Source organism: Pyxicephalus adspersus, chromosome 8, assembly GCF_032062135.1.
Source record: "Pyxicephalus adspersus chromosome 8, UCB_Pads_2.0, whole genome shotgun sequence".
In the NCBI taxonomy this organism is placed as follows: Eukaryota; Metazoa; Chordata; class Amphibia; order Anura; family Pyxicephalidae; genus Pyxicephalus; species Pyxicephalus adspersus.
In genome coordinates, this window is record NC_092865.1 from 65523763 (window position 1) to 65595851 (window position 72089).

Sequence of the window (72089 nt, forward strand, 5' to 3'; positions counted from 1 at the left end):
ATGCATATGACAAAGCCCATTGGGTCCAAAGATGATAAGACCAAGGTACCTCCCTACCTTCTTTGTTAGGGTTTTAGCAGCATAGGTTGCAGCTCCTGTCTATTTGAAGTGTCCAAGGCGTCCACTTCTTTTTCCTACCCTGGCCCGGCTCTATAGTATATACAGACAAATTGCAGTTAATGTCTCAGCTTGGATGCAGAAGCCTGAGCTGCAAGACAGAAGTGCCATACACAACTCGTAATATCTTTTTCCTTTTTCCACGCTTGAGTATCAGTGTGACAGCTTGAGCACCTTCCAGCGCTTGCACTGTAGCCCTCTGTATTATTGTACACTTGTACTGCCCGCTCTTTAATTTATGAGTCAGGAAGTAATGTCATGATTTGGCACAAAGCACCGGCTTTTTATCTGTGTTATAATTATAGCAAGAAAAAAAGCCCCACAAAAACACACAAACTGATAGGGAAAAGGCGAGGTTGAAATGTCCATGAAATATACACAATCTTTCCTCCCAGCGTCATTTGAGATTACAAAAACTACTTTAGGAGAGGGAGAAGATGTTTAATAACAAACGTAGGAAAACACGCCGCGTCTTCTGGACGGGAATACTCATCTACAGCTGAATGCACTTGTCATTGTTTCGTCTTTCAAAGCAGAAGACAATCGGGTAACCAGGAGAAGAAAAGAGATCCCAACTTTTTGTTACAGCCTGGACATCTCATTCTGTGGGTTTCACCAGCAAGGCTTTAAAGCGGAACTAACGTTAGGAAAAGAATAAATTGTGAACAGGCTGGTTTTGTATTGCAGAAGGAACAAGCGATGCTTCTTCTGCAATAAACTGTTTGCAGTTGTTGCAATAAATTTACCTTCTTTCACTACTAGGGGGTGCTGAAAGGTTCCTGGCTTTGCCCCCTTCCAGATGAAATAGAAAAATGAGTGTGGGGGCATATGACAGCCTAATATCTTAGTATGTAACTGTGCAAATATCAGGTCTTTGCGATTCCTAAAACTGATTTTTCTTTTAGTCAGAAGCTGTGATGGCAGAGGCACAAGCAAGTTTCACGTCGTTGGAGTTACAGGTCGTCATGAAGTTTTTGTTTCTCCAGGAAAGGAAGGACACTTCTCCCCCAGTGTTTGTGTCATCTCAGTGTGAACAAAAACTTCATGACGGCCCGTAACTCCAACAACATGAAACTTGCCTGTGCCTCTGCCATCACAGCTTCTCACTAAAAGAAATTAAGAATCGCAAAGACCTGATATTTGCACAGTTACATACTAAGATATTAGGCTGTCATATGCCCCCACACTCATTTTTCTATTTCATCTGGAAGGGGGCAAAGCCAGGAACTTCTCAGCACCCCCTCGTACTTTGATGGGGCTGGCATCCTCACCGTGTCCTTTTCTGGGTTTGGGATTTCTGGCCATCATGATTGGCCAGGTCATTAATCCTAGCAGCCATGAATGCCAAGTTGTACACTAAGCTGTGCATGACACATATAAATATTCTCCAGTTGTTCCCATCTATTGTCACTGGCCCTGGTATCTGGGATTTCAGTATACAGTACATTTCAACCTAAAAAGCATACACATGGCCTTCACCCAATGCACTCGTCTCTACATGACAATTTTGGGGCCTGCTGATTAGCTGCTGGGGTATTGCATTGTGAAATGGAAGGGTTAGAGTTATATTTTAATACCAAATTTTTCCCAAGCAGACCAGCAGCGAAACAGAATGGCAGCCAATGAGTGAATGGTACTGTATAGGCATGGCCAAAATTTAGCCCCACACACAACGATTTTCCAACTCTGCCCCTTTGGGCATCAGAGGCATTGGCCTAAAACCAGCTCAAGGACATGGCAATTCTTCCCACCTTCATGGGACAGTAGTTGGGCTTTGCATTTGTTTGCTCAGGATTAGGTACTGCTTTTTGGAGATGGTCTTATATTTCCCAATGCTCTATGTCCTAGGGTGCTGTCAGACGTGCAGAATAATAGGGAAGTGTAGCAAAGGGTATTATCAGTGGGTAGCTGGTGGTAGTGGATGGACTAGCAAGGTAAACTGGATGTACACCCCGATAGACTAAAGCACAATAAAGACTACATTACATTTATTGGATCTGTGTCCATGGGCAAACAACAGTGGGCTTTTGACATCGGTTTTAGAAGTCTTCAATTAAATTTCAAGCTGGTGCAGCTGAGGATCTTTACTTTGCATTTCCATAGACTTGTATGAGCAGTCCTAAAAGCTAACAAAAGCCCATTGGCACAGGTACAGAAAGAACTGTGAAGGTGCCTATGCTTAGCTCCTTCTAAACATTCTGCCTATCTGGTTGTCTCTTGTAAACTTGTACTAGTTTACTAATAAGCATGCAGCCAGTGACATCAGAAAGTCAGATCTCCATGCATTCATATTTTTTTTGGTCAAAGCTTTTGATCATCATTACTTCCAGGCAACTAGAATTTCTTTTAGGAAAGTTCTGTAATGGCAGCCTACATGTGTAGGTTTTCTTTAAAGGATATCTCAAGTCAGCTTAATACTAAGATGAAATAGAGATATTAAACGTGTCTTGGCTGCCTAAAGATTTGTAACATTAAACAGGTACTTTTGTTGTCCACCCACAAAAGGTTGCAGAGGGTAAGGACTAAGTTTAGGGCTTACAGTTCTGCAGACGCGGTGCCACTGCTTGAAACAGTTACATAGGATCAATACTGAAGATTGTTTCTGTTGTGTGGTAGTATGACTGATTGATTTTCAGTTGTCAGTCCATGGTTACTGTATATCTAACAAACCAACTGAAATGAAACACAGATGAACCAAAGCTGATTCATGTTAGGCTGCTGGTTTATATACCACTTAGGAAGTCCAGGGACAAGATCTTGATATATTGTCTGCCTCTGATCCCGTTTTTAGTCCTCCCGTGTACTCTGTATGCCATCACTACAGAATTTATTATTACACAGTATTTATATAGCGCTGACATATTACACAGTGCTGTACAAAGTCCACAGTCATGTGACTAGCTGTCCCTAAAATGGATTCACAATCTAATGTCCCTACCATATCAATCCTTTGTCATTATTACAGTCCCTGAGGAAACCCACACAAATGCAGGGAGAACCGGCAAACTCCATGCAGATAGTGTCCTGGCTGAGATTCTAACCTGGGACCTAGTGCTGCAAAGGCCAGAGTGCTAACCACTGAGCCAACGTAGCATTATCTGTAACATGAACGAAGATATGCATTTAGGATGGTATATATATATATATTCTATTTATATTATTGTGAACATTGAGGAACTGGACAGCAGAGACCCCAATACTGGATTCCCTTTCTCCCCTTCTTCTTTAGCTCCAATCAAACGTTGAAATGGTGATTTTGGGTAGACTAATGCATGACCTATCTGACGCTCATTATCTGAACAAATGAGGGGAAATCATGATATAAAAACAGGTAATAAAAATCTAGTATTGGATGAGTGTAGGACTCAATGGATTCTTTGCATCTTGAGGTCCTGATAAGGTGTTCTATATGGTATAGAAGGTTCTTTTTGAAACAATTATTATTATTAATATTATTTATAATAATAATAAACAGTGCCAATATATTACGCATGCTGTACAATATGGGTCTGATTTATTAAAGCTCCTAAGCTGGAGAAGATACACTTTCAGCAATGAAGCCGGGTGATACAGCAAACCTGGAATGGATCTGGGCCAGGATTGAAAACATTTGCTAACAGCAAGTGAATTTTAGGAAATCCATTTTAGTTTCAGCTTCACTGATGAAAGCGTACCTTCTCCAGACTCAAATAGCTTTAATAAAGAAGGTCTTAAAAGGAATAGAAATGTACAGTGGCAAGTGGCAAACTTTTTATATTGAATGCAGAAAACTGTTGTATTTGGTGTTACATAAAATAGCTTGTTCTGGGGATTCCAAGGATACCTCTATATCAGAGCTTGGTAAATGTAAAAAGTATGGGTGGGAATAATAAAAACATTCTGAACATCTACAGCTTTGATTAAAATAATACAAGGTGATCGAATCATGATTACTTCCTATTTTAGAGTCCAAACATTATATGACATGCTGTGGCTATTTCAATTGCAGAAATGGTTCAGTGTTGTCACCATCAGGAAATCCTTCCTGAGAAATGCCATACAGATGTCCCTCTAATGCATAAACCCGGTCACAAAGTCGCTGTAAAGACATTAAATGAGATCAGCAACATTAAATTACAATACCTTTTTAGTGATATGATTGTAATGATTTTAAATGTGTAGTTTTGATCTTACTTCGAGTGTGAAATCACTGGTCAAATATTTTTGTATGTGGTCTTTTTAAAATGTAATTTTTGATGTAAATTATCAAAATTGGATGTTTACAATTACCATCGATTTGCTCATCTGACCTAAATTGTAGTTAGCCACACATGGGACGTGCGCTTAAATCAATAAACCACTTTGGGCCATTTCAGACCCTCAGGGTAATACGGTGCTGTTTGTCACTCCTTTATGCTATATGGCTAACCACATTTCCACATGACTGTGGCACAAGTCCTAAACAGCAATTGAGGGTCCAAATGCAACTTCTTGCTTTTTGGATTTGTGCTATGATCTGCTGTAACCACAGCCAGGTCCAGCCATGTGCAAAAAATTATTTATCCACTCCCATTCACTTGTAGGATTGTGGTGGGGACCGCGATTGAGATCAGAGCAAAACGACTGCTGGTCTGAAATGCCACTGAATGGACTCTGTCAAGATTGAAATATGGACAATCTTGGACACATAAGACCACTGCCAGTTTTCTTTTACAAATGCGAGTTGCCTACATCTCCCGTGATAATTGCTTTTTATATAGCAAATCTATCCAAATCTGATATTTTAGGTTGCATCACTCACTGGCTTCTTTTATCTCTGGACCACTTGACCATATTTCTCCACCATTCCGCTCAATGCCATAAATTCCTTCCGGTCTTATGCAATTTATATATTATAAGCAAATTTATAATCCAAAAGGAAATGTGAGATCCACATTCAATGACCATATCATGGAGAATCCCAGAAAATGTGAGCTTACCACATTGTCCTTGGGAGATAAAAGCAGTTGGTGGGTTATTCAAGTAACCAGCACATACCCAAACCAGAAATATCAAATGCTCATGGGATAAACCTTTCAGTAATCAATAAGAGTCAATCCAAATGTGATATGCACAAGTAAAGTAGACGGATGTTATTTCTAAAACCAACTTTGTTAGCAACAGACGATTCCTATGATAATTCTACATTGTGGAAGGAGCTGTGATTGACTTTTAGGTCGTGCAATGGCTGGTACTAATGTTACTCTTTCTTCTGTCTCCTATAATAGAGGCTTCTCTTCCGTGGTGGCACTGGGGGCCAGTGTAATCTGCAGTAAGATTCCAGGCTTGGCACCCAGACAGAGGACTATCTGTCTCAACAGACCTGATGCTATCATCGTGATCGGAGAAGGAGCTCAGATGGGGGTCAATGAGTGTCAGTTTCAGTTCAGACATGGGCGCTGGAACTGTTCCGCCCTGGGAGAAAGGACGGTGTTTGGGAAAGAGCTGAAAGTGGGTATGTTACTAATGATTTGATACTGTACAGCTGACATCTCAGTCATTTTCTTACTTCTGAACAATAGCAAAGGTATCTGTCCATGTCAGCCATCTGCAGAACTGGGTCACGTACTAGGGAGTCACTCATCGCAGAATCTCGAAGGAGTCATTGATGAAAGTCTTCTTTCTTCTTAGTGTGGAAAATTCCATAGTAAAGGGTTTTTGACTATAATCCCTTTTTTTCATCTGAAGTCCATTTTTAACCCTAAAATATTATTTTAAAATATCAATCTGTATACATCCAGTAAAAATAATAATAAAAGTTCACCACATTTCTGAAGTACTCTGCTACTTGTTCTAACTTTCGCTCCATCGCCATCCCTTTTACCTGTTAGGGCTCAGGTCAGTCTGGATGAATTGATAGCAAGAGGTAACAGCTCAGCCCCACATTGGCCAACTATGGCCTCTTCAGAAAAGGAAGAAGTAGTTATGTTCTTCCTCCATACCAAATTGGTGGTCAGGAATGCACTAAAAGTCAGTAAGGGGTATCATTTACTCCTCCAAAAACAGGTCTACTAGCCTTTATTTACAATAGACTATAGGACTCATTGTCTTCCATGTCATCCATGCAATGATTTTGGAAGACTCCGGTCAGGAGAGGTGCTTGTTGGGGCTTCTGCAGCATGCAGAATCCTATCCCCAGACCCTCCAATGATCACCAGGGTCGTGGGGATGATAGTTATGTCCATTTTCAGTATGTATTGTGTAACACACAAAAGAGTTCCTGTTATGAGATCTGATCTAAGGCTACATGCACATGTCAGATGGTTCTCGTCCGATAATCGCCTCAAGGCTGATATCGAACAAGAATATGGTGTGTACAATGCTCGCCGTTCATTGTTCATGGATCCGTCTTGGCAGATCCATAAACAGCAAACGATCATATTGGAAGTGAAGGGGAGAGAGCGCTGCGGGGTGCCACTCCATTGTTCTCCCCCCTCCCCTCTCCATAGAGCAGAACACGGCTGTATGTACAGAGCACGTTCATGTATCGTTAAGTCTGAAAGATCTTTTCCAATGACAAATAAATTTATACGTTTTCATGATAATTATGGGAAAAAGTGTTTGGTTCAAACAAATCCCTAATAGATTACCAATAACACAGAAATAGGGCACTAGTAGGGACATCTTTCAAACTGTGTTCTTTATGTGATAATATTCCGTATTAATTTACAGCACATCTCTCATTATTTTCCATTCATATAATTGTATTTGATGTCTTTCTGTACTATAGAATCCATCCAATCTATTCAATTACAATGCACCAGGATGGCATATTTTAACTTTCTTTGTCCTGCAATTTTTCACGCATTTTTTTGCGTGTTAATAAGTCTTTGAGTTTCTCAATTGACTCATCTCCATTGAAAACCTTTACAGGGTCTTATTATCACCCAGTTTTCATTCTGTGGCAGCTCTCATGGCTTTACAAAGCTTGCTCAGTTAAGCATAATATCCATAAACGTTAAAGACACCACAATACTATATTGTTTAAGTGACTTCACAAAATACAGTTAGCTTTGCTCCTAACTATGTTTTTACAATTGTGGATTTTTTTTTATTTGGGGAACCTACATTCTCCCACGGTCCAAAAACCGTGCTTGTTGGTTAATTAGCCTCCTACTAATAAAGTGTAAGTAAGTCTGTATTCAACTGCTTGTGGCCTTGCCTAGTGTATGGCAGCTAAAGGACCAGGGAATCTACACTGGTAGAGGTCTTGTTGTTCTATCAATATGTTTCCTAAAATGTTCTTAGAAATGAAAATAGATTACGATATTCACATTGTAAGCTAATTTTTGTAACTTACAAGCAAGAATAAGTAATTTTTTAAAAAAAATTTAATTTAGGCTTAGTTCACCTCCTTAGATTGTCCTTAGTTTGAGGAGCTCCGCAGATAGGAATATTTGTCCCAGGCCAGAACAACCTTGGTTATAGGGTAACTAGACCTAAAAACAATACAGCTTGATTTTTTGAGAGAACAGTCTGGATCAGGAACCTGATTGATAGCATTTTCCGCAAGATGTAAACACCATCATGGACTTTCCCGTACATAAGGAACCCCTACTAGGCAAAATGACGACTTCTGGCCCTGGAGCAGATGACCCAATATCTACATTTCACAGTTAAGAATTCTTTCATTTGGCCATTCCTACAATTGTACCCTAAATCTTATTTTTACTTTCACATTACATTGTATTATGTTATGGAGATCTCCTTTTGTTCTTGTGTCCATTAAAGAGCACTCTTGGGGATGAACATTTCAACTGACAGCTGGAAAGAAGAATCCAAAATCACAGTTAGACATTCTTCCATTAGGTCATTACTATAATTGTACCCTAAGTGTTAGTTCGACTTTAGTAAATTATCACCAAAGGGTTTAGGAAGCCAACCTTCAAAGTAACTCTTTCAGGTAGTGTTACATAGTTACATAGTAGGTCAGGTTGAAAAAAGACCTAAGTCCATCAAGTTCAACCCCTAGGGAAATAAACATATCCCAGATATAAAACCCTATGGACATAGTTGATGCAGAGGAAGGCAAAATAAAACCCTGGTACATTGGAGCTTTTCATGCTCGATTAGCGGCTTCCAATGTAGAACGCGACCCTTCAGTAGTTTTAAAGTTACATACACATGTCCACAATTATTAATGATTGTTTCCAGTAAAAGTAGAACAAAATTATGGTGTACAGACAGTCCTGTTCTATGGAGAGGAGATGTATGAGGACATACACTTTACCCTTCCTATCTTTAGATGCCGGTCATTAGTGATCTGGCATGAAGTATCACCAAATGATTTTGGATGAAAGCTCTAAAAATGCTAAATTTTTGAAAATCTAGTATTTGTTGACTGTATCAAACATATTACAAAACCCTTTCAGTGGTATAGTTAAAAGAAAGGTTCATTGTTTGGGTTTTCATACATTTTTAGGCTTGCCTCAAAACATTACATTTTTATAGACATCTATATTCTTGTAAATATTTGCTTCCATAAAGTCCTTTCATTTTACATAAGATGAGTACATGGGATGAGGGGTTGCCATGCAATTCTTTAGAAGTGATAATTCCCAAGACTTTGACACCAACCAACGTTTGTTCTGCTTCATTGCATCTTCTGAGAAAATGACACCTGGGCCTCTTTCTATTAGGCTTTGATGCTGTCTTCTCCAGGATGAAGTGCTTTGCTTTCTTTCAGTTAAAGGAGCCAAACTCTTCTTTAAAGAGAGCGTTTCTTTATTGCATAATGAGAGACGGTCAATCAATGAAATGGATTGAGATAGAGCACTGTGATTTGTCCAAAGCTGTTGTCATTAAATTTCCCAAATTTTGAAAAGCCATTCGACTTTCCCATCTTCTCTTTTGAAATATCTATGGAGGCTGGCTAACCCCGGGTCACTAGAAACATAATGAGATAACCTTGTCCCCTTTTTTTCTCTCTGAGTTTTTTTAGTTGTCAGCTTTGATTTAGTAGTAAGTGGGCCTTTTCAATAAAAAGAGGATATGTAAATAATTGTATATATTGATGTACAACGGTATTAAAATAAAGAAGCCTATTTACATGAGTCACAATTAAACATATGTATGTTTGGGAGATAACTTATTGTGCTTTGCTTCATAATTTGCACCATTAGGTACTTTTTGGGGACCTAACAATTCTGCCTTTCATATTGTCACATCCATCTTTTTTTTAGCATGAACACATCGATCACCATTTTTTGCATTTACTGGTGTTACGCATATAAATTCCACACTGCACTGGGCAATTATCTAATAGATGCCTATTTATAACAGACAGTCAAAATTGTTATCTGCTATAAACCACAGTATTACTCTACACAGCAGTTAGCATTTTAGGGCCCATTTTTAGGGGACCTCGCCAGGCGTTATTTAGTTTTCCCTAACAATCACAAAAAATTTAACCTCGGGACTAGAGGAGGCCAATTACTTGACTTTGGCCAGTTATGTGACCAGGTTGTTCTCCTTTTCATCATTCATTTTTATTGTCCTCCACTTGTTGCAGAGTCCCCTAAATACCAACCATGTTTTGTGTTTAATCATGAAGGTTTACACGAATGTAAACGTCTTATTTTATGTACATACTGCACCGATGCATCAAGGAGCCAATTAGGTCATGCACATCCACACGTGCAGCCATCTTCATTATTTCAACTTATCCAAAACATATTCTTTTTTTGTCCTCAACAAAAGTTGTCCCAGTAATACCATTATTGGGATAGAAAGTAAAGATTTCAAAAATTCCAAAAATTGTAATCAGAAAAACAGGTAAAGGAAAATCCTCCAATGGGGACATTTATCCTGGGAAACATATCTGGGGAAAAAATTTCTGTTCTCGTATTAGACTTTTGTTTGACTTTTCCTCTCATTTCCTCTGGGGTCCTTAGGACAGGAAGTGAAGGAAGATCAATAAGGGAAGGCAGCAGAAAATAACTTGATAGGTATTTAAGCTATTGTTTTATAGAAAACAAAACAAAAATGGCAGGGCATAAATTATAACCCTAGCCCTACTGTAAACATTTAATTACTTTACCATTGCTATAGTCATCTGATCATATTAATAATGTCATATTTTATAACAAACTCTGTAGCTCCAGGTATTGTTTTTACTTTCAAATCTGTTTTTCTGCTATGAAAAAAATGTGAAAAAAATAAATTAAAAAAAGTTAGATGAGCTGAAGTTTTAGGAAAGTCTTGGCTCGATGAAAGCTTGGCTTGATGGGTGTCCTTATTCACCAATAGGTAAGCAATGGATAAAAAATGGTGGGGAAAGGACAAATCCAACTTTTAAACCCAAAGCTGACATTTCCATTCCAAAAAGTCTGCCATCATTTGTCTGGTCTACTAATTCTTCAACAGTTTTACTGATGATATTTTCACCTTGTACATTATTTCATCATACATACAGTTTAAGTGGCCAAAATTTGGTAAATTATCAATATAATTTTATATTCATTGTTATACTAGGCAAACCAGTACATTCAGTATTCAAACTGTACAATGCAGTGTTAAAGGCAGAATCACATCACAGAATGATTTTTAAAACAATGGATCTTAAAAAAGTACAAATATGGCTGATGTGCTTAAGTGAACTTTATAAAAAAATCCCTCATGTTCAATTCATATTTCTTTTGTTTCATATGTTCTAAATTATTGTCACGTACACAAAAGAAAGAGATGTCAGAAAAGTAAAACCAGAGCTGTATGTTGAAAAATGTATGTTTTATTTATCACCCCTTCATAAATGCTAATCTCACACAATTGTCATTCATCTATGCATGCGTGCATTTGTGCCTCTTCTCAGGTTTAGGGACAATCATATTTTCCATGGGTTTATTATTCAGTGCTTTATATAGAATCACCTCCCTATGTGCTACATAGAGATTTTAGGAATACGTACTTAAAGAGAACCTGATTGTTCACTACCGCTTTGTAGATCAATCAGCCTGACAGGTCACTCTAATAAAAGCATTAAAATTGAAATGTAGTAAATTAATGAGTCCTTAGATATAGTTTATTTATCACACACAAGGTAACAGAAAAAAAACAGGACCACAGGACTACTGTCCCTCGTCTCTGTTCCATAACATAGTGGGCCATTGTTCTGGAATCCTGATAACTGTAAGAACAGTCAGAGAAGGAGTTATCCTTTTTCTAGGTTACTGGCAAGATCAAAAGGTTTTTTACACTTATCAAACAGATATAACATATTTTTTTCAATAGTATTATGCGGGGGTCCCCAACCCCCAGGCCGTGGCACACTAGTGGGCAACAGCCATCTAACAGGTGGGCTGCAACTCAGGTCGGTTCACCCCCCAGCGGGATCAAGAGAGGGACCCGGCTTCGGGGGGCGCACCAGCCAGAGCCATGTCCCCCGTAAGGATTGTAGGCTCTGGGCGGTGGGTTGTGTCTCTGGACACAACTCGCCCACTCTCACATCGCAGATATGGCAGGTTCTGGCATCATGACATCACTCTGGGGGGAAGTTTCTTCCACTTTGAGTCACACATGGCTCCCCACGCATGCGCAGTCCGTAGCCCATGCATTTAGTAGTCCACGAGCTCCAAAAAGTTGGGGACCACTGTTATAAAGAACCAAAAATGAAAAGACTTTACATATACTTACAGTGAGTAGATTAGCCCACAAGCTTGTCTATATGAATGCATCATAACTCTGAATAAAGAATTATGAGGTCATTAGAGAAGTAGAACATGTTTCTTGGTTATTAATCATTCTTTGGTTAATAGCGAGATCTGAAGGCTCAAGGAAAAGACGTACTGTATATCAAGTCCCACATTGCATCTAAATTTGATTTGACTTTTCTAAACTTTTAACTCTAATATTTGCAAATGTTCATAATGTTTCATTGTTTTTTTTGGCCGGTTTTTCAATACAGACAATTCTACCATCTCTTTACAGCGGTCAAAGTGCTACAATTTGCCCCAAATCTGTCCTATGAGCTTTCTCCTCTAAATACATTTCATTTACCATGTAACAATGTATACGTTTATCATATATATATATATATATATATATATATATATATATATATGAATATAAATATATTCAGAGTAGAAGGATTAGGATTCTGGTTTTGCAGAGCTGCTTTAACCCCAAATTTAGTTATTAGGCATATTGGTGCTTTATTAATATTGGGTAGTAATAATAATAATGCATATTTCTGTATATTACACATATGTTAAAGCTGCCATAGCGTTCCTAAATAGGCCATTATGATCATTTTAAGTTATGTAGTAATATCTACTGAAAATACATTTTACAATATTTTTACAATAGGTCATTGTAAAGTTTATAAAATAAGAAGGGAATTTTAGGACATACTCCCCTCATTTTTTATACCTTTTTTTCTAAATGACATAAAAAGGTTCCTTTTTTGTTTTTTATGTTCATTGCAATTTTTTCCACAGACCAAATTAGCAATATTTTTTAACTTCATGTCAGCCTTGATTAATGGTTCCTTATCTTATGATATGGACATAACTGGTCAGTGTTAACAGGGAGTGTGGAAACTTCAAGTGTCTATAAATATGTTTTCAGGGCTACTATGGTGTGAATAGATTTCACATATACCAACTTTAACATTTGACAGCTTAACATCACAAGATTTTAAAAGACAAGGCGTTAGTTGAATAAATAATATAAACTTGCAGTTTTTTTTTTGTTTTTATTAAGGCCTTCAAAGCAATGAGTAGCACTTCTTTTTTTAACAAAACCTTTAAGAACTGGCTTTGGAAAATGAGATAAGATCCATTCTAATATATTTTTGGAAAATGTCTGGTGATAATAGAAATGGAATTTCCATTAGACACCTTATAGTATAGTAGGATTCTGGATTGTTTTAAAGTCTAAGGTTAAATATAACAAGGGCCAGCGCCATCTTTTCTTCAAACTATCAGTTATAGTAACAGAGAAATGTTAACAAAATCCAGGTTTTTGGAAGCAAACACAAAATTATCTTTTGTTTCATTCCAAAAAAATCACTTAAGAAATAATAAGTATACAATATATTTTATATGTTAATTTTTTTGCTTTTCTTATGACTATTCTTTAAGGTAACCCGTAGGTAGGAAAATATATATATAAGCTCATCAGAGATTATCAGGTACTTTTGTAAGCCCCTCTTTGCCCCCAAATTCCTGTGCTCATTTATGCATTCTTAGAAAATCCAATAAAGGTAAATAGACTTCCTGGTCCCCATATGATAGTGCCTTGAAACAACAGAAGGTGAGATAAAGGATGCTATGTGGTAGTACGTTGTATTTTCCTTTTTCCTTACAGTTTTGTTCACTTTTATTAAAATAGCACAAAAGCTTTCCGTCCACACTCTCATAATTACTAATAATGTTTTATGGTTTAATCTGAGCTGAATGCTCAGCGCTGCTTGGTCCATTTTAGCTTAAATTAAGGATCAGATAACTTGTAGGGTTTAAGGTAAGTGCTCTTTAGGTTCTAGGTTTAGTTGATATACCATTCACATACTCTCCCATGGCCTAGACTATTCCTTTTCCAGGTCCTGTACACTTTCTGCCTAACTCATCTGCTAGAGAATTAGAAATCTTTGGGCCAAAGGCACAGATTTGCTGAACAGTCAGTCAATACTTCTAATTCCCCTGATTACTCAACTATTATGAAAAGTTTATTGAGGATTTAAAGGATAAACTAGAGAACTGCCTGGTAAAATATGATTTTTGGGTGCCTTTTTTTCTGTTGAACATGCCTAGGCAGCATAGGAACATATAGGACCTATCATCAGCATTATGGCTATTTCTTGGATAATTGCAATTTTTTCTGTACTGTTTTTTTGTCTGGTACTATTATTATTTATTTGTAAGATATGCAATAAATGTAATGGTAGGCAATGGTTGGGTGAATAGACCATCTTGTACCATTTGTATGACATACTTTATCTTGCTCTACAGGCAGCAGGGAAGCTGCATTCACTTACGCCATCATTGCGGCTGGTGTGGCCCACGCCATTACGTCTGCTTGTACTCAAGGAAACATGAGTGACTGTGGGTGTGATAAGGAGAAACAAGGACAATTTCACAGGGAAGAAGGCTGGAAATGGGGAGGCTGTTCTGCCGATATCAGATATGGATTAGTATTTTCCAAGGACTTTGTGGACTCCAGGGAGATCAAGCAGAATGCAAGGACACTCATGAACCTTCACAACAATGAAGCTGGACGCAAGGTAAGAATCTAAGATCAGGTTCTTAAACCCAGATGTTGGCATTATTCCATATGTGATGGTCATGAAGTTCTTCTTTAAATGCACCATTGTATATCTAACACAGATTCTGCTCCTTACAGAAAATCTATTTTTTTATTATAATTGGTTTCTTACACTGTCCTGGCTACTGGTCCAGGGCTGGAAGAATGTGAAGCCTACTCCCAGGACTCCTTTGATTACTGATGACCTTACCCAGACTCCTATTGAGAACAAATTTTGACCCCATTTTTAGAGTGGTACATAACCAGATACATGGTAACCTTAGCCAGACTTCTTTTAAGAACAAATATTGACCCTATTTATAAAGTGGTACCTAACCAGATACATGGTAACCTATGTTCTCTGTGGTATTTCCTGTCATATGTACCAGATTAACAGTCCTCAAAGCATGGGATATGTGAACACCTATCCCTGAGCAAGTTGTGTGGCGTAAAAATATAGTTCAATAGAAATCAAGGTGGAACTGGTTTTAATGTTCTTTAGTGCAGATCAAACAGATCCACTCAAATTTGAGAGCCACCATTGCTAAAGCTAAAGGTTCAATAGTTGTTGGCCTGCACCCACACTTATCTTTGGAAGAGTACAAAATCAAGTTGGTGGCAGATTTTAGTTCCCCTTATGTACCCCATCCAAAGTGCCAGGCTTAGACCAAATAAGTAACATTTTTCATAGATGGGCCTGTATATTTATAATAAATATAGTGAGCTGGCTCATTACCCCTTTGACTACTAAAAACAACAGATTTCATTTTGTTTTTCCAGCTTGTAGAAAAATGATTTTAGGTAGATGTTCAGTTTTAAGAAATAGTAATTAGATCCTATCATTATCAACATAATACACAATTCTTACTAAGTCATGTCACTAACTGCCCTAAATGTCCTTTAGAGGAGCTTAAAGTGTCCCGGTTATAGTTTAAAGTCCCAAAGAGTCCAAGGTCAGTTTTTGAGAAAAAGCCAATTACCTACCAGTATGTTTTTAGGATGTGAGAGGAAACCAACGAAAACATAAAGAGAACATACGAATAGATACATATGTATATTGTGTACTGGCCAAAATTTGAACCTGGGATGAAAATGACCCAACCATGACACCAAGTAAATATAACAGTATCTGCAGACAATTAAAAATAGTCTAAGGTCAAAATTTGGGAAAAGGCCATTTAACCTTCCAGTATGTTTTAAGATGTTACACTAAACACATGGAGGGAACATACGAACTCTATGCAGATTGTGTCCCAACCAAAGTTTGAAGATGGGATAAGAGCACTATCCACCAATACTAAACCACCGGGCCATTAACAGATATCTGCAGCTGTTCAAAATACATACAGCCTAAAACCACAACCAACCACTCTAAACTCATAAAAGTTAAAAAAAAATCATCATACAATTGTTTGTTCACAGACATTTTTGTATTTTTTAAAATTTATTCTGTGAAATTACCCTAAAGTACTCCAAATTTAACAACATACAAATGTTCGGCTTCTGTTCTATAACCGCTTTGTATCTTCTGTACATTCAGTTTCCAGCTGTTGTGTGGATAAGTGTGCCATTCAGCTTTAGTTTCTATAAAAATTTAATTAAAAAGTTGGCAGTGAGTAATGCCTTTAGGTGGGACATTAAATAAGTGGATGGCTGAGAAGCCAAGAACCCAAAGGGCTATTTGCCCCTGGGCCTGGTGCATTTATCTAAAGGAGCTGGCAAAGTGAAAAGGTATGGACTCATTTTGAGGTATAATTATTACTTTAGGCATACTATTGCTGCATAAGGAAGGAGTGGTTGTCTTCAAGGTCTCACTAGGCGCTACTAGCAGAATAAAGCACATTTTGGGAATAAGAAAATAATATAGATCAGGGATGTACAATTTTGGTCCCAGAGTGCCAGGTGTGCACAAAGTGTTAGTATTTTATATGTTATACATAGGCCAGACTTTTACTGTAATGCAAAATGCAGTAACCAGTCACAAATCATTGTTAAAACCCAACCAAAGGCTAAACATGAATATATAGCTAATAAAAATCCACATTCTTAGGAAACTAAACCCATGGTTGATTTAGGGAAAAGCACAAATATGAAAAAAAGCAAAAAAGTATGGTACAAATTGCTCCAAAAGGGAAACATTTTCTTCCTGTTTCCTTTAGGCATCATCCAAAGACCAACAAATTGTAGTGTTGTTACTTATAACTATTTAGGCTTATCAAAACCCAAAATTCAATATATAACAGCTTACCAGTCTCTAGACTTCCTTCAATAATTATTTTTACATTTTCAACATTTTCAATTTTTACAATACATTTTCACCTAATGATTTTGCCAGGAACACTTTTCTTGTCCTTGCAACAGTTTTTCCTATGTATAAATATATTATACTCCTATTCAATTCCAAGGTTATCAGGTAAATTGCAAAAGTGTTGGCAATTTACTGGCCTGTAGCATTGAAATGTGTGTCAGCACAATACCTAGGAGGAAAGACATCAGTAATGATCTTAGAGAAGCCTTTGAGAAGGGTTTTAAGTCCATCTCTATTGTACAGTGAGGAAGATTACAAGTGAAAACATCTTCCCAGGATGTCCCAGCAAAGTCCCACTACAAGGTCAGACTATAGAATCCCCATTTTATGTCCTGATATGTAAAAACTTTATTGAAATTGAAAGAGGGTGTGCTTTCTTTTTTCCCATGATAGGTTTAGAGGTTAGTTTGAGTATAGGTTTAAAGAACACGTTAACACCTTCTTTTTTGATAATTTTGAATAGCTATAAGATTCAGGTTTGCCACTACCATAGGTTTTTGGTGAATCCAAATTGCAAACTTTAGGCAAGGCACATTGCACACTTCAGCACATAGCCCATGCCCCTGGTCAGCTGTATCCGAAAAGCCAATATATGAAATAATCCAACCCCTTTTCAATATTAGGGTCGTCCCACAGCAGCCTTATTCCTTATACCTATACCTTACCAGTGTTTGTGTGTTATTAGGTTGAGATAACAATTCTGTATTGAAGGCAATGTTTTTTTCTTATAGATTTGGCCATTGGTACATGCACCACATAGATAAACCAAAGTTCTCTTGACAATAACTTGCCTATTGGCCCTAAATTTGGCTATTGTGAATACCAATACCCCCCTCTACACACACACCACAGAGACCTCACAGGGTTTGCCACCAAGTGTGTGAGCAACATTCACAAAACTGAAAAACAAACCCAGGCTAATTAGTTTATCAATTTGGATAGGAGATATACTGTTAGGGCCCCTGTCCTGGTTTTGCTACAATCCTGTAATCGTCCAATTATGTGCTAGCAAAACTACTATTTTTTATCAGTGCACATTGGGGTTTTCATAGTGAATAGAGCCTGAATCAACTAGATAGACTAAGATAGATAGATAGATAGATAGATAGAGGGATAGATAGGTAGATAGATAGATAGATAGATAGATAGATAGATAGATAGATAGATAGATAGATAGATATGGGATAGATGGATAGATAGATAGATAAAACTGTGTATATATATATATATATATATATATACATACCAAGTTTACATGTAAAAATCGTATTTAATAACACACTCATGTTTCACTTTCCTACAAATTAGATACAAAAGCTGTATAAAATAAAAAATGTATGATAGGCAGGATTATCTGTGTTATACGTTTGATAGTGTTATTTTTTTCTCATACTGCTCATGATATGATTTAGAATTTGGGAGTAGCCTTTATCTGTGGGTCAGACGTAGCATTTCCTGAAGAATGCAGTCAAGGTTTCAACAATGGCAGCAGAAAGAGGCTCATTTTTCATCCTCTATGGCAGAGTCATTTGGCCAAAAAGGGCTGCTTTCACTAGCACGGCAGGAAGGAATCTCAATCTTATTGTAATTCTCTATTCATTGCACTTAGCAGGCTGTCAGAATAAAGTCAACCCATTGGAAGGTGGTGGCCTCATAAAGATCAGGAAAGGACATCTAAGTTCACAGAAATTAACGAAGCATATATTTAGAGTATGGAATAACAGGAGGCAGTGATGTATTGAAGCACTTTTAGCACTTTATATGTGTGTATATATATATATATATATATATATATTTAATAATAATAGTATGTTGTAGAAAGATCTTTTTTTTATAGCAAGAAATATGACAACCATATATATCTCAATGATTGCTAATGTGAATCCACATGGTCACTAATGCCATTCACTATTAGCTGTATGTTTGATTAGGCAAATGATTGATATTCGGCCTATCAAAAATTTATCTGGGAATATCCATTATTCTGCAGCCTTGCACCACTCAATATCAAGCAAATTTCAGTAGTAATTTGATTGAAACCTAACTGCTACATTATTACTGCTAAATGTAATATCCCAAGAATTAGTTTTCAAGAATCCAGTTGCTAGTTATAACCCTAAAACAAGAATTGTGTGATTGGAAAGATCACCAGGTAAAGATAAAGGAAAGCAAGTGGTTGCAGCCACCAAATGTTTAGTGTAATATATATATATATATTTGTGTTTAGATATGCTTTTACATTTCCATGCTGCTCTAATGAGTGGGTTCCATCACAAATAATACTGGTTCATTCTGAATGGCACTTTTATTCACTGAATTTAGATTGCGCTGTCTCCAAAAATATATGCCAATCAGAGTTTTGTTGAATAAACATACATTGACGTGATTCTGCACCACATTAATGTTAATTGGCACTTCATTCTTGCTGGAGTTGACTTTTAACTTTGCTTCCCAATCCTGAAATGAATATTTATTTTACACATACAGTGATCCTACTGGGTTAGACAGCAAATTGTAAACAGTTAAGGTTACCTAGCAAAGCAATCTTAAAACACGTATCTTGTTCACACATTTCCCTGCACTCCCCCACAGATGTAATGTGGATGAACATGCCCAGCGTCTGACAAATTACTGACACTCCTAATCTTACACAATATGTTGTTTCTGTTTAAAGAGATCACTAGGAGAGATTACATCTCGTATAGAACATTTACGCCGTATTATATAGAAAAGTCAGACATGACACACAAGTTCTGTATCTTTTCAAATGGAAGAGATAACGAGACATTAATGTCCTGAATTATGAATGGGATTCATGGAGAACAAAAGCTGGAATCCGGAAGATACATTTTACATTAAGGCTATTTTATCTTGTCCCGTTTATCTCTAAAGATCTTAGTGATTGACCTAATTTTATTTCATTCCTTCACTTACTGGGATTAAAAGACTGAATGCTTGCTTTGTGCACAGGAGGCAAAACTGTGAAGTCATCTGTTTTACATGAAAGTTAAGATATGGAGAGGATATCAGCAGGTGCATTAGAAGGCCAGTAAACATAAAATACAAGCTGGTTTATGTAAAAAAGGAAAGAAATATATGCTGGATATACTTTCTAATTTACTGGTTTGGACTACATGTAGACAGTCCAGATAGAACTCCCAATTTACATCAGTGCCCCAACTTCACATCAAATGCCCCCTTTAGATGAGAGTCTTCCCATTTTGTCAGAGCCCCCCACCCACATCAGGAGTCCCTCTTTACACCTGAGCCCCCTTTTAAATTAGAGTTTCTCCTTTACATTAGATTCTGGTTTTCTCATCAGAAGGCCCCCAACCTTGTGTTAGTATGGACCCTCAACAGCACAAATTCTTCATCAACCATTCATTGAAGAAGATTGAGAAGATCTTCTACTACTGTCAATGGTAGACCTGGTAGTAGCCAGACAATGGTCATGAGGAGGGTCCCTAAAGACCTCCAGTGCAGCCATTCTCAACCAGGGTCCTGTGGAATCCTTAGGATTTCTTGAGAGGTTTCTAGGGTTACTTGAGCTTTCACCTTCCATTACTTGGTGCCTGCATAATTCATTGGCAGGATGACACCAGAGATCATTTTAGCTCTCGTTAAGGGTGGCAGTCAGACCATCTCTATAAGGGACACGCTCTTCCAACTGATCAATAATGTAAGGGATATTCCTACTGATACCCATTGCATTGATTTTAGAGGAGTTCCATGAGACTTGCAGATTGTTTTATGGGTTCCTTTGGGGGTAACAAGCTTGAGAAAGGTTCTCCTAGATTGAACCCTTGATTCTGTTCCACTGGGGATAAGACATTTTTCTCACCAATCTCCTAACACCTCTCTGTGGTCCCTATTCACACTCCAGTTGTAGGTACAGGTAAAGCATCGAGCTACAAAAGTACATAGCTAAATCTACTTACCTTCTTCCTCGACATATAAATTGTATTGCTCAAAAAGCAGAGATGTATTCCACCCAATTCTTTCTCTAACTAGTTTGACCCATACAGAAGGCATTTTATAGTAACATTCAAGTAAATGCGAGAAGGTATTGAATACTTACACTCCATAAAGCCTCTGCTATAGAGTTCTCAAATATAAGAATAAAATCAACGTGTTTGCTGACATATTTTTATTATTACTCCTATTAGAAGCATCCTCACATTTTGAATTATCCTCATAGTCTAGATTATATCTGCTCACCCCTTTCTGATTTGTGTTTAGTTATGGATCGAGACTGTTGGGCTACACACCAAATTCTTATACCTAGCTAAAAAAAAAAAACTCCCTGTTCCTATTCATGATTCTTGTTTCTACCCTCGTTACAATGTTGGATGTTTCCATTTATTCTAGCCTGTCCCAAATTATCCTCTAATTTACTCAATTCTTTTTAATAAAAAACATGAAAGGACCCAGGAAGGGCCAAGATTACTCCTTGAAATAGTCATTGCAGGCCTCAAACATATCCGGAACTTAAATCAAACTTTTGCCCAAATAGCAGACATGTTAACATATCTGTATGCTTCTGCACTTTATATTCTGAATTCAAACACAATCCAAAAAACAGTGCACTCAGTAATGCCAATTTGAATTTGATCTGGTGCAAATCTTCTTTTTTCCAATTTCAATGAAAAGATATTTGTCTTTTTTAGGTATTTGAATTGTTTTTCTATCTTCCACTTTGCCTTTGCTTTTTATCAGCATTTGGGGAAGCTGCACATTGATCTTGATGGAGTATTTATTCACTAAAATACCATCCTGACAGCATAGGGGTTGATGTTAATGCAGTGGGAAGCATGGTTGTCATATTTCTTGCTATAAAAAAAGATCTTTCTACAAACTGATATTATTATTATTATTATTATTATAAATAATAATAATAAATAGGATTTATATAGCGCCAACGTGTTACGCAGCGCTGTATAATAAATAAGGGGTTGCAAATGACAAATACAGACAGTTACACAGCAGGAGAGGATCCTGTTCTGAAGAGCAACATATGAGTTTTAATGTACTGGGTTGCAGATTACTACATTTTACTTTGTCCTTTCCTGACAGATTTTTTATATGGGAGGGTCAGCCTTGGTTGTTTTTAATATTATTAATAATAATAATAATAATAATAATAATAATAAACAGTATTTCTATAGCACCAACATATCACGCAGCACTGTACATTAAATAGGGGTTGCAAATGACAAATACAGACATTGACACAGGAGTAGGTTATAACCACTTACAGAAATCTCAGCATTTTAATGAGAAAAACTGCAGTGTCTGCATCCCTTTATGAAATAAGCCTTGGGGAGTATCTCACCAAAGGTGAAATTTCTATTGCAGGGAATTCCAAATATTATACATGATTCCTAGTACAGAGTACAGAGAATATCAGTGATACATTTGGACAAGCAGGAAATGACATTTCTTGGGGCACTCCATGCACCTATTGCATTAAAGTGTTTGGTTTTTTTTTAAAGCATGACTGCAGATTGCAATGGTAACATAGTTTGCTATAATATAAAATAGATTTAATACAACATATACAACACATCTTCAACAATATTTAAGTTTTCCTTTAAGAATTACTGTTAAATAAAGCGAGGACCGTGTTATAAAGGTCAAAATCGATGGGTGGTCGTGGTAACTTAGATACAGAGATCTCACTGCCAGAATTCTTGACAGTCAAAAAAACCATGTCTGATTCAACTTATCAGTGTCTGCCAAAACTTAGATATCAGTTTTACATGACCATTGAACTTTAAAGTGCACCTGTCTTATGACAGAAGGCAACATAACAGTGAAAGAACCAGTAGGAAATCAGTAAAAGCCGCCGTTGGAACCACCATTGGGCAATGCATACATGGGCAAAGCACAGGTTCACTCTACTGCCATTTAAAAAAAAAAAAGGACCAATTATAAGATCCTGCTAACTGTCCTGACCTGACACTAATTCCTAGAACCCTTGCAAAACATTAGTTGCTTTAAAAGGTGATGATTATACCTCAAAGAGAGAAAAAACCTTAAATACCATTGATAATTTAATTTTAAAAACTTCATTGAACTTTTCACTGCCTTTGTTCATGCCCTACTCTGTATTAGTAATCGGCACAGCGAAGTGCTTGTCATTCTGAAAGATTTGTGACTTGAGACATCTATGACAAGCACAAAATACTATGATATGAATGTAAGCAAGTATGATCCTGCTCAGTGCTCTAGGCAGAGTTGTTTGTTGCATAGTTGAAGAGGATAGTTTGACTGTTAAAATTACTCCAGGAAAGTTCTCTGTTTTCATCTGAAGGATATATTCATCTTATGTATTCGTCATAGGCTGGAGGTGTAGTCAGGGAATTTTTTTTTCTAATTATATAAAATGCCACTTCCACTCTTACTTCATTAGATAAAATAAACTTTTCACACTTTTCCGTTTTTGTGCATTACAATAAAGCAGAGGTAAATCCACTGCCGGCTCTTAGAGTTTTGCCATATTGTTCAACTGCATATATTCTTATTATGTCATACCATGCATGCATGGCTCAATGTGCACATGGTGGGCAGAAGGATCTATGGCAGTAGAGACTTAATAGTTGCTTGTGTGTCAGAGTTGCCTAGTGGCACCACAATGTGTAAAAATATAAAGATGTGTGTTAACTGTAACATGTTACTACACACGATTCCTTATTACCCCCTACTTGGTAAATACATACACTCCTCTCTGTCCCGGGGATTATGTATCTCTTCCGGCAATGCACAGCTTTTATCCCAAAAATCTCCCTGTCCAGCCCACTTCTTTCTATGCATGTTCCCAGCGGTCCCAATTATGTCCATTAAAAGGATTTACTTTAAAGGCAGCATTGAGAACAACATATCCATACAAATGAAGTGGACATGAAGACGTGGTGGTAACATTTTATAATTAGGGCTACATGGTGACACAGTAAACATATTTGGAATCTGGAAGGTAAATATTTGACCATTTTAGCTAAACTAGGGTGGGGGGTTATTTCAAGGAAAGGTCTTGAATTTAAAGCCCAGTCCAGATTTGTTTTCATTAAATGACTGCTAAAATGTCTGAAACATTTTACTCTAAAGAGTAGTAATGTCCTGACTCAGAATGTCTGAATTCACTTTTGTAACACTCAATGAACACCACATGAGTAACTGATGGACATCTTATGATTAAAAGAAATTATAGAAGTTAACGGTGCAAACTAAGCTTCTTTGAAATAGGTCCCAGGTTCAAATCTCGGCCAGGACACTATCTGCATGGAGTTTGCAGGTTCTCCCCGTGCTTGGGTGTGTTTCCTCTCACGTTCCAAAAACATGCAGTTAGGTTAAGTGGCTTCCCCCCAAAATTGCCCTTAGATTGCATTAATGACATATGACTATGGTAGGGTCATTAGATTGTGAGCTCCTTTGAGGGACAGCTAGTGACATGACTATGCAATTTGTACAGCCCTGTGTAATATGTTGGTGCTATATAAATACTGTGTATTAATAATAATAATAATAATAATAATAATAGACTTACAGTATAATACATTCAAAGATGGGACTGAATGATGAGGATGTATGACTGATGTTATCCTAGGTTATGGCCCAATGACTGTTGTATATCGTCAGGTAAACTTGAGGAATATATTGTGCATCATCAGGATATTCACTTTTTTCTATGGATGTAGGTTATGCTTTATTTGTTGGCTGGTGCTTGGTGATTCACATAAATAAGCTGATCTCCAGGCACTGTGCTTACTACAACAATGAAATACATATATAAAGAATTTGAACATGCCAAAGATAACTGTAATACAACTTTAAAAAGTAAATTTAGACAGTATACAGTACTGGTAATACAACATAACTGTTGTGTTGAATTACTTCTTCTTCCATATGGTTACTTGGCCATAGCCAAGTTGTCACTCTCTAGCAGCTGTACTTCTTAGTCATTTACCTATAAAGAAATCAAATAGAAATAATGTCAACCTAATCTGGGTTTGTAATTGCTGAGATTATTATTTTGATGGAGATACGCCATGTTGAATTATAGAAGCAGGTATGTGATTCTACTTGTCAATCTTTTGGCTAGAGTTGGGTGATCTTCCCATCCTTGTTCTGGTGCTGATAGGAATATTACTTTAGCCAGGGTATGTCTTTTGGAAATGCACTAAGCCAGTGAAAGTCAGATATGGCGGAATTCCAGAGGGTTACCTAATTTTAGTTCATTCAAAGCCAACTGTCATGGAGTAATCCCTTACTATCACAATTTTATGTTTATGCAATGAAGGTATAAGAGTTGGGTTTTAGCATGGGCTGGTTTGTTTGTATGCGGTGCTGACTTTTGTGGCCATTTCTTTAAAAAAGGATAGTTGTCTGGCTGCAAAGCTTATCCTCCTGCTTCAGTATCTTTCAACTTACTGACTTAGAGCAAGATCAGGTTATAGTAAAGACAGAAATCCTTGTCTCTGTTCTATCTTGGGTATTGGTGCTACAGAATCATCATGAGAGCCAGGTAACTAACTTTGAGGAATATGATAGGTAGCTTCTATCCAAGAGCAACCTCCATGTATGTAATCAAATATGGCAAACTCTACCATAACTATTTTGCAATGTGTTGGTTCAGATACAGCAGGTAAAGCTGTGTTGATTAGATTTCCTTAGTTATCGGTTTAGAAGGGACACCAAATCCATAGAGTGGTGCTATGCCAGGTATGCGAGACCCAGAATGCTCTGAGCTCACCAAGCTCCTGACTCAGCTGGCATATTGTGTGATACTGCATAGCGGCTCCATGAACAGTAGCCTCTTTCGCTTGTTGATCCACTTTAGCAGCACACTCAGCTTTTTCCAATCAAACTGTTTATTCCCGCAGAGCATAGCCATTGTCTGTAGCTTGGCTGCTAATGAAATACGTGGCTAGGAAACTGATGCTTTTTGGAAGAAGCGTATTAGGAACACATGGATGGATAGACAATATATTGACAGTTTAAATTCACAGTTCATCTGGGTACTTAGCTAAATTCTGGCTGAGCAGCACTTAGATTTGCCTTCTCTTTTGTTCTCTATTATTTTATACTGTGACATTGAGGCTAAAAGTTGAATTAAAACCAAGCTAATTAGGATAAAACAGCAACACAATTTGCAAGACCTGCATGTTTATTTCAAAGAATGGAAACTGCACTGTTTCAGCACACCTTTTGGGTATTTTATGGTGGGTATTTATACCCGCTTGTCAGTGAGAAGTCCTTTTGATAGCCAGCTTCTTCGAAATTCACCTTTTCTATGCATCATGCCAGTCTGTTCTCTAGACAAAGTGCTGAGTTGAAAGAACTGCTCTTAAATAATGAAAAAATGTCTACAGACACAATTTAAAAGAAACTAAAAAGTTGAATATACCAGTAAGCCTGTCAATGCCCCAAACAAAGACCGTGAGCATTGATGGCAAATACCAAAAGCATTGCAATCCACTTTGCCAGGATGTTTATTGGTCCTGGTAGTATAATAATGTTTAAACCCTTTCAATGGGAAGCATATATTACACTCACATTATCAGATATAATCTAATTCAAATGTATTTATGTGCTGTGGTCATTGGCCATTGATAAACTCATTCACAGTAATAGTCCAAACCACAGTGCATATCTAGTTTCTGATGGAACCTTCCACTTCTGCAGATGCGTCCTAGGGGTGGAACACATATTAGGGCTAATGAAAGGAAAGAATTCCTACAAATTGTCTGACTCATACAAAGTTTAGCATGTACTGTAGTCATTACTGTTACTGGAAATATGTTTTCATGTCCAGGTCTTTTTCCTGACTTTGGTAGTTGCCCCTGGCCATGGGAGCGCATAGAGGACTTTGGCTTGGTATATTCTCAATAAACTCTGTGTGCTTTGGGCCTGATTTAATAAAGTTCTCCAAGACTTGAGAAGATAGACTATCATAGGTGAACCTGGATGATCCATCAAAATCTGAAATAGATTTCCTAAACTCATTTGCTATTATTTGGCAAATCTTTTTAATTCTGGACCAGATTCATTCCAGGTTTACTGGTTCACTTATATTCACCCATTCTAGTCTTTCTTCTCCAGTCTCGGAGAGCTTTACTAAGGCTGGGTACACCCGTGCATTTGTTCTCGTCTGATAATCGGCTCAGGGACAATATCTTGGACGAGAATCTTGCTTGTGTACAGCCCTCGTCATCCATCGTCTGAACGACCATCCTGGCGGATCCATGGACGATGGACAACGAACTAACATAACAATGGAAGTGAAGGTGGAGAGAGCGCAGCGGGGTGCCACTCCGTCGTCTCTCCCTCGCCTCTTCATAGAGCAGAATGGTGCTGTATGTATATCACTTGTTCATGCATCTTGCAGTCGTTAGTCGTTGGAAAGGATCGTGAAGGATCCTTTCTTAGGACAATGATTGCACGTGTGTACATAGCCTAAGTCAGACCCTTTTTCTCTATTCTTCTCTCTCTTCTTTGCTTATTCCAAACTTCTGTTGTTTTACTCCTGTTTAGAAAGCGCAGTATATCAAGTTGAAGTCATAGAAATGAAACTCCATAACATTTCTCTTTTACAATAAAAAGTCTGCCTACTCACAAGTTTTAAAAGTTTACCTTTATTTATTTGCAAAATGTTGAAAACAAACAAATCGAAATAAAATGATCTAAAACCATAATAATTTCTCTTCAAAGTTGTTTTAATGAACCCTCCCTTATAAATTCCTTTTAATAAATTCACTGATGGTGAGAGTTATATTCATTTCTTATATTCTCTACTTGTTGCAGGCTCTAGAAGAAAACATGAAACTGGAGTGTAAATGTCATGGTGTATCGGGATCCTGCACTACGAAAACCTGCTGGACAACACTGCCAAAATTCCGAGAGGTGGGATTTATCCTAAAGGACAAATACAATGAAGCTGTTCAAGTGGAGCCGGTGCGTGCCAGTCGAAATAAACGGCCCATGTTTCTCAAAATTAAAAAGCCTTTATCTTATCGCAAACCAATGGACACAGACTTGGTGTATATTGAAAAATCTCCAAATTATTGTGATGAAGACCCAGTGACTGGCAGCGTTGGGACACAAGGTCGCATGTGCAACAAGACAGCTCAACACGTCAGTGGCTGTGACTTAATGTGCTGTGGGAGAGGGTACAATACACACCAATACTCCCGGGTGTGGCAATGTAACTGTAAATTCCACTGGTGCTGTTATGTGAAATGTAACACATGCAGTGAACGAACAGAAGTGTTCACCTGTAAATGAGAGAACGTCTTGGAACAGAATGCTTCTCAACTCGGGGAACTTTTGCCGTACATTTGCACAGAAACTCAAGCCACGTGCCGCAAATTGAAGGCCTGTTGCCCCATTGCTTTTTTAGGAAGCCAAGTGAACAGACCCCTGTTGTCTTTCATTTCAAAAATATTCATCCAAGGACAGTCTAACACTAGTAGATTCTTACTTACTGTCTTCAGATAGAGGGAAATATCAGCACAGGGGCACAAAGATAAGGATAGTAGGGGTTCTCCGCCTTTAAATCCATTCAGTTATGCATTCCATAATGGAACCCTCTTCAAACTGAGTGATGTTGTATAAGTAGGTGAGGCGTGTGTTCTGTTTTTTATTCTTTATCTGGATACAAATTATTAGTCAAATGGATCAGATATTCATTGGTGGTTCACACCTAAAACTTAATAGTTAGAATACTTGAAGGTCGGACTTATTCTTGAGACAGATGAGTATGTCAAAAAAAAAAACAACAGCTGCCTTTTTGAAAGTGAAATTAGGGTGATCTAACATTGAACATGTGTGAATTTCCGCTTCGAGTGTGCATTATAAGGTTGTAAACGCTCAGACTTTTATTACTATCACTTCCAATTGGCTGAAGTGTTATTTTTTTCTTTTTGACCATTTTTATCTCTTTTACTTTCTTTTTTTATAAGGCGCTGTTATCTATATATAAATATATATATTAATTATTTTTGTTGGCACAGGGATTATAAATAATAGCAATGGATATTTAACAATATATTTTAGATTAAACTAATATTAATTTATTTAATAGATAAACTTACTGCCATTTTGCAAAATTAAAAAAAAAGGATGTAATTAATTAGGGAACTGAAATGCTCTCTTGGGAAAACTGGAGCTGTAAATAGTATATATAAATTAAATCCCACGTATAGCTGTGCACAAGGGATATTCTTGTTAATTTTTCATGGTGAAAGCAGACATCTTTACTTAAATACTTTAATGCTGTTTGCTGCTAGCTGTCTGGAAACTCATTTATCAATATTTAATTGTCCGGTTATGTTTATTGTTATTTTTTTCTAAATTAAGTAATTTGGATTCCATTTATTGGAACGCTCCAGACAAATTTTCAACCTTATGGAAAAAAAAGGACCATTATGGAAAAAAAGAGTATATTTTGTAAGAGACTATTTTTATATGAATATTTTATTTATATTATGTCTGCTTGTATAATTCCATAATCATCAGTTTCTCAATAAAAAAAACACCTTATATCTAATTTTTGGTGTTAAAAAAATAGGTTCACATTTAGTTCGTAAAATACAACTTCAGAAAATATTTGCTGTTTCCTTTCAAATATTTTTTATGTAATTGAAAACCATCACTCGTACTATCCAATCATACTTTTATTTCCCCCCTTTTTTCTTTGGATTAACAATTAATAGATGGCGTGTGTTTCTTGTTAGGCACATTGGCAGAATACACACAAAAGACAAAGGGCATTTAACATTCATTTGATCATATGGCTTAAATTTGTGATTAGCATTAAATTTTTGCTCGCTGATCCCATTCGGAAGAGGAAAAAGAAAAATGTGAATTTGCTTCCCACATGCATCAGTCATTAAACTCTAGGTTTTCTATTAACAAATGTGCTGCGTATGCTGCCTATTAAATCTCTATATTGTGTTACTGTCAAATTTGATTTTATCAGTGACAGACTATAGACTATGACTGTACAAACTAACTTGACATACTCTGTCTGATTCTCACAGATAGCGTACACAGCTTACAGGTTTTTCAGCCAACTGCTTTGAGCGTATGCCCACTTTGTGCCCCCCAAAATAATAAATGTTCAATACTTAAATTGAAATAACAATGAAAAAGGAAAAAAACATTCAATTAACATTCAGTAACCATTAGAATAATATTTTTTCTTAATCCATAGGCCCGTTTCATTTTTTATTTCACAAACAGTGTTAGATCAGAGTGCATCAATGTATAAGATGTCAAAATAGATTTTAGATTAGATTAATTTATTGTCAGACTACTGAACTGGTAAAAAAATGAAATGCAAATATTTTTATAAAGTGCTTTTTTTGTTTTATTAACTACTGAAATATAATGCACAATGCTGATAGTTCTGGTAAGAGGGTATAGCATGGGTGTTTCTTTTGGACAAAAATGGCTTCTTTATAAATCACCGTGGATTTAAGTCTTTTTCTGGGAAAAGCACTAATGACTCTTTATATGGAAGTTAGAAATATGTTAAAAAAATCAAATTTTTTTATTTTCCAGGATGGGGTAACCATAATGGACTTGTGTAAGGGGGCTTCTTCCAGAATTTGTTTGGTTTCTTTTCATTCATCATTTAATTTACAGCGTGGACTCATATCAGTTCCTCAATCCATTCTAGATACAATAAAACATGGATCTCAAGTTTGTGTTTGTTGTTTATTGACTTATCTTGTTTATAGTCATTCTCCTAAAAGTGGTGGACCCATTTAGCTATTAAATTCCTTTATTTCATGGTACTCAGTAGAAGTTCTATCTCAGCTAACTTTCAAAACGGTTTGCTATAAAATAAATTAAAAATCCAACAGGAACAATTAGACCCTTTTCTAATGGCTGATATATGTAGCTGGGAGAAACAAAACACAAATAACTTATTCATTGGCCCTTATTTATTAAAGCTCTCCAAGATACACTTTCATCAGTAAAGCAGGGTGATCCAGCAAACCTGGAATGGATCTGGTCCAGAATTGAAACATTTGCTAACAAACAGCAAATTACTATTAGGAAATCCATTCCAGGTTTGCTGGATCACCCAGCTTCACTGGTGAAAGAGTATCTTCTCCAGCTTCGGAGAGCTTTAATAAATCAGGCTCATTGTATGCATTGCATTCTTCTTGAAGGAGGCAGTATTATTATTATTATTCAGTATTCATATAGTGCCCATATATGCAGCGCTGTACAAAGTCCATAGTCATGTCACTAGCTATCACTCAAAAGAGCTCACAATCTAATGTCCCTACTATAGACATAACCACAGTCTAAGGTCACTTTTGGGGGGAAGTCAATTAACCTAACTGCATGTTTTTGGAATGTGGGAGGAAACCGGAGTACCCAGAGGATACCCACGCAGACACAGGGAGAACCTGCAAACTCCATGCAGAGAGCAAACTCTCCTGGCTGAGATTCAAACCTGGGGCAATACTTTTTTTTTTACTTTCAAGTACACTTTATTTTTAAACTATATTCAAATCAACAATGTACAATGGAGCCTTAAGATGAATAAACATTTTCTAGCAAATAGCCAAATAAATCCATTTCAGGTTTGCTGGATCACCCAGCTTCACTAATTCCACAGACATTCTCCAACATCTAGAGCTTTAATAAATTAGGCATTGTGAGTGCAGGGCACCATAGTTCATTCACAGGGAGTGGGTTGAATGACACCAAGCATTATTTAACCAGGAGAAGGGGGGGCGGGTGACGTCATGATGCCAGAACTCGCACGCTCTCCCATCACAAGTCCGAGCCTTTCCAGAGGCACAACCCATCCACTGCCCTGAGCCTGTGATAGAGGCTTCTTACCCCGCTGGGGTGTACCGGCCTGAGCCGTGGACCACCGCTAGTCTCCGTGCTCTCACGGCCCAGCTGTCAGACGGCCACGGCCCAGTAGTGGGCTGCGGACCCGGGGTTGGGGACCACTGACCTACAGTATTCCTATACATATATACAACTTCACCACTATAATGTCATTTTGTAAACCCTCCTTCTAAATATGCCCTGCACTGCCCAGCAGCGGAGTGTCCATGTTGCTTCCTTACCGCACTGGTAGCAGTGTCAAGAATATTCTTTTTCAAAAGTGCATCAAAACAGTCCCCAAATAGTTAAAACAAAATTGGCACCAAGTGTAGATGAATCTTATTAGAAGATATATTCTTCAATAAATTGCTGACTGTTTAAGACTGATTAATCAGGTGAAGCCAGACAGTGACTTAATACCCGCTGGGCATGTGGTTTAGATTTTATTGAAGAAACATTTTTATTAAAAATCCTTCTGTCTCACAATCAGTGTCTTGTACCTCCCATGGATTGTGTGCCAGCTGCCCACACTGTGAACCCCTGCCTACACTCTATCCCCAGCTTGAACCCTCTTCTTGTATTGGAAGATGTGACTAGCAGTGCGCTGTATGTCTCACCATGACCTATGCCAGGGCTGTCCAACCCTGTCCTCGGGAGTCATGTTCTGTCTCTTTGTAAATAATACTTTACTAAATGTATGTATTTTAGAGACATACTAACAACAGAAGAATCCTGGCCCTCAAGGACTGGATTTGGACAGCCCTGATTTATACACATAGCATATTATACAGAAATGAACACTATAAGACCCACCATGACCATGAGAAGTATTTAACAAAAATGAATTTTCCCCAATGGGTTACAGACCAGTGTTTTGAGCCTTTGCTGCTTTATTCAATACTAAACAAAAAAAGTTTGGACCATACTTACACCAAACTTTAAAAAGTAGAAGCAGACAACTGTCAGAGAGGGTAGGTGCATGATGTATGAGAAGGAGGAGGTTATAACTTTAGCTCATTGAACCCCTAGTATCCAGAACACAAATCCAGTAAGTATCCTTATTAATTTTAATAGCTTAAACTTGGTTGATATTTAGGGACAAAAACCCTCCTTTTTTTTGCTGTGTACCTAGATTGAACTTTCAAAAGTCAGATGAGGACTCTGCAAATTGCAAGAGAAGGTATACAGTGACTGCTTTTATTTTGGAAGGATAATTTAACCAGAACAGATTAAATATGGAAATTGGTATAATGGTGGTCAGTTCAAGATGAGCGTAGTAGAGACATGTAAGAGAGAGCAGGAAAACATAACGGAGGCGAGATGCCGTGGTGAGAGTGGGGGTTGGTGTGCATATAGGGTATAGGAAGAAGAGGATAGTTGGGGATGTTGGTGAGAGGGTGGAAGCAGGTACAAGCATAGGTTATATGGGGCTAATATGGTGTTGGTGAGGGTGGTGGTTTCTGGAGTCATGGTAAGTGGTGCCACCATGAGAAGCATTTAGCTGTAACTTTATATGCAGTCCTCCTGGACAATAGCAGAGGTTTGGGTTGAAAATTACCATTCAGGGGATTACAGTGCTTGTGTAAATAACAGCAGAGAGCAGGGGGTAAATTCACTTAACTTTAGCAAGTTTGCTAAATCAAGTATCTCAATGCAACAAACTATATTTTGTATGCAGCAGCACATTGCAATGTGACAGCCTAGAATCAGTATTTCAGTGTAGTCCAGCGCTATGTACAACAGTCATTACCCACTGGACACACTAGCAGGTGAGTCTCTATTGCAAAGGGATTTAGCTTACCTATTTCTGACCTATAAGTGAATTTACCCCCTGCTCTCTGCTGCAGGCACATGGCAAGAGAAGAAAATATCAGACTTTTTAATGCAGACCACCATAGTGCAATTCATGTGATCCAAAGGTGGCCTGAAGGTTAACTATACTTTAACACAAACCTAACTGTTCCCAGTCGCAGTGGCAATTAAACTTTCTTGCATTTGAATGCACACAAATCAGATGAGCAAGTTATGTGGTCAAGGTAACTCACCGCAACATGTGATGCCTGTTTATAGCCTTATAACAAGCTATAATAAACCTAATTAAAGTGGCATCTGCCTGCCTCTGCAGCCACTTGCACCACTGCCTCTAAACCTACCGGCCTTTCAGCAGCCCTGGCTTTCCAACACCCCAGATCCTACACAACCCAAGCAATGCATCTTTCTGCTACTCAACACCTCTACCACTGCAACCAATATCATAGGAACCAGGATCACTGAGGTTGCAAATTGTGACCGTGCCCCTTGCTAAAAAGTCACTGGCAGAAGGGGAATGGCAGTGACAACTCAGCTGGTCTTGGCGAAACTTGTAAAATAATAGCCAGAAGAGTAGGTGTTCCACTACACACCACTTTCACCAGTCCATACATTACGTAAAGTTATGTGTCAGAGCTAGAGAGTAGGCAAATTCCCCCTTCCTGCTGTGGTTTTACAAATGACAACAAGGATCAGCAGAGGGGGTCTGCACTGAGGGTGAGGGGGTCTGCACTGAGGGTGTGGGGGTCTGTGGTAAGGGTGTAGGGAGGTCTCCACTAATGGGCAGGCTAACACTAAAGGGAAGGATCTTTGTACTAAAGAGGGGTCAGTAGTAAGGAAAGTTTTGTACCAAGGCATCCTGTCACTGGGAGAATTCTGCCTGTTTATTTTGGCAGGGTGGGGGTAGCGGGTGGTTTGGTCCAAATTATACATTTGTGCCTGTAGGTTTGTAGCAATGCCCCTGATTGTGCTCCTCATTCCAAGCCTGTCTATCCACCAGCACTCCTAACACTGACTCTGCACCCTACCGAACACTGTACACGAGCACCCCCGATACTACACCTTTCTGCCATCCAGCTACCCCACCACCACCTAGCACTCCTACCACTGCACCCCTGACTCTCCACCCCACCTGATACTGCAACTTAGCACCCTGTACCACCCAGCACCCTTTTCACTGTCCCCCTAACTCTCTGACACGTGACCCACACCATTGGCTATCATTCTTCCCTCTAAAAATAATAAATCTTCTTTATTATTACTGTGACCATGAACTTTAAAACTACAGAGGAAACAAAAACCATCAATTTTATTATTTTATTTTTTTGATTATAGGATATTACATGTAACTTAAAGGTAATGATAAAAATACATTTGTAGTGTGTGAGCATGGAATAGTTTCAGGTATTTCTTGTCCCATTGGGGAGATTTGCTTCTAGTTCCTGTCTCAGAAACACAGCCAAATATAGAAGGACATCTCTCCAATTTTAGGGGAAACTTCTACTAGATGTCCCTAGACAAGATTACCTCCTGCAGGACAACAGGGAAAACAATTGTTAGCTTTAGATATACTAAAGAGTAGCCTGAACTGAATCTTTAAATGCATAGCCGGAACAAAACTTACCAAATCAGTAATTTATTTTTGTTCAGGCATTGGGCCTAATTTAATAAAGCTCACCAAGGCTGGAGTGGATGCAAGGATAGGATACAATAAATTTCCCTAAGCAAACAAAGCATAGGGGTAATGTTGGGTAAGGGTAGTGTTGGGTGGGGGTAACGTTGGGTAGGGGTTGTGTTGGGTAGGGGTAGTGTTGGGTAGGGGTAATGTTGGGTAGGGGTAGTGTTGGGTGGAGGTAATGTTGGGTAGGAGTTGTGTTGGGTAGGGGTAGTGTTGAGTAGAGGTAATGTTGGGTAGGGGTAGTGTTGGGTAGGGGTAGTGTTGGGTAGGGGTCGTGTTGAGTAGAGGTAATGTTGGGTAGGGGTCAAGACTTTAGGAGGAACCTATTTAAAAAAGTGTCAGTCAGGTGAAATATTTCCTACTTTTATGAATGTCCACCTGTAAATTATCACTACTTTTTTATATATATATATATATATATATATAAAAATATATATAAATATATTATATATATATATATATATATATATATATATATATATATATATATATGAAGTCATCATTACTAAGAAAATACTTATATGTAGACATAATCCAGGCAGGTACAACACTCATTCATACAGGTAGGTTTTCAGATAAATCAGTGTTTCTCAGCAAGGGTTCCTGTAGAAGTTGCTAGGGCTTCCTTGAGCAGTTTTGGCTTCTTTGTTGAGATATCACTAACGCCAATGATCTGTTTGGCCATTGTAAGGCATTCTTCCCATTGATCACCATGATAATGCACAGTGAGCTCTGGGTATTGGTAATATTGTCAGGGGTTCCGTAAGACCTGAAAGTTATCTTAAAGTTTTCCTCATTCCCAAACATTTATAAATTTAATACTTCAAGAAATTCTCTCCTGCAATCACCTGTGCACAAAGCTCACAGAAAGAGGATAAAGTGCTAACAGGAGGGTAGGAGTGATAAAGTTTTTACCCACTGCTTCATCAAATTATAGCCCAGAGGCAAGGAAAAGTCCTTGTGATATTATTTAAATGCAGTAGAGAAAGGTTGGATTTTCAGGCTTGCAGAAATGTAAATCTGAGGAATTAATGGACAAAGCCTTTGCCAGTTAAAATGGCTGTATAATGGTATACATATCTATTTGCAAACCTTTGCTTTATTTGGTATGACCCCGGTATTTAATTTTCTGTGCAATTGAAACAGTTTCAATGTTTGGGTTATTTGCATACAAATTACTGTTATGACATTTTGCATTTTGTATCTGAAAAAATCTTCCTTGTAATCCTCACCTACAGTTTAGAAAAAAAAACTATTTAGATAAGTATTTTACTTACTTTGTTCATATTGTGTCCCATCACTTTTATTTTGGCTATGTTAAACTTTTGGCAGAACTATGCAAAGCATGTACAAGCATATCTATTCCTTTACTGGGGACATGGAAAATGAATTTTCTGCTTGTAGTTAATGAGGGCCAAACCGTCATCTCTGTGTCTTGCTAGGGCAAGGAGCGTGGTAGCAGAATGGTGATAGATGGCTCATTCTTTGCTTTGCCACCCTAACATTCCCTTTATTCACAAATCAGCGATGTGTTGCTACAACAACGGTGAGAGTGCTGCAGAAAATGCTGCTAAGACCATCCTGCCATCGGAAACACAATGTTAGCTATGCAAAACCAAACAACATTATATTTTCTTCAGTCTACAACAAGAAAATAAAGTCAAATTTGGGCAATGGGGAGACATGGCTGAAAGGAATTTACATTAAAAAGGAGAAATGTTTAGCGCATGATGTTACGATTACACAGAGACACTTTCAATTGAAAAAGAAGGAAGTAATTTGATGTATGGCCAACAAGAAGAAGCACATTCCTTTCAGCAGCCAGTTATTTAGTGCTGGGATCTTGCTTTTGATATGGAGGTAATGAATGCTGTTTCTGCAGCAATAAAACTTTTTGAAATATTGTAACGTGTTCAGGAAAGGAGAGGAGGGATGCAATTTGTGGATGTGAACAGTAAAGTCACTTAAGATTAAGTGGTGGTCTGCTTTACATGGTGTGCTCTATGTTATATATGATCTTGGAGCCTACATGGAATAAAATCAAAAATAGGATTTTTTAAGGAACATTCTATATATATATATATTATAAATTATTATTATTATTCATTATTTAAAAAGATTTAATTTCCATGGCACAGGGCTGTATTTGAAGACTTTACTAAGACAATCAACAATTAAGCAGTTTTTATAATTATTATTATTATTATTAATAATGTTATTAAACAGGATTTATATAGCGCCAACATATTATGCAGCACTGTACATTAAATAGGGGTTGCAAATGACAGACAGATACAGACAGTGACGCAGGAGGAGAGGACCCTGCCCCGAAGAGCTTACAATCTAGGGGGTGGGGGAAGTAACACACAATTAAAAAGAAAATGTGCCAATATGGACAGTTGGGCTGATTTAAGACAATTTACGTTGTTCATCTACCATAGTGAATTATCACATTGCAAGAGATAATTAAAAAAAAATAGTAATAAAAAAGGATTTTTGCTTGCAGGTGATTGAATGGTTGAAGTAAATAAACTAAGCTTAGTGAAACTTTGATTGGAAGGGGGTTTTTCACTTTGTTATGTGAACAGCCTAAATTCTTTTAGTATTTAGTATACCATCAGTTAGAGACACCAAATAGCAGAAAGTATATAGTCAATTGACAGACGCCATGAAGAATTAGTGTGCAAGGAAAATGTAATACCCAATAATTTTTGTTCCATTTTACTGCCAAATTAAACAATAAAAAATGTTTGTCTAAAAAATTAGAGCAACATATCATAGTCTAATAGAACATTTTTCTATACATCATACAAAATTAGGTACAATTAAGAAAGAAAGAGGGACATTGGTATTGGTTTCAAAAAGAGACAATCCCTTTAAATTAGAGATAATTGGAAGCTGGTGCATATCACCCGCTTTACATTCACATGGTTTTGATCTATAAAATCACTGAGGAACCTTATAAAAAATTTTCATGTCTTGGGGAACTCCATTTAGGGAAACCAACCAATCAGGGATCAATGAGAAATGTACTTTCTATATTAGTGGTCAATGGGAAGAATATCCACATTACAGTGATGGTCAGAATTGCAAACTTGCAGGTAGAAAAAAAAATTGGTGTTGTGTTGTTAGCTCTGATGATTAGTATTGGATCCAGAGTTCTGTAGGCACCATTAGATAAGAGGTCAATAAGTCACAGCTCAAGAAAACCCTTAAGCTGCGTACACACGGCAAATTTTTCTCGCCCGATAATCGGTATCGGCCAATTATCGGGCGAAAATCTGCCGTGTGTACAGTCGGTCGTCGTCCATCGTCCGACGACCGTCCTGGCGGATCCATGGACGATGGACGACGACCGATCCTAATGAAAGGGAAGGGGAGAGCGCGCAGCAGGGTGCCGCTCCGTCGCTCTCCCCCTCCCCTCTCCATAGAGCATGAATGGTGCTGTATGTACAGCATCGTTCATGCATCGTGCAGTCTTTTCTCGTTGGAAAGGATCGTGAAAGATCCTTTCCAACGAGAAAAATTGCAGGTGTGTACGCAGCTTTAGACAGCTCTGGAGGAACCCTGGTTGAGAATATCTAGTCTATGACATCCACCAAACAAATATTATGTTACTGAGGGGTAAGTTTCGTGCTTCTTCTTGCTCTTTCTGTCTTCTTTATCTATAGGTTCTTCAAGGATTCATTCTATACCTACAATGTAGACTTTTAAAGGATGTTTAAGGTTCAAGAGCAGATACCACATCATGGACATGGGCAGGCTAAGGCTAGCAAGTGAAATATCTTTACCATAGATAAAATAACTGGAAATGCTACACATAAAACAAAATTGAAAAAAAATATTTTTTGCACTACAGGCTACAAGACCCAGGTTGGCGGCTCCGCAGGCTGTTTAGCAGTTTAAGCAATGGGACAGCAAGCTAGTAGGTTCACAGCAAGTAGATAAACTAGCAGAGGTCATAATAGGATAGGTAATGCTAGAAAAGACAGTGCTAGAGGATAAAGTCGGAAGTATATTTATTCACATTTTGCAAGTTGTTGCCAGGGGTATCTAGAGCCATGCATCACAATTACAGATGACAGCTAAGATATAGTTCAGGATTAAAGCAAAATCAAGGATGGTGAACATCAAGCAAGGTAAAAAGTGAAAAGACTCACACCCAGGAGCTAAACTACCTCTACAACGAGCAACATAACAGTAGAGTAAGTTGCGGTTAAAAAAGAAGCTTGACTAAGGATGCAGCTGCATAGGTATGATCGGTCATATCACTGCAGATGGACATAAAGCTGAGGACATAAAGGGAACATGGATGCAGAATGAAAATCAGCAATATGTGTTAGTTTTTTGTTCAATGTAAGGAACCCAGGCAAACAAATGGGAAACATACAAACTCTGCAGGAACTTATTACACAAATTAGGTCCATCTACACCAGTGGCCACCACCCTTTTTGGTCCTGCAGACCACTAAAATCGCCAGCTCCCAACCGCGCATGCGCAGGTACCTGGGAGTCACTCAAAGGGGAGAAACCTCCCCCAGAGTGATGTAATTATGACATAACCCCACCCACTCTCCCATCACAGATCTGAGCCTGCAATGGGAGAGTGGGCGGGTTGTGTCCAGGGATACAGCCTGCCCACTTCCCTGAGCCTGGAAAATGTACAGGGGGTGTGGTCTGCGGCTCTGGCCAGTGCGTCCCCCCAGCGTGGTCCTTCTCCTGACCCTGCTCGGGGGTGCGCCGGCCAGAGCCGCGGACCACCAAAATTTTTTTTGATCTACACCATACCATGACCAGTAATCTGTATTTTGGCATTACACATTGCCCTTAAAGCAAACCTAAACCCTTTTATTTAAATAAAAAATTTTGTTTGTGTTTTTTTAAGAACAACACCCTTTTACTTTAAAAAGAAAAGGGTGCAGTACTGCCCCCTTAATTCTCAATCATCTAGGCCAGAGGTAGGCAAACTCCAGCCTTTAGGCCAAATACGGCCTAACCACTATTCTAGTTGGGCCTAATGCCCCCCTGATTAGTTATTGATGGATCCCGCTAAATTGAATTGTCATGTTATCACGCGTTCCGGAGATATCATTGAATTCCCGCACAGTTACCCCAATTACTATGCCTAAAAAACAGAAGCAACGCACAGCTACCAGACTCCGTAAGGTTGGCCTCGAACGCCATGTCTTCAACCCCGAATAGACTGACAAATTATTCTTCATCCAACGTGGCAACAAAGCCCTCATTTAGTGTGCAACGACACCAACAGCACATGCCAAGCATGTGCACACGTCCAGAGACTACACTGCGGATGAGTGGAAGACTGAGGCTGCTTGCTTGCAGTCACGGTTGGAAAAAACCTTTCCTTGGGCACCTTGTTTCTTCTGGCCTAGTGTGCCTTCTTTAACCTCCTGAAATGGTTTAGTAGTCTAAAAAGTTTGCTGACCCCTGGCCTAGGCGATCAAGACAAAATGGGAATGGAAAGGATCATGGGATACCTATGTCACGCATCCCAGGAGGCTCTTGGCTGCTCCTTCTGTGCATGCCCGAGCATCTCAGGCATGTGCAGAGAGAGCCCTTTCATCAAAAGGGAAAAAATTGGAGATATACGCATGCGCAGTGAGATTGGCAAGTTTTTTTCCCGCACAGTGCGGGATCGGGTGATGTAGGAAGAAGATTGCAGAAGACGTGAGGAGAAGATGATGGCACCTGGCACTCCCGCTGCGCTGACTCGAAGATGGATACTCGACTGCTCTGCGGGATTAAAGATAAGTGTGGTTTTTTTTGTTTTGGGTTTACTTCCTCCTTAATTTTTATATACATTGTACTGCCTTCTGGAATGATCGTGTTCCATAGACCCGACTGAATCTATACATTGCAATGCAGAAAATGTGAGCTAATGCTAGACTGATGGTTAGGTATCAGTAGACTGGCCCTCCTGGGCCTCTTTATCCCGTATGCAGCTTTCCTTATCACAGTTGGTGTTTGATATCCCAGGTCTATCCTATGATGAACGTACTGTACATATAAAAGTTTCAAGATGATTAGCGATATAATATACCACTCATTGTAATATAAATATGGATTATCACCCTAGTGATGAGGTCACTGGCTCCAAACTAACATTTGCAATCAAATTGGAAAGGCTATGTTTAAAAATTGCATTAGTATTTTAATGGTGGAAAGTAAAAACTATGGAAGGCAATTGTAAGTGGATTAAACATTAGCGTTAATCTTTTTTAACATTAGTAAGAAATTATTACTTTGGTCTGTCAGGCTTATAGAAAAATTCCTAAAAAGGAAACTATCCATGACTTGAATATACAACAGGAAAACAAAGAATATAAATACAGAGTTTTATAATTGTGGGACATAAAAAATGAATGATAATTCTATGTTTGTAGCATTGATATGAGAATGTAAAAGATTTAAAACTTGTGTCTAAAAAAACAACATAAAGTTAAAAAAACTTTACAAAAACTATTTATGTAACACTGCTTTTGTATTACAGGATTTTTTCACAGCGTCTGATTTAAAATTCATTTGTGGCAATAGCCCTAGATAGAGGCAGTCACACCATAATTACCCCTCCTGTGTAAATACCTCTGTTTGGGAATATTCGGTGAGAATTTACATGTCTAAAAGATACAATGAAACGTCTGTTTCCATGGCAATGCGGGCAATGTTAGGAAAAAGGCTAAGAATGGGATTAACTGGGTTACTGATACAAAACCACTTTGAATCCATAAAGCAAAGACTCCCCAAGGTTTGCTCTGCATACTGCATTTCTTACTCATTTCATCATGGTAAGAATGAATGAAATGGGACTTTGTTGTAAAATGCCAAGGCAGAGTCCATAAGATTTCCCTTTTTAGACAAATAAAAGGTTGTTTTTTTAAATAATTAATAGACTGGACAAGTCTACTTTGGCTTAAAAATTCTCACTCCAGGCTTTGCCTATCTGTTAAAAGTATGTATAAATGAACTTTTCTTATTTTCTCCCAATTGGTTTGTTAAATATTTACCATTGATAGCATGATGTTGTATATGATCGGTTCTGTAGTCTATATTTAAGTTCCCTTAGGTTTGGATACCCCTTAGCAAAAAGCCTAAGTTACCCCTCTCTGTAAAATCATTGGTTTCCTGGTCACCTTACTATATGTATTTTTTAGGCCTGAAAACCAGTTATATAGAAAACTCTCAGTTGCACTACATAGTATGCAGCATTGTGTGAACTTTTTATCTTATTAGTTCAATTGTTGTCTGAGGTCATTCTTCAATCTTTGATCTTGTTTCTTAGCATGCTTTGTATATTCATCTTCAAAAAATGCATTAGGCATTCAATGTTTTCTAATAGGAGAGCTAAAAAATGCCTATAGTAAATGGGGTCCAAACTAAAGTAAACTGAGCCTGTAGTATTTTGCTGTATACCAATCTTTATGGTGGCTTGTGTTCTAAAATATTGTAAGATATTAGATCCAGAACCCACAGTGTCATGGTCAGTTAAAGGTGCCAATAAACCAGCCATTCTCATCCAGGGTTTCGGGGAACCCTGGGATTTCCCAGTGCTTGCCGAGTTCCTTAAGCAATGAGCTGTTTGTGCTTCTCAGGTTAGATACAATGGACACCAATGATCTTTTTTGGCCATCTGTAGGGTGGCATTCTTCCCATTGATCACCATGATGATGAACTGTAAAGCAAATGATCTGTGGCTGATTAGCCTTCCTTTTGTTGGTGCCTGGATAGTCCGTGGACCAACACCGCTTGGCAGAGCCCAGTGGCATGACACCAGTTATCATTTTAGGTGGCATTCTGACAATGAACATAAGAGCCATGAAAAACCTGAACAACGCATTAAAAAACTTGAGAAAACAAATAATGTGAACTTAGAATTAGCTTTGTATTTTTGTAAATTGACCTAATTTTAAAATCCTTTTTAAACTAAGTTGTGGTCTTGTTACCTTGAAAATCCTCGTACGTTAAACAATTGTCTTTAGGACCAATGCAAATTCTCATGTCAACTTAAATCAGCCTGGCTGAGTTTTGAAATTGGAATTACCAGGGCAGTCAGACCACAATCTGCATTTCATAAGAAGGAGGACAAATACAAAATCCCCCTATGGTTTTGTGTGAAGTCACTACATTGTGTTGTTGAATACATTGGAGGTGAAGTGGTCACGGGGTGAAGGTCGGAATGTCGTTGCATTCTTAAAAAAGGTTGATTAAATTGAACTCATTCTATTATATCTTTACAGCATTAATTCTTCTCTAGTTTATCCCATCTTTGTTAAAAATCGCTTCTTTTTACATTTCTTTTGGAAGAAAAAATCTTTTCCACCCCAACTTTGCCAAGACTTAACTAATGGGAATTTGCTTTGGCGTTTAAAGCTTGTTTATGTTAGCAGGGTTTACATTTTAGTATTGTCTTTACAGACTTCATTTGACCCTGTTTTGCCTACTGCACAAATGCATTGTAGTTCCTGGTAATTCATATGGGTAAGTCTGTGCTTATAGTTTAAATGGTCTTTACAACTATCTATAGGAATGCATTGAAACCAGGGCCAGCAAAGACTGTTTTTAAAAACGTGTGTGCAGTTTTGTGCGTACTATGGTGCTTAAAAGTTTGTGAACCCTTTAAAAGGTTCTATAAATCCTTCAATTTGCGGATCCAGATAAGTCCTTAAACTAAATGAAGAAAACCTGGTTAAACAAAAGAAATAAAACATAATATATTTGGTCATGGATTTAAAAAAAATCCAATCTGCATGCGGCAGAAGTAGGGAGGTAAGTATTAAGTATGCCGTGCCGAACAACAAACATTTTGTTTATCAGTCCTGCACTGGGAGGACTTTTTGCCCATTCCTACATACAGATCACAGATACAAGGAGAAAGAAGTTGTCCTTAAAATGTTGCATCCTACCAAACACTTACACGAGCACCCCCGATACTACACCTTTCTGCCATCCCGTTCCCCCACCACCACCTAGCACTCATACCACTGCACCCCTGACTCTCCACCCCACCTGATACTGCAACTTAGCACCCTGCACCACCCAGCGCCCTTTTCGCTGTACCCCTATCTCACTTGACACTTGACCCACATCGTAAAAAAACTATTTTACATCGTTTATTTCTTTGAATATAGGATATAACATGTAACTTAATAATAGTAATAAAAAAAATGTAGTATGTGAGAGATTTGCTTCTAGTTCCTGTCTCAGAAACACAGCCAAACATAGAAGGACATCTCTCCAATATGAGGGGAAACTTCTACTAGATGTTCCTAGACAAGATTACCTCCTGCTTCCTGCAAGACAAGAGGGAACACAACTGTTAGCTTTATATATACTAAAGAATGTAATCCAGCCAAAAAACTGAACTGAATCTTTAAATGCATAGAGGGAACATAGCTTACCAAATCAGTAATTTAGTGTTTTGTTCAGGCATTGGATGTACGTTATTAAAGCTCTCCAAGGCTGGAAGCATTGGGAAGCATCTCACCCTTACAGATAACCAAAAAGGTCAATGGTGTGACAAAAACTAGCATGGGAGACACAAATTGCCCATTGCAACCCCTAGCAAGCCCTGAAAACTGGGTGGTCCAGGATTGAAAACATTTTCTAATAAATAGCTAATGAGTTTTAGGAAACCTATTCCAGGTTTGCTGGATCACCCAGCTTCACTGATGAAAGTGTATTCTCTCCAGCCTTGTAGAGCTTTAATACATCATCCCCATTATCTTAAATACACCAACAGCAATACCTCCTAGCCATAATTTTCTGTTCTGGTAATGCAGTGTTTCTCAACAAGGGCTTGCTAGGGGTTGCAATGGGCAATTTGTGTCTCCCATGCTAGTTTTTGTCACACCATTGACCTTTTTGGTTATCTGTAAGGGTGACATGCTTCCCAATGGCCAGCAATGTATGAGGGATTCTTCCCACTGACCACCTACCCAATGTATTGTGATCTGAGGATATAGTAAGCATAGCTGGGGTTTCCTGAAGACCTATTTCAAGGGTTTCGAGAAGGTGGTAGGCTAGGAAATTTTGGTGTTCTACCTACTTGTGTGGGTTAATCCTCTAGCTAAATCCCCTGTAATATATAAAAAGTAAAAAGCCTAAAAAGAGAATGATAATCCCTTATAATGGCCACAGCAAATGTGCAGATCTACGAACTAAACACACTAGATCCCCATTATGGTTTAAGGCCTCACAGGGTGTTCTAAATTAAAATTAAAGCTACATAAAAGCCCCAAGTTGATTTAAGAAAATATATTGAACAGGGCTGGATGTCATTCAACATGGAAGGATAAGGACATCAGATGTCAGATAGGAATTACTGTGGAGTATTAGGACCAGTGGTGCATTATTTTAACCATCGCTGGGCTATAAATTAAATAATAAGCAGTATATGTGTTTATAAGCAGTATATTTAAAGCACGACTAGCAGCTTCTGTAAAAAAGCCTTAAAAAAATGTTTTTTTTTCCAAAAATATGTCATATAAGGGCCATGGTATATAGCCATCCGCCATAACCATGCAAGGTCCAGATCGAGGGATGTTATGAAGACAGTTTGATGCTAAGAAAAGCCTCTTAAGAACATTTCTAATGAAGTTCTATTGGTATCTGTGTTGCAGGTTCAAAGTATAGCACTTTAAAACTACATTATGCTATTTATGATTCAGCTTTTGCATGTTAATAAATTGCAAGTTATGGAACGCTATCTACTCTTCTCCTTACCATCTCAGCTGAGACTATTTTAATTCCTGGGCAATTAAACATGATTATATACACATACCTCCATTGAGGCATTACGTTTGTCCATACATAGCTATGTTTTATATTGATTTAGTTTAAAAAGTAGAATTTATAAATACGAACAAAGACCCTAATCTTTAAAACCTGGGAAGCTTTTGAGAAAGACGGCATTTGGTAATCTTCACATCCATCTGTTATTTTCAGGCTAGTCAGTAAACGTAGCTTTCTACTTCCATCATAAGATGTTTGTTGCTTTGTTGCCAGCTCTCAGTTTAATGAAATTCTCACCATCATGTATCATTTACAGTAGTCACTTTTATTCCACTGAGAGATTATGAAAATCCACTTTTTATTTGATTTTTTTTTCTCCTCCAAAGATCTTGCTTGTATCAGTTGCACATTCAACAAACGCCGCCGTTCATCAAGTCAATAGATCATAATTGGATGTTCTTATAAAGGCAGATTATGCCCGTTCCATGAGACATATTCTGTGGCAGGTATAATTATAGCATAGAGACTCAGTCATTTTTCTGCTTTTTTATCAAACCACAACTGAAAAACCAAACAATTTTTCTTGTCTTTCTCTCCGGAGGTACGCTATATGCCAAGATTGGCCTGTTTGATGTTGTCTTTTTTTTGGTTAATACAATGTTACTTGTAAGTCATCCTAAACTGCAGGTAGAAACAGGTAGTACTTATTTTGTTGATTTGTTTTCTGTGTAATCTTGTTTAACTTTTTTCTTGGAACAAAACAAACGTGAATATATATATATATATTTATATTTATTTATATTTATTTATATATTAATATTTATATGTTGTGCTTCTGTGGTTTCTGCTTGACCCTGTCTATACAATGTGGGCCTGATTTATAAAAGCTTCCCAAGGCTGAAATGAATTTCTTAAAAGTCATTTGCTATTTGTTAGCAAATGTTTCAATTCTGGACCAGTCTTGGTTTGCTGGATCGCCCAGCTTCACTCCCCAGCCTTGGAGAGGTTTAATAAATCAGACCCATTGCTGGAGAATATAATTTGCTGACAGTTTTTATTTTAGTGATAGTGTAAGAAGATTACTGACACCTGAAGGCTATAGTTACTGTTAAATTTGCTGCTGCATTCTAACTATAATGTTATTGTTTTATATAGGGAGTGTTGTATATCAAAGTTTTCATTTACTTATGCCATATCTTGGCTGCAAATCTTAATTGGCACATAGTCGATGAGCTTTGTATGGCATAAACCAGTGTAATGGAAATCGCCACATGATGATATTTAATTTCTCATGATTTAATATTATAAAAAAATAAAATACAGAAATAAAATAAAACCTACTACCCTTCCTTGAAAGTTAGCTGCAGGTACTGTGTGAAATACACCCTACTAGTACCAAATTGGATCCCCTTAACTATTGTACTATTGTCATTCTTCACCAAGGTTCTGGAAACATTCCTCTGGGAATTATTGGTGTATGTGACCCAGCCATGCAGGGGTAAAGGCTCTGCACTTCATTTTGGTTGTTCTTGCTAATAAACTTGCAAAGTTTTTTTTTTTTTTACCAAAGATTGCATACTGTGCGATTTCCAGGGTTTTAGGGGCAATTATGAAGTGGGGTCCCCAAATACGTAGCATTTCATCTCCATGCACCACCTCCATTCTGTTCTGTTTGGCCATGGAGGAGGTGGGGGGTCTGGGTAATTGTATAGTTTGCTTTACCCTAAAACCAACCCTGCAACGGAGCACAGATATGGCAGAAGAACATTGTCACCCTATACGAGGGTGAAAAAGAACTTTTAAAGCAAGACACAAGGAATTATTTGTAATAGGGATCTGATTTACAAATTGTAAAAATGTCATTTGAAAAAGGTTTAGCAGGTTAACCGTATTAAATCTTTTTTCCCGATAGATAGAATATATTGTAAAATGTACATAATGTTTCTAGAATTTCATGATCTTTTAATACATTGGATATACTGTGTTAGAAAAGTTAATATGTCTATATTTAAATACATTTTACCCCTAGATTTTCTAAATAACTGGTAAATACCAACTAATAAAATGTGATTTACCTAAAGTGGAAGACCCTAGGTTAGATTATGCAAATTGATATTACGACACGTTTGTTTCCATAAGTGAATTATCTGCTTCATGCAGCGTGTATTACATATGGAGACAATGACTCATTAGTGTCCCGTGCTACAACAGGAAGGGCAGTCAGCTTTTTCCACAATGGGCACTTCCAATGGCACGACACATGTCTGTCTCCTGCAGAGCCGAGCACGTGGAAAAAAGACACATTCTGATCACAATGACATGATAACACGCTTTACTGTTCAGAAAAATATGCATCCATTTATCTTTAATCATTATTCATATTTTTACAGTAGTTTCTAAAACAAGCTGGCACTGAGATTAAATTTGGACTGTGCAAACAATGGGGAACCTTTCCGAATTATTCTGTGAAAAAAAATATGATGACAATTATATGCTTACAAACTGAAGTCATAAATAGATTTATAGAACCTACTTGATAAGTTAGAAAAACTGTGATGGTGATGTATGAAGTACAGAAACTCCATTAGTCAGAAACTTTTCACTGCTCTGGATCAAATTATAAATAATCAGATCCATAGCAGAAGTTTAAAATAAAAATGGAGCTGCAATACTCATCTCTTTCACAGGTTTGCCCCTCCTCCAACGCAAATCTGTTGCACCACTAGATGTCCTCAATCTTGAAGGTTGAAAGATGCCTAGCTTCCCTTAAACTGCAAGACTGAGGACCTCCTGTGAGTGCAGGGTGCCATGATGGATCACACTGGGATGGTGACACCCTGCACGCAATGATGCGTGCGCCAATGACTCCAATAACTCCAATGACTGTAATGATGCACGGAGTCGTAGACCATTCTCTAGAGCAGTTGTCGCCAAGGGGTGGTAAAAAAGAAAATTTTGGTGGTCTACGGCTCTGGCTGAGAAGGACCCCACTGGGGGGCGCATCGGCCAAAGCCGTGAAACCATGTCTCCAGTATGGATTGCAGGCTCAGAGCGGTGGGCATGTGTCTCTTGACACAACCGGCCCATTCTTCCATCACAGGTCTGAGTGAGCAGGTCCTGGCATCATGACGTCACTCTGGAGGAAGGTTTTCCCTCTTTAAGGTGACACATGGCTCCCCGTGCATGCACGGTCCGGAGTCCTTATATTTAGAGGTCCAAAAGATTGGCGACCACTGCTCTACTTTTCTAAAAAAAAAATGTATTTTCTCAGAATTATGGTTGAACTTACTTCAATTAAAAAAATGAAAATGACATTAAGATTGTCTATCTAAAGGAATGTGTGCATGCTGTGGCTTCCTGTTATGTCATTTGCATTTTAATATACAGTTATTGATAATGCATTTAGAATTATCTGAAATGTTGTCTATGTATGTTCTATAAAAGTTAAATTATTCTTATTAGTGATTTGTGATATTTTAAAATATTCACAATAAAAATTCGACTTTTTATAACGGAACATGTGCATTAGTGCATTGCCATGGATTGCGCTCCACTGATGCACTACATTGATATGCGTGTTGCATTTAAGGAATACGAGGAATACATCAATGAGTAACATTAGTGCATGGCACGTTGTGGAAATGCTAGAATTACAGGGCCCATCTATAGTAAATAATAAATGGAGAAAAGCGATGAATATAAAATACAGAATATTGTGTGAAACACAAACACAACAAAATAATTTACCTACTGGAAGCTAAACTACAGAATATTTTTTACTTTACTGACCTAAATAAGCACATAGGTAAAGGGAACATAGACAGGAGCTCTGTACAATGAATGTCAAGGAGCCACATGCAGCTGCGGGCCACAGGTTGGGCAGCAGGGCTCTATTAGCACAGTTTGAGGATCAGATTCAAAGATCCTTGAGAAATATTCTACGTTCTAATCCTTTGTATATCTGTGTTTTAACAAAGTAGAATTCAGTTAACTGGTTGACAACTGTAAAGGAAAAAAAAGGAAATTTTAGTTTAATAGATAGTTTGTTTGCATAGATATGTTCTCAAGCTGTTCAAACATCAGAAAAAAGATGACAATACAGACATCAAGGAAAGCTTTGAATAGAAAATACAGAAAGTAATCCTTTTCTTTTAGTAAAAAAATACAATACCAATTTTCTCATTCATGTGCTTGTGTCCCAGGTGCAGACATTATTCTTCTGGATCTGGCTATGACCAAGGAACGTAGAAGAGATTGTTCTTCCTTGACCACATTGTGCTGGGAATAACAGCTGAACGATTTCTAAATAAAGAAAAAAATCTATTAATGGGAAAGAACAATGCATTTTTAGCAAATATTTCTAATTTGTATTGCAATGCCTGTCTTGCCATCTATAATAAAACCAATGCTAGCAAACCTCCAGAAGCTTTACCCCTTTATTGTCATAAATACCAAACAAAATCTAGATTCATTTCTTCTTCCTGCAGTCTTCCAGGAGGTCCAGTGGTGTTACAGAACCTTGTCCATCTTCCTTGGCAATGGGTGGACATTCTTTATGGAGTGCAGAAACCAGTCCTGGAATACTGTGTATCCAGTCTATATGATGACAAGCCAAGTTCACTCCCCACACACACACACACACAGACAGCTAGGTAGAAAAAAAAGGACAGACAACAATGATCAGTAAAGCAGAAGACTTACCTGTAGACTGGAGAGTAGAAGTACAGGCTTATGTTTCATTTAGTACAAGGAGGGAGCAAGGGATTTCCAATTAAAATTCCTTATTCTAAGTGATCACTTCATTTCTCCCAGGTCCTGAAATGTTGGTTATGTATATATATTTTGATATCACAATAAAGGAGATATATCATTATTGCAAGGTGGGTCAGGATCCCGCTAGGGAGGCACACCAGCCAGAGCCGCGGACCACGTGATCCGGATTGCAGGCTCAGGGAGGTGAACGGGTTGTGTCCAGAGACTTCGAACTGCGATTAATTCTGAGTCTCTAGTGAGAATGGCCGGGTTCTGGCGTCATGACATTACTATGGGGGATGTTTCTTCGTCTTAAATGACACCCAGCTCCCCGCGCATGAGCGGTCCTGTGTTGGTAAATTTAGTGGTCTGTAGGTCCAAAAAGGTTGGCAACCACTGCTCTAGTTGATCTGACTTTGCCAACCCCCAACTTTCTTTAACAAACCAAAAATCTTGAGCACTGCTTTTACCCCCTAGCGGTATTCCCGAGTGTGACTCGGGGTGGACTTTACCTGCAAAAAGTGGTAATCCTGAGTCAAACTCAGGGTAGCTTTAAACTAAAAAAAACCCCACTTACATTGCTCCGTTGTCGTCCCCCGTCATCCTGCTAGGACACGTCCTTCCTCCTCGTTCTCCAGCCGTGCAATGCAGACGTTGACGTCGGTGCATGCGTCGGCGGGCAATTCAAATAGTTTTGTATTCGATTCAATACAAAATAGCTGTATTGAGTCCAATACAAAGAAATATTCATATAATATATATAAATAAATAAATAATATATATAATATACATGCTACTGTATGCTTACATTATATATTTAAATATTTTTTTCATTTTTTAACAGATTTTTGTGTTTTGTTTTTTAAAGTTTATAATTAAATTTATTAAGTATCGTCGAGTTATGCCTACGAATTAAAGCCTACAATGAAAAATACATTTTCATGCAAAAAATTATACCGCTTTTTGCATGGAAATTTGCACGGAATTAGACCGCTAGGGAGGTTAATGTTTGCAATAACAGACAACAATACAATCATGATAGAGGCTTTAGCTTCACCCCATCATGTCTTAAAATAAGTCATTTGGTGTCAGTCTTTAACTTCCAGCACAAATAGATTCTGTAATAAAGTCCATGCAGTGTACTGTTTTGAAGTTTCATATACACGATACTAGAAGCAATCCACAAAGATTAAAACAAACATTGGACTGAAAACCCAAAGCTCCATAACATTCAGTTCATTTAGTTTTTTTTAATTAATTTGAAACAAGACAGGAAGACAAGTAGAACAATTTAAAAATAACAGTGGCAAATTGCCAGGCTCTATTAGGAGACATTCAAGCTTGAAGAAATCTTTTTGTCTTTAATATCACTCAGATTCAGAGTAAAGGAGAACCCAGAAGAGACAGCAGGTGGAATGTTATAGGACCTGCTGAGCACCACCTACCTGAGATTGACAGTGAAATACCGATTTGGCAAATATAATAACATAGCGGGTCCTGTGCCAGATCTACATACTGTTTCCACTAAGTCAGCTGAACAAAGACCTTTTATAGACGGTGTAATTGAGGCTACCTGATTTAGCTGGAACATTCAGGTGTATAATAGGGGCTTCTGGAACGACAGACAGAGAGAAAATTCACATGGAATAAGTGAAGCACTTTGCTGGGAGGTGGACATGGGTTCTGTAGGTTATTTCCAATACAGCAGACAATCTCTGGCAACTTATAAAAGAGGCATTTATGTGATATGTCAGCGGTTAGTGCAATGCTTAAAAGAAAAGAGATCATGTGGCAAGATAGCATTCTTTACCATTCCCTGAGAGGCAAGAGGCATTCTGTTATTACTAGGGGCCCTTTGTTGCTTCTGCTATTTTACGAAATAAAATGTGACACAGAATTGTTAAGTGATACTTGTGTGATTGTTCCTATCAAAACTGTGTCTTTTCCGTACATTAGGAATGGACTGGATTGCAAGACACACTTGGAATATGCATGTGTAACATGACCATTGGGGCAGGGGTATAAAAAAAAAGAATTCAAGCGAGCAGTTGCTTTTTTCTTAATGTGTAGCGGTAAACCCAACAGGACCACGCGGGGTCGAGATGTGTATCGGATCACTCAAACAGCAATTAACCTGCTCAGGGTTTTTAGACTTGAACTTTCTATCTTGGCTTTGTATTCAAATGCATTAACTCATCCGTCAAATTGTGACCACGAGTTAAGAAGGCAATTTTAGGTCTTAGGTTACAACTAAAACCATGATCACGTTCGTGTAAATGGTTGTAAATGTTACTGTAATAGTCATGTTAAATGAACGTAATCAAAACATTTTTTACTTATTAGAATGATGGGTGGATGATTAGAGAACATTCACATATCTAAGGGCAATATAATGTTTTCATCATGGATGCCAATAACGTGGGTTCTGTGGCTGATTGAATTCAGGTTCAAGGAAAAGACTGGGTGTAATTAACTGCAGAACGTGCATATGTATGACAGTAAATACTGGCATGACTGGTATGTATGCAAGAATAAATGCTGCACACGTAAGTAATGGGATTTAAAATTTTGCTTTGCATGAATTGAACGCTCCTTAGATGTGAAGCTCTTGATCGGAGAAAATCAAAGCTTAGCTCTAATATAGAATATGAACTTTTAAATAAACTTTTTTTATTTGGTACAGGTTTCCTAAACTCCAAGCATGATGTAATGCATGGCTTGGGACAGCCACAATGTTCTTCATGAGGCTGGTTTAGGCAATGTGTTACCTCAATAGCGGTGGCGGCAATGCCGTCACAGAAGACATAGGTGCAATAAAAAGTTTATATATCACATCATTGTATAATGAAGAAAAAGTAGATCTTAGTTTGCACTTACATCCATAAAATAGTCTTTCTATAACTGGTGGCCCTTGCATGTTGTTGCTTTATGCATAAATTTCTTATGTGACATCAGAGGAAGTAATAGAGTCATTAAAAAATCCCCATCTACACCACAGCAACATACAATGGCATCCAGGCTTCTAATGCTCATGGGTGATTCGAACAGATTTTTGCAACCTATACACCTTTGTGTGGTGGTACTGCTTGTGCTCCGTATAAGTTATAATCTAATCAGGAGGACAAGTCATGGTTTAGGCAATGCCCCCACCCTACCGTGCAGCACCTCTGGTCCAATACTTACCTCTATTTTCATTCCAGGGTAGGCCAAACGGACGTTTAGCACCTACATTGCTGTGTGCCACATGAAAAGATAAAGACTTTTTGCACTTAGAGAAGTCCACACATGAAGGGATCAGGCCAAATCAGATTTATGGACCAATGTTTGGAACCAGAAAAAGTGGCAGTTTTCTATCCTCTAAGCTGATCGCCACTTTTATAATGGAGTGAACAGGTTCTTAAAATGTTGTTATTTGTGTAAAGTAATGCCATTTTTTTCTGAAGAGTACCCATTTTCCCTTTTTATTTAAAGTTCTAATAGGCCAGGTAGAATCGGAGGAGGTCATTCACATACATACATAAATACATACACTCATAAAAACAAACCTGAACTCAGGTACCATTTACATTATGTGTGTGTAACACTTGTTTAGTATAGCATGGTCTCTTTAAAGCAGCGGTCGTCAACCTTTCGGACCTCATGGACCACTAAATTCATAATTTTAAATCCCGCTGGGTAATAATGTATTTTTGTAAAAAGATAAATACATTTGTAAAATAATGATCTTCCTAATGGTGCTGACAAGGACTGTGGCGGCTCTGATTAATTGATCAGCTCACGGTGAAGTATTACTATTGTTACTATTATCTTTATTTTCATTATCTTTGGTATAACTAAAGAAATAAAAAATATTTGTTTGTTTTTTCTCACTCATTATGGGTTTATTTCATTCTAATCTAAGACCAAACAAGAAATGATAGTTATCAAAGTCAAACTATTTGATGCCATTAAATATAACAGGTAAATAAATACACAGGTAAGGTCATACTTACCTAAAAGATCATCTGAGAAATAAACAAATAAAATAAAACAATGGGATGAGAATCGGTATTGGCGGAGCGGGGTGACTGGTGTAATGGTGGAAACAATACTGAAGCGTACGGCTCGGCACCAGTTCCCTCATACAACTTAATACTACACTGAAGTCACGCTGTGCCGCCCCTGTTTTTCTGTCTCTAGTACAGTTTGTGGATTTGATGCAATATAAAGGCGAAAATTATCATTCAGAATATAAGAATTTATTAGAATAATATTTTTGTTTTATTATTAATAAATCATAAAAATTGCAAATGTACAAATTTTTCTGTAGACCACCAACATTTTCTAGTGGACCGCTGGTTGGTGACCACTGCTTTAAAGGGTTAAGGGGTTAGTCGTAGTTTATTTTGGACAAGTTTAGAATTATTTTTTCCCAGACAGTGATTTTTTTTTAGCTCTTTTCACAGTGGAAGAACTCAGTCTTAGTAAGTTAGCAGTCAATCACTGCCCCAGTGTATCACCTTTTGGGCCTTGGACAATGTTTGCGTCTTTTTAAGTGGGCTTCTCACACAAGTTAAAAATGTGGAGAACTGAGCTAGGGAGCCTAGCCATTGACTGAGGAAATTAAGGGAGTCAGGAAAGGACGATCCTGCTGCCCCCTGGGGTCTGGCTAGGCCAGGGGGGTTGTAGACTGGACCATTGAGGGAATGAACTAAACATCGATTGGCTAAGGACTTGTCTTTAGTGGGCAGAAGTCAAAGGATGGGACCCTAAAAAGAGAGGTATGTAGGACTGTCCTATTGGTGTTGAATTTGGTTTTGTCATTCACAAGGGGAACCCACTCAAGAGTAGGACTACTTCTCTTACAATTTATTATAGACTTAAAAGCTTAGCAAGCATAGTAAAGGTCATCTGTCAGTGGTGATTGCATGGGGTGCTTCTCGATTTGAACTATCCTGACATTTGGCTGCCAAATCCCCCGTTAGTGTTGAGTTATAATAAACCCCAAAAAATAAATTTGCAATAACCTTTGTGAGTTTGTTATGCCACACTACTGGGAGGGACCCCTGTGTCCCCTGACCCTTGACCTCCCCTACACGAGCACTACATGTGCATATCATCATATGGAAAACCAAAAATCCATAGAATAAAATATCTGACTCACAAGATGTCCTTTCTATAAAGAATTTACCTTCTCAATGGGTTCACTGATGCACATAATCTCAACTCTTAGTTTTCTGCACAGTTCTTTTCAAAGTAGATGAAGCAGATTTGTTTAATTACAACAAAGAGCTAAAATCTACTTTAACCACAAACTAGTTGGTAATAGGCGCTGTGTGGGGTTTGCTAGTAAACATGTAAGATTGCTTTCCCTCTTGTTCACACCGGAAAATGGAATTTTTGGCTAGTTGTTTTATTTCTTTCAAATGACTAAATGAAGCTCATGATTAAGCTCTATCCCTGAGCCAAGATCCCGTCCACACCGCATATCAGCTTGGGGTAATACTTTGGAAGACGCCCTAGCTAATTATAATATGTGACGAGTTACATAAAGAGATAGAAAGCATTGATTACGTGGAAGGCCTTTAATCGGCACATTTATATGATTTTAATTGAAATTCACAATCAAGTTATTTGAATAAGTCTTTTTGCTTACTTTCTATTGTAAATTTCTCTTGTTAGCTTTGGTTCAGCTGTCTGATGGTCCAAAAATAGATTTCATTTTACAGCAGATGCTCTTAGTGATTGTGTGTACTTTTTTTTACTCCATTTCTTATGTTAACTTAACTGTTAACTTAACTTAACTTAACTGTTAACTGCTATGTAAAATTCATTCTCCTGTCTTAGTTCATTCTGCTAGAATAAACGAGACTAATGAAAAGAATGACATCATTTCCCTCCAATTTTAAGTACAACACTTAGTCAAGGTAAACAAATAATCCCTTGAAGTTTTGCACTAAATTTATTTTGCAAATCAGCATTAAAACAAAAAAAAATTATTATTTATGGCTGACAAACATTTATAGCAATTGTTTCAATGAGCCTAGAAATCATATTGTATATTGGTGTATAAATCATATTGGTGTATAAAACTAAACATTATGAAAGTTTTTATTCATTTGTTTTTAGGTTTAAAGATAAGCTATAAATAAAGACATGGAAAGCTTGGCGCTGCCAGTGGTTCTGTACCACTGTTAAATATTGCTTCAGATTCAGAGACAAAAGTAAAGCTTGTAGGTTGACCCTAATTTATGGTGCAAACTTGTGAACCTAATGGCAAATCCAATAGTTAATGCAAGCTTTAAAGTCACTTGAAAAAAAGTAATAAAACTAATTATTTAAAACAATACAGCAAGTATTGTTCTAATAGTAAAGAAACAAATGTCCAACAAATTTAACTCAACCAGATGGTAGACCCACGTTCTTATCTGGAATGTATGAGTCTACATAGACATGAATATACATGTGAATATTTCACATATGGGAAGATCCAGCCGATTCCCTCCGTACTTGTATTGAGGTGTTTTGCCTATTTCAGTATCTACGCATTCCATCAAATAACATTATAAGCATGAGTCATGTGACATGAGTGACATCACACAATCAATAAAAAACCACAAATACACCTACACTATCTTATCTGACAGATCCTTATACAAGCATAGTTTAAAATGTTCTTCGCCAATGGATAAACATAAAACATTGTGATAAATATATTAAAACAATATACTAGTTCACATTATCTTTGAATACTCAAATGCAAAAAGCCCTTTAAATAGATAAGCCCATACCAAGACATATTGCAGTATATTCTGTGTACTTATATGGTTTAATTGCATCCTTAGAACTAAACTGGTGGGGTTGATTTTGCTCTAAGTGTAGCTCTCATATAACAACTATCAGTGTAATTTAAATATTCCTCAAAGATATGGTAAATATTTACTTACCTTTCCATAGGTTTACCTACCCCTCGAGGTTACCGCTTTCAGCAACTTTTTTCTACCCCGAGTCACACACTCAGGGTTACTGCTAGGGAGGTTAGAAAACTTCCACAAAAAATTGGTCCTGGCTGTACAAAACATCATAAATAATAAATAAAATTTCAAACCAAATGTCTCGATATAATGTTGCAATAAATAAAAAGACCATGATTTAGTGTTTGGCAAGTCTGTCTCTCTGTGGTACAGAGTCTGCTTCCTCACTTCATGAAACTCAGAAATGGTTTCCCTTACTAAATTGAACGTAGGTCAGAAATGGCCATCACAATTGTTTCAATAATAAATAAAATAATAGATAAAAATGTTATCAGGGGTTGTTAAGTAAGAGCCCACAGCGGGTACCTTATGGGTTGATAGAAGAAAATAACATCAATTAGATAGTAAAGATGATATGAGGAATGGGCTTAAACTCCCATCAGATGAGCATTTCACTCTTGCAGCAAAAACACAAAAGATTATTATCGAGGATCATCATTAAAATAAATCAAATGGAGTTAGAAAGCCAAATATAGTGTAACTGTAGTCAGACACCAAAAACTGAGACCACGATTCTGTAAACTGACCTACAGTAGGCATGGGTGGCATACTGGGGGCTGGTCCTTCCTGCAATCTGATCCTGCGTCATCCCGGAGTTCCTCTTTGGTGCCGGCATTGTCACGCTTCTCTTCCTTCTTCTTCCTCGGTCTTCTTGGCATGCCATCCGATCTCGCACTGCGCAGGTGTGGGATCAGGTGACATAGCTGCTATAAAAGGAATAAAAGGAGAGCCAATCTCACTGCGCATGTGTGGGATCTCTGGCCTGAAATCAGGGCATGTACAGAAGGAGCACCCAGAGCCTCCCGGGGTGACTGACATAGGTATCCTGGGAGGATCTGCACTCCCATTCAGTCTTGATCGCCAACGGGATCAAGACTTAAAGGGAAAGGGCTGCACTTTTTTTTTAAAAAAAGGGTGTTGCACTTGAAAAGCATATTCAGAGGTTGGGAAAACCTACAAACACCGGGCAGTCTTTCTTAGCATTTCATCAAGAATTGGGTAGGAAAGTAAACTTTGAATTTACCCTTAAAATAGATACAGGTAGTCCCCAAGTAAGGACATCCGACATACAGACGACTCCGAGATACAAACAGGCTTCCCTGTTCCTTCATGTGCAGGATGGAGGCTTGATGGGAGGAGGGGGGTGGTTCCCATGATTTGCAGAAGAAGTCTTTTGCTGTTCTGCAACCTCTTGTAACTCTTTAATGACCAAGACAAACTCTGCAGTTGACTATTTTGTTCTGCATATCAAAGCACAGCTTGCTACAGAAGTTATTGAATGTCCACGCTCCATTTTTTTTTCTTTATTTGTGGTTTACTCACAGTGAGGATTTTATACAGTAACTGACACCACGCTGCCTAATAATATTATGTTGAGACAAACATCTGTCCTAATTGCATTTATTAAAAGAATGTACCTGTTCCGACTTTCAGACAAATTCAACTTAAGATCAAACCTACAGCCCCTATATCATATGTAACCCGTGGACTACCTGTACTAACCTTTACCCTGCTCTTTATTGTGTGTACTTGCCCAACACCACACAGCCTTTCTATTCAAAAGATCTTGGCAGAGTCCATGGCCTAATGCGAATATGCACAACAAACCCATTTTTCCTAATGGACAAGTACAGACAGTGATACAGGAGGAGAGGACCCTGCCCTGAAGAGCTTACAATCTTGTAGATTCACATAAATTGGGAGGATTCACTAAAGAAATATAAGCTGTTCACATAGCAAAGTGAATTTCACCCTTTCTATGAACAATTCACTTAGCATAGTAATGCAGTAAAGCTCTGCTGATCTTAACCATCTAAAAAGGAACAATCACGTTTTTTTAGATTTACTTTGCAAAAGGAGTTACCACTGCATTTACAATCCTAATTGAATTATTCCTTAATAATTCACCTTGGTCAGTGAGCAGCCTCAAAAATCAACCCCACATTTTGTTTTATAAAAGAGTACCCATCCCAAACCAAAATATCTTCTTTATAACTACTCAGAACTATTTAGGTGACAAATGCATGTTCATAATGCTGTACACAGAGCTGTTTCTTCTATTAAATCATTTACAATCATGGACCAGATTTATGAAAGCTCTCCATGGCTGTAGATGATGCATTTTGATCAGTGAAGCTGGGTGATCCAGCAAACCTAGAATGGATTTCTTCGAAGTCATTTGCTATTTGCTAACAAATGCTTTGAGTCCTGGACCAGATCCATTCCAGGTTTGCTGGATCACCCAGCTTCACTGATAAAAGTGCATCTTCTAAAGCTTCATAAATAAGGCTCCATCTTTCTATATTCCTATTTGTGAACAGTGGATACTTTAAAAGAGCTTGAGATAGGAAAAAATACTATTATAATATACTACATCATTTATAATAATACTACAATATGCAATTGAATTTCTATTTTTGTATTAAACTATTTTTTTTAGAAAGGTGAAGTTTCCCCAAAGTTGTATGATGTATTACCTGTATTGTTAGGAAATAATGTTTTCATATGTATACAGTCATACAGTAACAATCTCATTTTATTATTATTGTTCCATTCGCTGATTCATTCTGCTCATTGGTATCATGCTGATGTTGTTTTCCTATGTAGGTATGATACAGCTCACAAACTAGAGATAGGACATTAGGGGATCCTGTTTTCCAGTAACTAAACATCATGCTGTGAATGACACACCATATTTACATTATAAATAAAATACGTTATATAGAAACTGAGTATCTTTTTTACAATCTTTTTCTTTTCTAATATCATCGTACTCTTTTGTTTGTAAGAGGAAACTCATATAACACATTCACATACCAGCTGTAGGAAGAAATGTCAAACTAATTCCGTATGGTCAGAACAAAACAGGAGCACGGCATAAACACCATTCTTGATTTCCATAAAGAATTAAATATGTTATGTAAGCTAAAAGTCTACCTTAAACTTTTTTAACTTTTACTTTATATGTTGTGAGTAAGGGGTAAATCCCGTGGCATATTTTATTGGTCAAATGGTATAGTATCGATGTGTTCGATGGTATGCATCCAAAATGTATTTCAATTCTTGATGTGAAGGTTCATACTATGCAGCACGATGTGGTACCAGTTTGGCAGCTCTCTAGTAAAAAGGGGCATCAACGGTATTTCTGGACAATGGAACATACATAAAAAATATATATGCTAAAGAATTAAAAGTATATTTTTTCTATTACTACCACTCTAGTGGCTCAAAGGTTAGAGCTAGGTCACAGGTTCAAATCTCGGCCAGGACACGTGGAGTTTGCAGGTCCTCCTGTGTTAGCATGGGTTTGCTCGGGGTACTCTTTCCTCCAAAATTCCAGAAAAATGCAATTAGATTACTAAGCTTTCCCCCAAATTGGCCTTAGACTTATAATTATGGTGAGGACATTAGATTGTGAGCCCCTCTAGTTGAGAGCTAGTGACATGACTATGGACTTTGTAAAGTGCTGCGTAATATGTTAGCGCTATGTAAATACTGTGTAATAATAATACTTTTCCCTCTATAAGGTTTCCTTTTCATTATGGGGTACATATCTCTCTACCATATATTGGTCAATGTAATCTAAAAGAATGCTTTGGCAGATGTTTGCATGGAAAGTCCATGGTTATATATTGAGTTGGAAGCCATCAGGAGGTGGTTTTCCCTAAAATGTAGGCTTTAGCCCGTTAGACCTTTTAGACTTTAGCCAAATGGTATAATTCACCAAGTATATGTGTGGAGACACTAGGCACAGAAAGGTGTTGGCCCTATTATGAAATCACATTTACAATCTTAGGTATAGATGGTGATTAGGTAATACATGGCCAGTGGTACCACAGTTTTATGGCAATACAAGCCGACATAATGCAGAGGCAACTGTTGTTTTAACATTGGCCCTGATTTATTAAAGCTCTCCAAGGCTGGTGAGGACACACTGTCATCAGCAAACCTGGATTGGAATTTTTCAAAGTAATTTGCTATTTGCAAGCAAATGTTTTGAATCCTGGGCCACTTCCATTCCAGGTTTGCTGGATTGCCGAGCTTTACTGATGAAAGTATATCCTCACCAGCCTTGAAGAGCTTTAAGAAATTATGCCCATAAATACAGCTACAACTATAATAAATGGTTTGGTAGAACTAACAGCTATTTTGACCCTATTGTTTATATAGTGGGGGTCTTCAAAGGGTGAATCTCAATCCATCAATAGGAACAACAGGCAGGAGGTGGAGTGTTTTTGTATTGCATTGGTAAGAGCATGTATCAGGAGTTTGGTGGTCTCTGGGGACAGTGAGGGGTATTTTGAGGTTGATGCACAAGGGGAAGTGGCAGGACCTAGTGGTTCCTGAATAGGGTAGTAAAGGAGAATAGGGAAACAAAGGTGACACCAAAACAAATTTCTGCAGAGTAAGACAAATAATCATGTTACTACCAGTTGGAAAGATATCAGGAGGAGATTTTGAAGGTGTGGGGGAATGATAATGAGTCCTGTTTTATCCAAGTTGAGTTTCAGAAACTTCTTAGCCATCAATGAACACATGGTCATAAGACAGCTTGGAACTTAACTAAAGTTCCATTTTAAAAATTTGCGATCAGTCGGGTTTTTATTGCAGAACATACTCACCTGTCTGATCGCTCATTTCAAATGTCAACATCAATGAGCTGCACATGCCAGGACTGTATGAATCCCCTCTGTGTACAAGTTATATCATCCCAACCAATACAATCAAGATGGCTGAAGATCTAAACAAGAACAGAAGGGGATAGTTACAAAGTAGGTGAGGTTGAACAAAGACATAAGTCCATCAAGTTCAACCACTATGGAAATAAACATATCACAGATATAAAACCCTATGGACATAGTTGGTCCAGAGGAAGGCAAAACAAAAAAAACCCTGGTATAATTTGTTCAGCAGGGGAAAAAAATCCTTCCTGAATATTTGAGGGAATCGTATGTTCCCTGGATCATCAGTCACTGTTATTTTTACTTTAAATCCTTAATCCCCAGTTATATTCTGTGCTTCTAGAAATCATCCAGCTTTTTCTTAAAGCAATCTATAGTAGTTGCTGAAACTACTTCCTGAGGGAGCCGATTCCACATTTTCACAAACCTTACAGTGAAGAATCCCTTCCTTATCCGGAGCTTAAACTTCTTTTCCTCCAGACGCAAAGAGTGCCTTCATGTTCTTTGTAATGATCGCAAAGTGAATATTGGGGAAGAGAGTTCTCTATATGGACCATTTATATATTTATACAGGGTGATCATATCCCCCTTATACGTCTCTTCTCAAGGGATGGCTGCACACGCGGCAGAGCAATGACACATGAGTATACACAGGGTTTAGTTTGGCTTTATTACCTCGGTATGCACTGATTTGAAGTCTGTTTATTACCTGTGTGGGCAAGGGGAAACATTTTATTTTGCAGAACACTATACCTTAAATGTTCTACATTATTGAATATTTTTATTTACTAACAACAATATTTATAGTCTCAATTTAAAATACTAATTACAAATTCCATCTTAGATGATCTTTAAGATAGATCCCATGACACCTTTGGATTTAATTACTCTTAATTATAGTTTTAATTATCTATTAGTGTCATATTTTATTTAACACATTCACCCTGGCTGCCATTTCTCCTGGATCTTTAGATTCTTGGCCAACAACGTGGAAGAGAAGAGTAATTTATGATTTGAAATTGTGCCCTGGGCGCTGGGTGATAAATGGATGTTCTACAAAAAGATAAGATATAATACTAGGATAGAGCAAAGGACTAGGTTTAGTTAGCTCTCTTTACAATATAAAGAGGAACCAACACATGAAAGTGACTGGCTTCAGAAAGCTCACCAGTACCCAGCTTGTTCTAGGGGCTATTTAGTGCTACATGCTAAATTATAACTAAGGGCTCCTTTATGGAAGGTCCAAACAAGTTACTATGTAAGGCTACATACACACGTGCAATAATTGTCAATCTTTCACGATCCTTTTCAATGACAAACGACTGCACGATGCATGAACAAGTGTTGTACATACAGCACTCTTCTGCTCTACGGAGAGAGGAGGAGAGAACGACCGAGTGGCACCCCTCTGTTCTCTCTCCCCTTCACTTGCATTACAATCGTTCGTCGCCCATGGATCTGCCAGGATGGTTGTTCGTACAATGGATGACGAACGCTGTACAGATGCCAGATTCTGGTCCGATATTGGTCCTGAGCCGATTATTGGACGAGAACCATTGCACGTGTGTACGTAGCCTTAGTCTCATAATGTAACACAAACATCCTTTCCTTTCTCTGACCACTGCAATGTGAACACCCACTGCAATTTACTTACTGCAATTATTTACTTACAGCAGGCTTACTGCCTGATATTTACCTAGGTACCAGCAGCTAGTAACTAGGGTCTTTTATATTTGCCTTTAAACTGGGATTTATGATGACAGCACTTCCCCCCCTTCCCCATTGAGCTGTCAATGTGTCTAACAATTTTTTATAACACAACCCAATCAGGGGATTTTTAAAATTAGCTAACCAAAGAATAGGGTTATAAAGGTAATTTAAACATCAGTAAACAGTCCTTAAGGAATTGCCAAAGCCTGTAAGACCCTGTTCCAGCACCAGTACTTGCCAGACTCCAATCCCCCAATCTAATGCCACAGTCTTCACCTATAGCAAGCCCCCTGTCAGACTGGGGAGACTAGTTGCGTCTCCCAGCACACTGTTGGTCCTAGGACTCAGAAATTTCACTTTACGTAAAAGGCCTCACGTATCCCAGGAGGCTCTTGGGTGTTCCTTCTGTGCATGCCTGAGCATCATGTGCAGAAGGAGCCTTTTTGTGCAAATATAAAAATTTACATGAGATTGGAATTTTTTTTTCATCCTACATCACCCAATCTCGTGCCTTGGTCGGGTGACTTAGGATGAAGAACCAGGATGAAAAGGAAAAAATGGCAGCGCCCGGAGCGCAGGCCTAGGGAAGGATAGACGAGAGACCAGATGCAAGACACCCCCACATGGATCGGACTGCGCTGCAGGATTGAAGGTAAGTGTATTTACTTTTTGGAAAAGGATGGTGTCTGAGAAAGGGCTGACAAAGGTAAATCCAGAATACTAAGCCAAAGGTCATACATGGGCGATTAGTCCACCAGATGAGGTGTTCAAGGGGAAACATAAAGCAGCAAAAGTCGGGGATACAGGCAAAAGGTTGGTCCAGGCAGCTTAGAATCCAAAGGTCAGGAAGAGGAAATGTCAGCAACAGTAAATCAAACAAACACACACCAGCAGCAAGACAGCCCAGCTTAATGCTACACCAAGCACTGGTAACTGGGAGCAGAGAGGCTTTAAGGACCCAGCTGCAGGACTGAGAACAATAACTAGTTTGCTCTTCAGATGCACAGTTCCAAATCCCCTTCAGCTGCACCATCACACACAGCTAAAAGGAAACAAGCATGCTGCAAGCCGCAGAGCATCAGTTGGACAACTAATTCCTGGATCTCCCCTGCTGCTGTAGGCACCACTGCCGGGGGGAATAAGCTGGCGCTGCTCTACTGCAGTGGAACACCTCCCCTGATTGATGGCCAGAAGCCTGTCACCTAAAAAAGCCATTTTTGAATTGGAATATGTATTATACTTGGTGTGGCATAACTAAATAAATTTGAAGGGTTTGAATGGATCACAGGATTTGGTAAACCCAAAACGTTATGGTAGCTGGGTGATCCAGCAAACTTGGAACGGATCTAGTGCAGGAATGAAAACATTTTGAGAACTCCATTCTAAGTTTGACAGATCACCCAGCTTGACTGATGAAAGTGTATCCTCTCCAGCCTTGGAGAGCTTTATTAAATCAGGTCCATTATCTTTGCAGCTCATCCTTGGAGATGTGCCCAGTTACTTCATCCTGGCAACTGTTGCAAGTATCAATGGAGTATCAAGAAAGTATCAATAGAGTATTTTTTAAAAAGACAAACCAAACATAAGGTGTATTTAGCACCCTGCCAGCCCCTCCTACCCACTAAGATCTTCGTGTTGCATAGAGAAGCACATAACGTTACACAGAGCCAATCAAGATGACCAAGAATTGCAACAAGGAAAAGAAGAAGATGGCATTGCCCGGGACTAATCAGAAACAGGTGAGTAGAACTGTGTTTAGTTTTGTTTAAAAAAAAGAGGTATGTAGATGAAATGTTAAATTTAATTTAAAAATGTAATGAGCATGATGAGGGGGCAAGGAGGAACCATTGAAAGTTTCAGCTTTATTGATTAACCCCCCCCTGGCGGTATTCCCGAGTGTGGCTCGGGGTAAAAAAAACTAAGAATTATAGGCCCACGATGTAAAATAAATTTCCATGCAAAACAATCTAAAGCTTTTTGTGTAAAAAAATGGACAGAATTAGAAGGCCAGGGGGGTTAAGGCTGTAGACTTTACATGAGTAGTGCATACTTTTTAAAGTTCAATGAGATTGCAAATCATTACAGCAATCAGTAGACCCAACCATCTAAAGTCTCTTTCTAGGAAGACTGAAGATAACCCTGCATATTTCTATGGTCACAAATCGAAGCAATAAGCAGTATGATCTAATACAGGTTGAGATTGTGTCAGCTTTTATGCAGAAAACTAAAATTGGAATAACTATATTACTGGAAAGTTAAGCTAGCTTGCTTACTCATACCATGCTTCTTTACCAGCAGTGCTTTCAATTTTTGTTATTTGTTCCTCCTGTGCAGAAGGAATATCTAGAACAGCATGGATAGGAGATAGGTACAAGTCACTTCTAACAAATGAACGGACAACTCCATCGTGTTCTCTTCAAGGTTCAGACAGTGGGTGGGACAGTCTATTTAACAAACATTTAATGTAGAGTGCTTCCATAATGAAATGTTTATGAAACCAACTGGATTTCCTGTAGGAAAGCATAGCAGATTCCCAGTTTATGCCTCCTTAATATCTGACCTTATCTCCTAAAATCTGACTATGTCCTAAATAAAACTTAAAATTGAGCCATAAAAGCAGGAAGAAATGCAGCACCTCTAACTTCTTATAAGGTGTATGCTTTGAGAATGGCAGATAAATCTGGTACCATCCAGCCAGTGTTTTTCCTCAAAGATAAGACAGGTACTACAATGACATGTAATGCCCAAACATCTGTTCTCTAATGTGAATGTATATGCACTGATACCCAGTCCAAAGAAGCAGGAGAACACCAGTATACAGTGACCCGGTAGTCCCCGGGTTACATACGAGATAGGGACTGCGGGTTTGTTCTTAAGTTGAATTTGTATGTATGTTGGAACAGGTACATTATTTTAATAAATGCAATTAGGACAGATGTTTGTCTCAACATATTATTAGGCAGCATGGTGTCAGTTATTGTATAAAATCCTCACTGTGAGTTAATCACAAACAAAGCAAAAAGAAAAAAACTTTATAGCTCCTAGACATGCATTAACTTCTGGAGCAAGCTGTGCTTTGATATGCAAAAATAAACAACTGCAAAGTTTGTCTTGTCATTAAAAAGTTACAAGGGCTTGCAGAACAGCAAAAGAGTTCTTCGCTTCTTCTGCAAGTCATGCAAACCCCCCTCCCCCCCATCAACCCTTGGTCCTGCACAGCACCATGCAGGGAAGCCCCGTTCGTATCTAGGAGTCGTCCATATGTCGGATGTCCTTAACTCGGGGATTACCAATATAGTATGACTGAGCAAAGGCGGTGGAAAAAGGAACAGTAGGGCAGAAATTCCACCCCCACTTTTACCCAACAGGCTTCAGAGACCAATACAAGCAACGTTCCAGTTCTACCTCTTCAACACAAAAGTATGTTCTGGATTTTTTACATAAACCAACACCACATCTTGGACATTATACCCCATTCCAGATAATATGCTGGGCCCTCGGGGGCTGTTTGTCACAATGGTTTTATCAATGCCCAATAAATGGTGCTAGAGGCAAACAGGTTTCCATCGTTATCTGCAGTTTTATAACAATAATGAATGCATAGATCAAAGAAATGGAGAAGGTGAAAGCAGTGTCTTTCATTTTACAATCCAACCTTAAAGAGCAGAACTCATATCCCAAAGATTTGCTCTCCCTCTCAATGAACCCATGGATAAATGGCAATATAGCAATATCTGAGTCATACAGCCAAGGCCAGGAGAATGAATGGGGCAAATTGCTATTTTATATAGTGAGCTTATTAAATATCTTTATCTCAAATACCTTGTCTTTAAAAGCTCATTAAAACTAATGACTATTGGCCAATCTATAATACCACTTAGCTAAACTGTGTTCTTTGTGTTGATATCCCTATTATATAAACTCTTTATTAATTAAATGTTATAAAACACAAGATTGCATTTAATTCCCAACAGCTACTTTTCTTTTAGTGAACTACTGAACTTAGACAAAATGTCTGAGAGTAATTATGGTCATTATATTTAACGCAGTAGGCTGTAAACTACAAAGCAATATATTTACAGTAAATAAAAGACTTAAACCAGACTTACATATTTCAGATTTACTTTTGAATGTGCATACTTGTTTTCTTTTCTTAAGTAATGCAATTTATATTCCCAGGGATTTTTATAATTGGTTTAATCATCAGTAATGTATTAATGACATTTATGCAATTCCACTTAGTTTCTTCAGGAATTACATGTTTAAAGAAAAATAAGGTAAAAAAAAAGGGGGGAAAAATCACTCGTACTATGAATGAAAGTTTTGGGTAATGGGGGACAAAGAGAAGACTTCATTTAAAGTTCAGACTGCCTTAGGTACATTTGAGTAATGACATATTTTTGTTGGACCCCCGCTTGTATCATGTTATGGAACAGAATTTTCTGTCTGCTATATATAAACTGCACAATATCTAATAGGGATTTACCAAGCAGAGCAATTCAACAAGATGCAAAACAACATAAAAGTGTCTGCTCCTAGTTCAGATAGATGAACTCAACGTACTCTAAATTTGAAATACATGCTTTTGGACTATAAGTAAGGTTGCATAACATTGCTTTAAACCTTTAAGGACCATTATTAATAAAATTTATGTACAGGTAGTCCCTGAGTTAAGGAGATCTGATATACGTATGCCTTTTAGATATAAATGGGGCTTCCCTGCTCGTTGTGTGCAGGACAGATGCTTGATGGGCGTCTTTTTGCATGATTTGCAGAAGAAATCTTTTGCTAAACACAGCTGAAGTTGTGGGTGATCTTAAGTACTGAGCTCTTCTGCAACCTCATGTAGCTCTTTAATGACCAAGACAAACTGCAGTTGTTTCTTTTTGAATATCAAAGCACAGCTTGCTCCAGAAGTTAATGAATGTCTAGGCTCCATAAAGATTTTTTTTTTGCTTTGTTTGTGATTAGCTCACAGTGAGGATTTTATACAGTAACTGACACCACTGCCTAATAATATGTTGAGACAAACATCTGTCCTAATTGCATTTATTAAAATAATGTACCTGTTCTGACTTACATACAAATTCAACTTAAGAACAAACCTACAGTTCCTATCTCGTATGTACCTGGGGACTACCTGTATACTGGTGTTCTTCTGATTCTAAGGAATGGTTATCTGTACATATACATTCACATTAGAGAACACATTACATGTCATTGTAGTTCTGGTCTTATCCTGGAGAAATAACATTGTCTGGATGTTGACATTTATTTTAACTGAATATTTGACCCGAAAACATTTTTGCAAGGTTCTGACTTTTCAGTTGTACTTAAAGCAGAACTAAATCAGTGATACCTCCTTTGTAGGGCACCACCATCTTGGTCCTTCTTCAATCTTTGGCCATCTTGATTGACCGGGGTTTGGTAATGAACCTCCTGAGCAGGCGTGTGGCAGTTTACTCATTCTTGGCAGGAGAAGCTGGGTTTGCCGGGTATCCTACATGCACAGCTCAGCTTGTATGACAGTTTCCCAGAGTGGTCAGGCAGGTCAGAGCAGGAGATGCTGCTATTTCCTTGTTCTCCTTGCTGCTGAAAGTTACACTGCCAGACAGCAATAACAAGGTGTGATACTGTTGTGGTGCACAGCACAGGATTGCTGGCCAGATAGGAGTCTCCTAACAACGATCAGTGATTTTAAATTCCTTCTACTCATCAAAGAATTTTCGTGGGATTTCAAGCAGAAATTTAATAAAACTGCTTATTTGACCTACATTAGAATATATGACTACCAGGCCCCCGAACATAGTATTGCCAGTAGAATTGCTATGACAGTATCTCACCAGGTTAACATCATTATTCGTCATCCTGATATCCAGAGATTTACATCTCTGAAATACTTGACTGATGATGAATTTAATTCTTTTACTTCATTGTTCCGGAACTTTGCAATTAACTCAAACACTGGTGGTCTTGAAATGCAGATTTGATCTAAAACAAATATTTGTTGAATTTTTTAAATACTCTAACAAATTTGGGCGACATTCAATCTGAACAAATGCCAACTTTAATCAACTGTAGTCTTTTTGGTTCTAACCAATTTTCTAAACAGTACAACTCCTTTTTGTATGATATCTTTGTCTCCCTTTATGACCAACGGACCCTTTGCTGCATATATGACATCCACAGCCCCCTGTTATAGGGATTTCATATATAAAGCAGTGGTAGGGCCTTACAAAGCACAATGTTTTACAAATGCAGTGGTACCTCGGTATAAGTCCGCTTTGGAATAAGTCCAACTTGGTATACGTCCTGTTTGGGCTAGAACTTTTTGCTAGAACTTGTATGGGTCAAAATGAGTCATAACACCGTGTGCTACCCTTATTTACCTCTCTCGAGACAAAACCACGACTGCCCACGAGCGTCAGTAAGCCAGTTGCTACCATTCAGTGAACAACCCGCGATATATCTCTCTGTGAATTACATAACATCTCCTCCTCCCTTCTCAGCACCATCCTAGTAGGCACTCGCCTCTTCTCAGCAAGGTAAAAGGAGGGTAAACCTTCAATTATTTCATCTAATTGCTTTTGTATTTATGTACTTTAGTATTAAGCAGTAAATGTAAATATGCCAATACCTATATGATTTTTTTTTTTCAAGGGAACAGAATATTCCTTTTCCTTTTCTTATGAGAAAAAATTTGGTATAAGTCCTGTTTGGTATAAGTCCAAGGATCTGGAACGGATTAAGGACTTCTACCAAGGTACTACTGTATATACTTTCTTTGGCACTGTAGTCATGTGATCAGACAAGTCTTCCAATCACGTTGTTCTTTTTGCAATATTGAAGGCCATAGTTGAGTAGTATTGCAGCATCCAGAGGTAAGCGGACAGTAGTATTTTAGAAATGAGCACAATAAAACAACAAATATGCGAGCACAAGACTTTTTATCACTGAAAGACAAGTCATGACTGGTTCACCCACCATGGACCATATTATTAGTCCGCCCTTCATACCTTCTGCCATTTTCAGCAGTCAATGCTGGCATCAAATTCAATTTTCAAAAGTAGTGCATGCAATGATAGTAGTTTATTATTAGGAAAAATTGCAGGTAATTACTCATTGTATATTTTATGACTAAATGGTGTTGAATGACTGAGTAAAGGTTTTTTTTTTATCCCCTTAACTGTATCATACGTGTGGAACATCTGGTTTATATAGAGGTAATGCATAAGTCTCCATTTACCTCTTGTTCAGCAATGCTTGTCCCCTTAGGTGTTAAAATGTAAACTTATTGGCTTAAAGACAAAAACCAAGATAAGAAGAGACAATATTAATTAAATCATTGCCAAATCCTCCCTGTCCTTGAGCGATTTCCTTTATGAATCTCCAACTTCATTCTGCATTCATGAAACTAGAACTTCCCAGGATGAATATGATAAAGTTAATGAATAGTAAATTAACACTTTATATTTGTTCCTCTTCAGGATTTTTTTTTTAAATTAAAGTTGTTGTTATTTTTTTATTCATGGCAAACCTTACCCCTAACCAATGAGCCTCTTGCTATGCTGTAGCCACCATTTTTCGACTTTAATCTTGATTATGTTCCGGAAAACAATTCTTATGGGCATTGGATGTTGTGTTGCAATAAAATAAAGATTCTGCCTATGACGGGGCCTCTGCACGTTTTACTGGACAGTGTAGGTTGATCCTCCTGTGAATGCAACCCTGCACAAAGAGACTGACTGGCAGCTTAATGATTCCCTGTGTGATACTAAATGCGAGTTTTTCCTTTTTAGGAAATCCCTACTTGTAGGCTCCATATTGTGAAACCCAATACAGGACAGGAAGTTGCAGTCGACCTGAAAAAGATAATTTTATGTAACAACTTTTGCTATAGTGATATAGAGTGGTATAGTACCTAGTGGGGCTTTTCATTTTTATTAAGGTAAATGTAAAGAAGAACTAAACTAAGCTCCCCTTTTATCCCTCCATAGTGCCAGTATATTTACCCGATCAACCAGGCATGTTCTCAGGAATATTTCATTCCAGCACCAAGGTGGGTGGAAAATGTACATAGGTTTACCCCTCTTTTTTTGTTGTAGATAGGCAGGCGGGTACATAGGCTTACCGCTCATTTTATGTTGTAGATAGGCAGGCGAG

At 37.9% G+C, this 72089-nt stretch overlaps 1 protein-coding gene across 1 annotated transcript; it reads left to right on the forward strand.

The window, feature by feature from the left end:
• The first annotated feature begins 5319 nt into the window (after positions 1-5319).
• LOC140337477 (protein Wnt-7a) lies at positions 5320-30382 on the forward strand. Its single transcript, XM_072421226.1, has 3 exons — positions 5320-5590; positions 14082-14353; positions 27482-30382. The coding sequence occupies exons 1-3, from the start codon at positions 5320-5322 to the stop codon at positions 27959-27961; spliced, it is 1023 nt and encodes a 340-aa protein (XP_072277327.1). The 3' UTR covers positions 27962-30382.
• The last annotated feature ends 41707 nt before the right edge of the window (positions 30383-72089 follow it).

Bases quoted from the DNA above. Each gene is read 5' to 3' on its own strand.
- LOC140337477 (XM_072421226.1), top strand. From the start codon at position 5,320: ATGGCTGGTACTAATGTTACTCTTTCTTCTGTCTCCTATAATAGAGGC. The intron at 5,591-14,081 runs GTATGTTACTAA...CTTGCTCTACAG, and splicing joins TGGGAAAGAGCTGAAAGTGG to GCAGCAGGGAAGCTGCATTC. The intron at 14,354-27,481 runs GTAAGAATCTAA...TACTTGTTGCAG, and splicing joins ACAATGAAGCTGGACGCAAG to GCTCTAGAAGAAAACATGAA.